The following is a 72089-nucleotide window of genomic DNA, read 5'->3' as shown; positions in this document are numbered from 1 at the left end:
CCAATTGTTCTTCCATTTAGTCTGAATGAAACAGAAGCTGATCAATATACAAAGTATCCATAAAGTTAAGCAACTCCAGTGACCACTGGGTGGACTTTTTTCTTCCTTTTGCTTTACTTCCACATGATTTAACACTGGAGTTAAGGCAAAAACAACAGCAACAAAAGAACAGGAAAAGCAAATAAGATTTTAACAAGCTTTCAATAGGCTGACAAAGGAGACGGGAAACTGGAAACATGAAAATAATAAGCAGCAACTCCGCCAAGAAATACAGCCCCTAAATGGATCCTGAATGAGAAATTTACTTATTTATTGGCATCTTTCTGTTTGGTTTTGTGTTAACTATTTTTTCTCCTCTTGTTTTGAAACCATTTGGATTTATTGCATCTCCTGGTATTCTTTTGCATCTTTTGTTTGTTTTTTAACATCCAATCTCCTTATTTTAACATCTCTTTATGTTCAGATTTTTCCGACACCATTTACTCTTTTTTTCCACTACAAAGAGTAGAAATCATGGAATGAACAGTTAGAGTTATTGTTACTGCACAAATCGCTTAAGACAGATCGTAAAGTCCCTAGTGATCAAGGAACTACATAATGCTGACTAGCTCCAGCAGAGACAGCAAAAATTTTCATAAGCCAGATGCTTAGCTTTCAGCTCAACCCTATCAACTTCTCCCCACCATGTGAGAATCTCCCATTACTTTTCCAAATGCCTATTGTCTTTCTGACCCTAGGAGAAACTCTGCAGTTTCTGGGGTATTTCCCCAGCTTCATTCTGTCTGCAATTGCACATAACTCAAAATGATGAGGACACATGACACGGGAGAAAACGATGAGGATGCACTATGGAAGACGGACGTGCATTATTTTCTCCAGCCATAGGCAAATTCAATGTAGGATCTCCAAACAGGGGACAGACACCAAAGGCCCTTTGAATGAGATGCTGCTACTTGCAGAGTAAGAATGTAGACCTTCCTCGTAAGTAAAGAAGGTGAATAGCCATCATTTCCTAAAGAGCAATATTGTATTGCTTAGTGAACTACCATTTTAGATACATCATAAATCAAATGGCCATGACTTAGTGTTCATAAACTGGATAAAATGGTAACCAATTTTTATTTTAATATACTATCTCCTAAAAAAATTTCCTATTCTGGACTCCCTGAAAATTCTTTAGAATTTGACTATTCATAATACAAAGAAATGAGTTAAATATTTTTTCAAGTTTTCTCATTTTTTGTTTTTTAAAATGTATAATTCTAACCCTTTATAGGGAGGCATGATGAAATTAAACCTCATACATATTTTTTTGTTGTTGTTGAGAAAATCATCTGCATAAATACAAGATGGAGAATAAACTAAGTGGCCATTAGGGTAACACACAAAATGAGTATCCCCTCTAAACTCCTCAGGGATAGTCAGGCTGTGAAGTGCATGTCTCCTGGGGAGAACCCCCAGCAGGAAAGAATTCAAGGATGTTGCATGTGGGAAATGAAGGTTACACAAGACCAAGGACCAAGCAGGTCACACTAGATATTTCAGCTCCACAGGCTGTCACAACAAGCTGGGTGGCTTCTAGTAACAGAAATGCATCCTCTCCCAGGTCTAGAGGGCGACACCTGAACTCAGGGTGGTGGATGGGCTATGCTGTCTCTGAGGAGTGGGTGTAGGAGTGGGTCCTTCTTGCCTCGTCCAGCTTTGGTTGATTGCCACTGGCCTTCAGTGTGTGGACACATTACTTCCCTCACTGCCTGCTTTCACATTGCCTTCTCCACTGTGAGTCTGTCTGTCTGTCTGTGTCCACATTTTCCTCTTCTCATTGGGAGAGCATTTATATTGTCTTTTGGGCCCACTGTGTAGGAAAACAAACTCTCTTCTCTCACATAACCAGCAACACAGAAGGCTTCTGTGACCTCAGAAGGCCTGGGTACTTCTCCCACATACCAGTCATGTGGTCAGATCTACAGAGGACACCACCAGCCGGGGGTCCTCTAATTTAATTCAATTTGACACCATCTACCACTGTCTGCTAGCATCCTCAGATCTCTCAGGTTGAGAGGAGACTGCTCTCCGCTTCAGAGGTCAAAGGCAAGCCCACATTGTTTCTTCTGTGCTCCTACAGACCAAATATAAATCAAAGTTCGTTCAATCCTTTCCTTGAATTTGATGAATTTCTTAATGTGGCTCACAGAATTCAGTGAAATATCTAGGTATACCAGTACTGGTTTTGATAAAGGGTGAAGGTGAGGAAATACTTAAATCAAAGCATCTAAAATCTCCTGATTTTAGCTATAAATTACACTTAGAAGTTCTGTGCCCTCTCTGGGCATGCCACCTTGCAGGACCCTCCAGGTGTTCAGCTACCCAGAAACACCATGAACCTGTTTTTCTATTGGTATTTTTATGGTGGCTTCCTTTTAGAGACATTACTGATTAAAGTTTTGGACATGAGTGATCAACCTAACCTTTAATCCCTCTCCTCTCTTGGGATGTTGGGAAATGAGGCTGAAAGTCTTAACCTTCTAATCCTGCCTTAGTCTTTCTTGTGACCAATTCACATCCTGAAGCTAACTAGCCCCCCCACCCCGCCCCAGCCATCAATTAACATACTGACATGAAAAAAGACACTGCTAGTTCAGAGAAAGCATGGATTTTATAAGTTGTATGCCAAGAAACAGCAATGAAGACAAATTATGCATATACAATGTCAGAGCATTCCAATCCAACATGACCTCATCTTAACTGGAATATATTTTCAAAGACTCTATTTTAAAGTAAATTTGAATTCAGAGGTTCCAGGTGGACATGAATTTTAGGGGTGAACACTATTCAACCTAGGGTACTAGTATCCAAGTTCCATTTCAGGTAGTATTCATCTATAAGACAACTAAAACCTAACATGTCCAAATCTGAACTCTTCGTCATGTACTCCAAAACACATGTTCTATGCAACAACTTCTCAGCTCGCTTAAATGACAATAGAATCCTTTTATTTTCTCAAGCCTAGAAAGTTACAATTGTCCCTTTTTGTGTTTTTCTTTCATCACTCACATTCAATATATCAGAAAATTCTCCTGATTTTAGCTACAAATTACACTTAGAATCTGGCCACATTTCATGCCCCCTTCTGCAAATGCTTGTGTATGAACAGCCATCATATTGCACTTAGATCATTTCAAAGATTTTCAATTGGTCTCCCACATCTGCCCTTCTCTTAGAGTCTACTCTGAGCACCAGCTGGAGGGATCATTTTGAAACACAGATCATATTAAGTCACTCCTGTGCTAAAACCCTTCAAGTGGTCCTCTATCTCATTCAGAGTAAAAGTCAAAACTTCTGTAATCTCCTAGGTGGCTCCTTTTAGACTATGTCATCTTGTTCCCCCATCTTCTTCCCTCCGCTTCATGCACACTGCCCCTCAATCTGACAAACACACAATCATACTCCCACCTGAGGGCCTCTGTGCAGCTATTTTCTTTATCCAAAACAACTTTGAAAATATTCATGTTTCCACATTGCTTGAGGAGTCAGGGGCAACTTGAACAAAACTGCGTGCCAAACGATGCCAAAGGAATTCAAGTGTTGTTCCTATTCTTTGAATTAGACCAGAAGAATACCACTACAAGGCTATAAAAATTACATACCCCATTCCCGTCATTTGGACACTTTTTCACAATGCAAATAATAACACTATTATACTTTCAAAATGCTTTTGCACATGTGCTAGACATTTTGTTAGAACTCTTAGCGAATCTTGTATCCATTACAAGATATTGGAAAGATAACCTTTGAGACACCACAAGGGAGAGAATGCTGTGTAATTATTTGAAATAAAGAAAAACTCTCTTTCTCATCATCCAACTTAAATATATTAACTCAAAGTGTCCTCCTGATCCCAAGACCCCATCCTGATCCCATGACCCTATCCCAGTTTATATGGGAAGTGTGGATTTAGAGGAAGTACAAGTCTCCCCCCACATATTTTAACCAATAACCCCTGGGTCTGTCATCTGAATTTATTTTCTTAAAAATCATAATTTGATAAAAAAAAGTCATTTCCAAAGACTATAGGAATGATCCAATGAAACACTAGATGGATTCACACAATTAATTAAGTCTTAGATTCAAAGGAAAAACAGACATTGTGCATCTTTGAAGATAATCAAAGAATATAGAAGAAGGTATCAAACAAAACACATAACAAGATTTAAAGAAGAAATTATAAAACAAGCACCAGAGGTGAAAACCAAGCAGGTAGAACTCTGGAAAGATACAGAAGAGAATGGAAACACAACAGGAAGAAAATTCACTTGTGATGCAATAATAAGGCATATTGTCCACAGAAAAAGTTGTCAGGAAAATGGCAAGTGGGTTTGAGGAATTTTCACAAAATGGAACAGAATAGCATAATATTTAAAATAGATTATAGAAATACCTACCAAATATGGAAGACAAAAAAGAAATTGAATACATATAAAAAGTGCCCTTCTAATCTGCAGATAAAAAGAGAATATATAGAACATTTAAAAAAATTAAAATATACAATGAAAATATCTATCTTAAAATTTAGGGCAAAAATTGTGTTTGCAAATAAAAACAACAATACCCATAACAATAACAACAAAACCAAACACCATTCCTGTCCCTAAACCATCAACACCAAGTCATATTGGTGATGTAATTGAATTTCGAAGACACACACAAACCAAACATGGATCCTATTTTCAATAGTAGAGTTTAGGTTATTTGGAACAATAATTTTGCTAAACATGGCAAAAAATTTTAGTTTCTTATATAAACATGTAAGAAATGTACTTTAAAGTATTGGCTAGAGGAGCAGTTAGTTAGTAAGGAGCTACTAAGTGGAAATTTTGTTATGATATAGGAACACAGAATTGCATATGGTGCCCTGCACTGGAAAAGAGAAGGGTTTGCCCTGATGATGTTTGCTGCTGCTGACAAGCTTGAGCCTTTGGTGTTGGCAAGCAGGACCATGTTCAAAGAGGAACAGGAGACATTTCCACATTACCTTGGGAAGATAAAGTTGAATAGGAAGTCACTCTGTCCTCAGAGGACACAGGGATGTTGCCCAGATGCTGAAGAGATAAAGGGTGTGTGTGTGGGGGGGTGTTAAAAAATGATAGCAACTGTTTATTGAGAAATAATCATCATAACATATAACATTCCCATTTGCCAGATATGTTGCAGCCCAGATACATAGTGTTTGGAAATTCCAAGGAAACTTAAAGTTTGATATGGTATGATCATGAATTAATACAGTCTGGTAGAAAATAATTTCATCCTGGATAACATAATCCATGCCCTGGAATAATTTTTTCAAAGACAATGAATGGTACATAATCAAAAATATCCAAACACAAAGAAAGAAAGGCACCCTTATTCAGAACCAATAAAACTACTTTGAAAGAGATACATACAGACTTTAAGCACTGAATTTATATGATGTGTCTTATAAGTACACTATTCTTATTATATTTAAGTAAATCAAACACAGAAATATGCATAACAGGGAGCCATAAAACATAACATAGGGAATACATATGGAAAAGGAAATACATATGAAAAATGAAAAAAAAAGAAATTTAAAAGTCTAAATATTTATTCCTTTTAAAATCAACTTTATTGAGGAACAATTGATCAACTTTATGGAGTCACACTTAAAATATTATCTCCAGAGTTTCAAACATCTTGGAAAGTGTCTTTCCTGTATACACTACCACACACAGTTAGTATGTGTAGTGACTAAATCATGGCCCAGAAGATAGTCATACTCATCCCTGAAGGCAGTAAATATTACTCTTTATGGTGGTGATTTTGGAATGCAATTAAAATCTCCTTCTGTCTCTCTATTTTCATCTTTTTTTTCTTAAAGTCTATCTTATCTAATATTAGTAGAACCATTCCAGCTCTCTTTCAGTTAATCATTTCCTGGAATATCTGTGTCCATTCTTTTACCTTCAACTCATTTGTGTCTTTGAACATAAAACATCTCCTTTAGACAGCATATAGTTGGATAAAGGGATTTTAAAATCTATTTGTCAGTCTTCGGTCTTTGATTAGAGTGTTTATCCCCCTCACATTTAATGTAAATCCTGGCATTGTGTGAGTTTAGTCAGCTCTCTTGCTATTAGAATTTTTTTTTGACCTTTCTCTAAAATTTTAGGCTTTGAATTATGTGTTTGTTAATGTACCTAATGGTCCTATGTAGATTTTTAAAAAATTATTTACTGAATTTTTAAAAATAAATAACAGTGGAATGCATTACAATTCTTACTACAGATATAGAGCACAATTTTTCATATCTCTGTTTGTATATAAAGTATGTTGACACTAATTCATGTCTTCATACATGTACTTTGGATAATGATGTCCAACACATTCCACCATCATTGTTACCCCTCTTCCCCCTCCTTTTCCCTCCCACCGCTCTGCCCTATCTAGAGTTCCTCTATTCCTCTTATGCTCCCTCTCCCTACCCCACTATGAGTCAGCCTCCTTACATCAGAGAAAACATTGGACATTTGTTTTTTGGGGATTGGCTAACTTCACTTAGCATTATCTTCTCCTACATAGACTTTTTAATAGATCATTTTGAAAGACAGTTTTAGGTTTATAAAAAAATTGAGAAGAAACTGTAGAAATTCCCTTTTTACCATTTATCTACACACATGCATTGCCTCCCCCATTGTCCATATTTCCTACCACAGTGGTACTTTGAATATATTTATCACATCTAATTTAAGTCATTGTCTAATAATTCTCCTATCTGGTTTTACTCAGAGACTGCTTCTATTGGTTGTTTTTAGACTTATACCTGGAACTTACTATCCTGTTTACGTGTTTTATAATTTTTTTTTTGTAGAAAACTAATCATTTAAAATCAGGTGGCAATTCAGAAATTCCTTGCTTGTGTAACTTTTGTTGTCATCGAATGATTGGCCAGAGATTTTCTTAAACGCCTTGAACCAATGTAGAGTCAATCACCAACATCCTGGAATTTATAACTCTGCCTATGTCTTTGCTTCCTGCAGAGATGAAAGACTGAGGCTTTCCTACGTAAACAATTCTAAAAATTCACAGGGTCTTTAAGATATTGAGGAATGTGCCGTTGTTTCTCAAAAGCCCCTATGGACACTTATTCTTCAAATTTTACTCTTAAGAATTTTTGTCAAATTCTATCTTACCCTAGATGTTATAGCCACATCAGGAATTGTATCAGCAAAGAATGAACTCTTTTGACAAACATTGAGGAATGAGGCTGCTCTTATTGAATGAACTTGAATTAGACAATATAAATAAATAAACAGAAGCCCTGTGAATGCAGATGATCCACAGAGTCGCACATTCACCTGCGATGGGGCTTTTGGGAAGGCTTCCAGTCAGCTTGGAATCACCCAGCAGTTGCTAGGCTGTTTTGTTTTTTTATACCTACTATGGTTGTGAAGCTGTGGGTTTTCAACTCTACTTTTTCTGTGTTTATTTTTGGGGGGGCGGGGGGGTTTGTTATTTGTTTGTTTGGTTTTGAGACGGAGCCCTGTCTATGCTAAGCATGCACTCTACTACGGAATTGCATCCCCAGCCCTTCTAGGCTACTTTGGAGCTCAGAAGAGAGTAATGGAAATCAGGCCAGTTAAACTATCACAATACTCACTGCTCCTATCCAGACGAAATCACCCGTTTTGCTTTCATGCCCTTGAATTATTGTAGGCCTTTGATTCAACTCCAGAGTTCTGAAAACTTAAATTTTTGAAAATTATGTTAGTATTTGTATTGCTCTTTGAGGAAAAATAGACTTTTTTCCTTGTTCAACTAATGAGTAATTATGCAGGTAAATATAACCAATTAGATATTAAAGGAGAACACGTTGGTATAAGTCTTCATTTAGAAAAATTACAAAGACTATAAGTAAGAACATGTACACACACATATACACACACACCAAGAAATTATTGTGTAATTGTAGAACAACAGAGATAAAGGGAAGATCATAAAAGTATCCGAGGAAGAGTAGGAATATAGAATAACTGCGAAAGAAAAATGTTAGAGATTATTTATTTTTATCAATCCTGGCTACTGGAAGATGTAGAACATGGCATTCAAAGATACACAAGAAATTTTCTTCAACCATGCAAATTATCAATCAACTATGAGACGATGCACCAGGTATTTTTGACAGAAAATTAAAAATTGTTACTTTTCTCTCATGTTCTTAGAAAGCTGCTCCACCTCAACTTACTCTCCTGTGCATTCCAACGTACAGAAAGGGAGAGGCATGGCTTCTAGGTCGCAGGGTCTGCAGCCCTGGGAAATGATGAAGACAGAGTTGTCAGGTGGAAAGACATGCAGGAGGTCAAGGGGGCATAAATCCAGGATCCCAGAGAAGGACAAAGCATTCCTGGAGAAAAGTATCCAGGGATAGAGGATGAATTCCATGAACTCCCTCAGAGATTCCTCAGATCTTAAGAGCTTGAAAGTGTTACGAACCTCGACAACACAGACATACAGTAGTACTGAAGGAAAGGCTGAAGAGACAAGAAATAAGAAGGATATAGTTTAAAAAACCTTTAAATTAGAATTCAAAAGATAGCTGTTCAAAGTTGATGGATATTGTATAGATTCAGTGATCCCCATTTGAGCTGAAATAATTTATTTATAGAAGTTACCTGATGAAAGAGGGGATAAGAATGAATCAGTGGAACTTGAATATCAAAGCCCTCCATCTTTTTAAATATCAATGATATCACTGTTAGGTGCACGGAGTACAGAAGCCAGATACTGGGTTGGGGAGGTAGCTCAATGGTAGAGCACTTGCCTAGCATGGGTGAGGTCCTGGCTTCTACAAATAAAGGAGGTGGGCTATGGGTTTGAACCTCAGTGGTAGAGAGCATGCCTAGCTCACGTGAGGCACTGGGTTAGAACCTCAGCACCACTATACATACATAAATGGATTTTCATAAAACAGATTAATTTAACTTAAACCCCCACCATTTACATGCTCCTTCCCTGTGAGATTTCTGAAGCCTGCAGGATGGCCTCTGAGCGAGATTCCTTTGGTAAAAGAACATGAGTACAAAGCAGGCGACGGACTCTACATGAAGTGCCAGCCTTGCTCCTCAGGACCTGTGAGGCTCCTGGCAGGTGTAATCACCTCTGTGGCCCTCATAGCCTTCTTGTAGCAAGTGAGGTCACGAAGCCATGAAAGTTGACAGAATACCCTTCTGTCGGTTCACTGAAGCTCTCTGAGACTAGGAAAGAAATGTACAAACGTGCCAGGTCTTATTTCCATTACTCTTGGGTTAAACTTTATCTTTTTGTTGTTGTTGTCATGTACTTTTTCTCTACTAGCAGAATTCACTGGGTGCTGAAGTATTTATTTTTTTGCATATTGATGTTTTCTCTTAGTATTAATAAATTTCACAAAAATACATTTTTACTGCTTTTCTTGAGAACATAGTAAACTTTTACTAAAAAAAATGGAATTGATCAATTAATTAAAAGCAGAACTCTGGAACTAGCAAAAGAAGAGAAACTAAAATTCTAAGTTGTTCCTTCTTTCTTCAAGGTAGGGAAAGGACCTTATACTATAGGAAGATTTGGTTTAGAGAGAACCTTCTGTTCATAACTAGACCCACTATGCAGATGTATACAGCATCAAACAAATACACAAAACACCCTTTAGGTTTGGGGTGCATCTCAGTATTAGTGTGCTTGCCTAAAAGGCACAAGTCCCTGGGTTCTATCCTCAGTACTGGGAGAAAAACAAACCAAAACAAAACACCTCTGGAGAGTTGTCTTGGAAAATCATAACAGAATGCTCTGAGCTTCCATCTAACATATCCTAAAAGGTTCACACTTGCAGGTCTGGCATCAAAACCCTTTATGATTTAACCTCTGTCTTCACTTGCTAAATGACATGGCAGAAGGTATCACCTGGGGAGAGAGAGGAACTTTCTATCTTTATGTCTGGGTCTCACTTTTGCTGAGACTGGGCCTCAAAGTTGTCATAATCCCATTTTAGCCTCCCTGGTAGCTGGGATTACAGGCATGAGCCACTGGTCCCCTCAACTGGAACTTCATAATCTAGAATCTGAGTTCTCTGATTTGATAAATGCCTCCTGGTCTTTTCAATATTGATTCTCCTAATTCAAATGCATGTACTCTTTATCCAAAAGGTCTATTAATTTATAAAACCTTAAACCAGAGCTCACCATTTGCAGGGCTCCTTCTTAAATTCTGACCTTCCGGTCCCTCCCATCTTTCCTCCTGACCCCCCCAATCTTCAGATCATGGCGCTTTGCCCTTTCGGCACATTGGGCACCACCAGCCTATGCTCAGTGGCATGTTGGTGCATCAGTTTTTTCCTTAGACTTAGGGCAGCAGGGTAGGGACTTATTTATATTCACAGGTATAGTTCCAACCCTGAATCAAATATCTGATGAACAATATACTTAATGTGTGAATGAACGAGTGAGCGAGCTCAGACTCTATTTTGATGATTTCATTGGTATAAATTTTCTACTTAGCTCGCTATTTTGGGTTTTTAGAAGCTTTATTGGGATCTAATTTATATACCATAATGTTCACCTATTTGAAGTGAACAACTTAGTGATTCTTAGCCTGTCTTTCTAGACTTGCACTTTTTTCGATTTAGGCAAAGAACTTTTGGATATCTTGCATGGGAAAATAAAATAGTTTAACTTAAGGATGAATAATAGATGAAGAGAATGAAGGATGGAGGAAGAGAAGGTGACATAATTGTTTCAATGCCTTCTAAACTGCACTAATGTGGTACATACATACATCATTTCCTAACTCAGAAGAATGGGCCTCCAAATCAGATTTGTTGTGTAACATACCTGGGAATGACTAAGTTTGTTTAAATTTAATTCTTTGCTTCTTTTAGGATAGCCCTGTCTTTGGCCATTTTGTGATACTACCACAGAACACCACACACTGGGTAATTTATAGAGCAAAAAAATTATTTTTCATGCTTTTGGGAGTTGGCAAGTTCACAATCGGCAGGGCTATGCCTGGTGAGGGTGTTCTTGTCTCATGAAGACATGGCAAAAGGAATCACCAGGGGAGACAGAGGGCAGGAGCAAGGGGACCCTAATGTGCCAGAGAGCTCCCTTTTAACAAAGCAACCCAAGGATAATTAACCCACTTCCTATGAAGGTGAAGCCCTCATGACCTAATCTCATCTCAAAGGTCCCACTTCCCAAGATCTGCACATTGGCAACTGAATTTCAACGTGAGTTCTGGAGGGGACATTCAGACCATATCAAGTCCTGTCCATACATTGTCTGATATTGCATTTTGTATATGTCTGTGTGGAAGAGCAAGAATCATGAATTCTATATATCTGTTTCTTCTCAGGGCTTATTCTACTATTTTGCACATAGTAGGGCCAACAAAATATGTTGTGGTGGTGCATTAAATTAAAAGAGAAAGACAGAAGAGAGTGTTCTCATCACATTATAAAAAAAAAAAAAAAAAGGTTGGTGGACATCATCAGATCATAGCCCATTTGGATTTTCAAAATCTGAATCTCCCAGGCAATAGTTTTTAAAGCTTACTAATTTCATTTCTCCACTCCAAATTGCTAGCAGGGCTTTGCAGCTATCTACTTATCACTCGGAAGGAGAAAGGTCTGAGAACTGTAGCCCTCTATTTATAAAGATCAGTGCGCCCACTGTCTCCTGATGAGAAGCTGACAAGTTTTAAATAGACTTAGGCAACCGCCCATTACATTTTATGGTTGCAACGTGGAGAGAACAAAGTATTCACCAGGAATTCTGAGGATGTTTTAAGAAATAATTACCCAAGTGCAGGTACTAAAATAGCACAAGAAAAATAAGCCCACCCCAATTTGTTCCATGGCATCCCAACCCATCTAAGGAGGAAATTAAAAAAAAAAAAAACTCTGAATAAAAAGTTGACACATTAACATAATTATTTGAATCTTGTGAAACTACTTCTATACCCTTGGAGTTTGGAGGTCAGTCTAATTTCTTGATTAGCCGAATGTATATTAAATTGGATCTCTTTGAATTTGGGGAGTTGTCCATCAATAATTAACAGCTTGTTAATTGCGTGTAAATGTCTATGTCACTTAACCTGGCGATGTTTTATTTCTCAGTCCTGTCATTCAGTGTTTACACATCTATATTCTGCAGTTTGTCATACTTTTTTTTTTTTATTAAGCACCCATTTCCCAGTATTCATGCACATGCCACACGCATTTTGAACTCTGTAGTATTCCACTTCTAACTGCATATACACCAGTGTTAGACACTCCTTGCACACTCCTTGTCCAGGCTATGGACAGCATGGACTACTACCTCAAAACTGCCCTGCAATGCTCCTTGGTGGAAAGTCATGTTCTTTGAAAAAGTCATTCCCCTGCAAAACAGCAAATAAGCAGGGCTCTGCATCACATCCTCCCCTTTCAGCAAAAACTGGTTGCTTTGCAACTCTTTGGCCAGACACTTCCTAATTTGTAATGCACGAAGCTCTGTTCAAAAGAATAACATATTCCATTTCTGTTTACAGAACTAATGCTTGATGCAAAAAGAGATAGAAAATAAGAACGGCCCTTCATTGGTGATAATTATAGCAACAATACTGAGCAAGATATGGAAGGGTTAGATAAAAGCAAATGAACTTACTTTTTAAATTGAGTTTACTAGATGTAATCATATAAAGAAGTGCAAATCTTTTAGCCGTTCAATTAAAACTACCTTATTTTTTCCAATAATTTAGGGGTCCATTTTTATATTATTTTGCATAAGTATTCCAAGCAATTTCCATAAATTTGCATTCTTGTTCAAAAAGCCCTAATGCCAATTATGTAAAGTAAAATGTGTTTAATTAGTGCATTCCACAGCAACTGCATCCAAGCCTAGTTTGTTTGCAGTGGAGACTCCAGAATGGTGGAGCACAGAGAGCCATAGCTGGTAACCCAGAGTCCATCTGGAGCCCCACATACTCCAAACCAGAAAGAGAGATGGGGAAGTGCTTCCCAGAAAGGATGAAATATAAAGAATAGAGGATACCTATGAAGCTTCATTTCAGTAAACCCAGTGTCCTAAAACAGGGTGAGAGCTGTTGCTAGCATGACATCTGCATGTCACCCATGGGGCAGAGTAATTGGAAAAAATCTGAGTTCTGGTGCCTAACTCTCAGGTGATTAGGCCATGTTCATTCTGCTTTACCAATCACATCCCTCTGCCAGAAGAGAGGCAGAAAGGACTCATGCTGTCACCTGAAACTTTTTGTTTTCCGATGCAGGGTTAACTCAGGAAACACTGGGAAAACATGCTACTGTCTTTTCATATTTAAGGGTGGGAGCCTGAAGTTGCTCACTTTGTACATTTATTTTTCCTGAAAAGTTCATGCCATGTAAGTCCATCTCAAGGACATGTTGCAAGTCTGCTAAAATGAAGCAAAGAATACATTTAGTGTCAGCATTAGGTCTCGTTTAAAAACTGTTGGCTGCTGGTAAACTTGGGAGTGAGATTCTTTTGATTTTAATCATTGGAATTTCTAGGGAAATTAAAAAGCCATAGTAATTGGCTGAACTGGATATGTCCACTGGGTTGCTTCAAGTTAAAATTTATGTACAAAACTTTAATGCAATAGGGATTGAAAAAATAGGGAATAACTGTTTTCATGCAAATTTGAGTTGCATGTGAGGTATCTTAATTACTTTTTTTTTTTTTTTTCAGTTTTTGCAATGCTGGGGATTGAATGCAGTGCCTTACGCAGACTGGCTAAATTCTCTATATTCAGCCCCTATCGTTTTTACTTCTTAAATTCTTGCCTAAATGTTTCCATAGGGCTTAAAACATGTTCTCACAGATAGTCATGTAATATAAATTCAGGAAGCCAAGGTGTCCCTCTTTTGTCTCAAACTGGCTGAACTTGAAGTCAAAAGTTTAAGAAACTTCAACATGTGGAAGTCACATTTCATCTTATGCTTTCTTTCAAAGGACAGCACTCTCAGGGGGTTCTGGTGGCTCTGGAGTGGTAGGTCACACAGTGGGAGGAAGCAATCAGGCCTATCCTCACATGACTCTCTGGCATCCTGCCCCAAAAGTCTTGTTTGGACAGATGATAGATGGCTGTGAAGCCTCCAGATTTAAATACACCAAACACAGAATTGTGTTATGCATCACACAGGCCTGTTATGTGGTACATGGTTAAGCCTATCAGGTTGGGGCAGAGTAATTGGAAAAAAAAAAAAAAATCTCAGTCTGATTAGACATGCCTTCTGGGAAGGTCCATGTAGGATTCAACCAATGCTTCCTTCCACTGGGGCCCACTCCCCACATTGGCGCCAGAGGTAATCACAATCATTGCTTCTTACAGAGCAGCTGGTGCTCACAGCATTTCTATCTTAAGAGATTTTTAAGTGCCTCACTGTTCACCGTATTATGTGAGTGTGGATGCCAAGCACATTGCCTGTATTTTCAATACAATAATATATATTAACACTCCATTAAGCCCACTTCAGCTGAAATTGATGGCTTAGAAGTGATGGCTAATACACATAGCCCAGGACAAGCGCTGTAATGAGCTGTGACCAAATCCCCTGTGTCCATTAGTTGCGATGCACCCGCCGCCTACCACCAAATCTAGTGGAAGAGTGACCACACAGCTTTTGTCCTATTTTTAATTTTTAATAGAATCTAATATCACTCAAGAGATTCCAGAACTGCTATGAGGGAAGGGGAAGACAGATTGCCCTAGAGTTGGTCTCCCGTTCCACGTGCACTGGATCTCCAGCTAGATTTTAAATGTTTCCTGTGCTGACCTTCAACTGGTTCTTGGGGAAGCCAACCCTTTTGGAGGGGAGGGGGTCTTCACAGATCACAGAAGCATCCTCTTTTGCCGTGATCAGCTACTGAAGAGGCCCCAAGTAGACCAGGTTTTCTACGATGAAAGGTCCGTGTTTTTGTGGGGGGGTGTTGCTTGTTCAACTGGAGCATTTTCAGTGTCTCCTGAGTGGGCCTGAGTGCCCATAACCCCTCCTTCTCACCTCCACTGACGGGCAAGGACAGGTGCTCCCAGGCAGGAGTATCTGTGTGTAACCAGGTCAGATCCCAGTGACCACACTAGGATGAGAATACCCAATGTTAAATGCTACACAAGTATTTAACTTCAAAAGGCAGAGAAAGTAGCTTTGGAAACATTAATGATCTTTTATTTACTTGCTCTCCCTTGGGTTTCCTTTATGTACTAGTTCATGTCACAGATGACATCTTGACCCGAGGTCAGCTTAAAGGTCATCTAGTTCAAACCATCTGCCTATGTGGCACTTATTTTCTTACACATCTTTGATATTAAGTGTGTTATGGAGCACCTATGTCCCTTAAGGAAAGAAGTCTGGGTCAGGTCAGACAAAATAAAACCCAGAGTGTTTTGAGGACTTGTGTGGGCACATGTATGCTAAATGGCAGATTTTAGGTACAAATTGAGAACCAGCTTTACCAAAAATATCTTATATTCCTTCACTGTCTTCTAAGACTGGCCTTTAACCAGAAAATCCTTGATTAATTGAGAAGAATGAGGTGGGTTAAGGACAATGTGGAAGAGTGATCTTTTTTGGGGAAAAAAAAAAAAAACATTGGGTTTGTATGAGAGAAGGGGGGGTATTGAGGAAGACATGAGCCAGCAAGACCAGAGAAAGAACAAAGTCACCTGGAGAAAGCACCAAAAAGAAGGGTTGAGAAAGGAGATGTGCAGAAAACACAGGTAAAGTTGATCTTAAGTCAACTTATCTTTTACATAGCAATCTAATATTCCCCACTTTCCTCCTTACACATCTTTAAGAAATCTGCATTGGCGATGAACACATTGGTGTGAGATAATGAAATGTACTAAGTCTACATTGATGTGGATTTGAAATAGAGATTTACCCTGGAACACTCAATCTGCGATAAGGCGTTGTTTTGAAAACATGTGTTTATGCTTATTTCTGAGGCTGAATTACAAGCTTCTCAAAAGCATCTTCTTTATTGCTTTTTCTCCATGTCTCTTTCCATATGCAACACAACAAATAGTAGGTGCTTACTATGTTTTGTTGAAACTAAGTGAAATCAGTATTGGAAACTTTTTTTTTTTATAGCTACCTCACAAAGGGATGCTCTGGATAAATAGCCCCTGAAGAAATGAATTATGCCAAGAGCTTGTGTTTATACTTAATTAAACTTGTCCTAGAAATGGCTTACAATAGATACATATACTTTAGCTTTTCTGTTTTGCTTTATTTATTTATTTAGTTTGGTTTTGGTTGCAAACAATAAAAACCTACAATGAGCATTGTAAGCAAAAGTAAATTTCCCAAAAAGATGTTATGTAGTTCTCTAAATAAATGTATAGACCAGAAAACTAGACCACACCTGCAAAGTTCCAAACAGAACAAGAGCAATCAGGGCAGAAGGACCTATCCAGCATGATTATCCAGGTGCCACGCTTAGGATAAATGAATGTCAACCATGTTTTCAGGTCTTGACTCTTTCTCGCTGAACTTCTGCAAGAAAACATCTGGTTGCTTGAGTGGGAGGCAGGTGCTAGCCTCCTGTTGGCCACAATAAGTTGGAGGGAAAAGACTGGATCACAGCAGCCTGCAGTGCTTCCGAAGACTCCTTCAGCAATAGAGGTGCAGGAAATGAGTGACTTATAGTCCCATCAGACTGCAATCAAGGAGGAGAGTGGATTCTATGAAGAAATGTGGGGGACTTTGCAAAGCACCCATGGGTGACAGGCAACCAGAATGGTAAACAGCCACAGCATCAGTGCACCTTCACCATCTCCAGTAGCTCTTTCCATCTTCAGAGGAAAACACTATGAACACAACCCCAAGTGTAAGCCTTTGTGCATTGAGACCATGAGTGAGAGGTAGGTGAAAGGTCAAACATACCAATGTCCACATACACACACACACACATGCAAAGCAGAAAACTATCAGGATTCAGAGAAAAGTTCTAGAGAGGAGAAACCTCCCACTTCAATAAGAGAAGGGTTTTCAGAAATGAAACAAATGAAGACTCTCGTGGGTTCGTTCCTATTATTTTCCTTTTGTCTCTGAAGTGTTTTCCCAGATGCCTTGAAACCCGGTATTCTTTCATTTATAAAATAATTTCTACCATATATTCAGGATCCTCTCTGAATTTCCAATAGCTGTCTTGAAGAGGTTATGGGGAGATTTAAGAGTATCCAAAAGAACACTGAATCTTGATTATGAATGGCTAAAAAGAAACCAACACTGGGGAGTTGAGGAGACAGGGCTACTTAGGGACCCCATCATTTCTATCTGTCACTGACAAGTCACCAGGCCCCTATAACTCACAATCATTAGTCATGTCTTCTAGAAGCTCAGAGGCAACACTAAAGGAAAGCAGCAGGCACTGGGGTGTTTCAGGAGGAGAGATTCATTCTATACACTGGTCATATTCTGAAGACCCCACGGATTTAAAATAAATAAATAAATAAAGTGACAGATGCTGGCAGTACCACCCTCGATCTGTGCCAACCTATTTTAAGTAGGCAGCAAAGCTGCAAATTTTGCTGATTCGGGATTCTATAGTAGGAAAAGGAATTCTGATAATCCTGCTGTGAGAACACCATTGAAAAGATTACCAGAAAAGACAGCATTTGTTACTTCTTTGTGGGAAAGATTGGAAAGCCACTAAGGAAAGTTTCTAAACCTTGAAGAGATAAATATACAAGAAGTATTCCAAAAGATCAAACTGAAGCAAAACTAATTTGTTAAATATACATGTTTTGCAAAGCCAAACCATCCTGTTATTCCATCTTACATGAATTGCCTGTAAACAGCTTTGGAAATGTGCAGAGCATTTAACAGATCACTGAAAACCTAAATACCAAAGTGTCCACTGAGGTGAGATATATTTAGCCATCCACTGTGCCCGTGACTGCATCCGCCATTTTTGTCTGCTGCTATGTCAAGGACTTTTAATGTACCATTTTAAGAAATTCTCCTTTTTGTAGGTAAGAATGACAACAGCAACAACAACAAAAATCTTGATGCAAATCTGCATTGGAGGATGCAATCCTTTTCCTAAAAAAAAAAATGCATTTATGCCTGGGGCTAACTCTAGGCTGTGTCAAGGATACATCCGAAATGAGGAAGAAGTAGTTTACAGGACTCGAGAAATTTGGCACAGTGCCTTGTGAAAAATTAGATCTCCTCCCCCATCCCATTAAACTAAATGATTTCATATTAAAAAGCACAACTTCTATTAAAAATTATTCTTCAGATGAAACCCAGGTGAATATGTGAGTAAAAAGTAAAGCAAGAAAGAGAGCAGACGCAGCTCCCAGAAGGATGACCTTGGAATATTCCAGATGCTTCTTACATTGGTTCTGGTCTAGATGTCATTATAGGAGAGGAGAGAAAAAATTGGCAAGTTCTCACTTATTTTGCTATTAAGTAGCTCTGCTCCTTCCCATGATGCAGTTTTACCACATCGGGCATATTTCAATACTTCGTAGACAGAAGAACTTGTCCCACTTGGTCATTAATATTGATTTCCTAACACAAAACTGAAATTTGGGTTGCTTTGGCACCAAGTCTGCTATCCAAATGCAAAATTAAAGACAGAATTAACGGGTGCTCCAACCAAACATTTCTAGAATGAATTCAGAGTCATATTCCACTATGTTTCTCCTGTAAACTATGGAATGACCTCTGCTTGAGAGCAAATATTCTCTTGAAGTTAATAATCAGTGTTTGCAGCAGATGGAGCAGGGACATAGTCTAAATATTGCATAGATATATTTCTACTATGTTAAAGCCATTTTTTGTGCTGATCCAGCATATAATTTTTTGAGGGGAAGAACATTGTCAGTTTCCCAAACTTGCCTGAGAATGTAATGTAAATAGACACGAGGTATCACAAAACAAGTGACAACATTTTCTGTTAAAATTCATTTGTTACTGCATCCCATGCAGAAGAAAGCAGTTTAGACTTACAGATTTACTTCAAAAATTGTCAACAAGGTATTTAGAGCTATGTATTTTTAATAGGTACACTTTAGAATGTAAGATGGTTTTGAAAAACATTTGAAAGATGGTTTTATAAGGAGCTATTTGAACAAGTGATTTTTGTATCAGAAAGGTATACAGATGGTTGCTGCAACATTCTTTGGGATCCTGGACCATATAGAAATATAATTGTGGGAGGGTGAAAGGTATCCTGGTTGTAATAAAGAGTAGAGAAAGAGTGGGATCATGGGAGACCCTCTTGCTGGCCTCTTAGAACTTTCCCTGCTCTCTGATGATGACATTTACTATAAAAATAACGTCTTCCGTGATGTTCTGCCCATGTGTGCTTGTCCTATGCAAAGGCCTTGAGGTGTATGTGACTTAATTCTATTTGTAGAAAACAGGCCAACCAACAGTTCAAGGAGGAGCAGGTCAGGGCAATTCTCCATACATTGGCTACCTAAAAACAACAAGTTTTAGTCAACTCTCTTTCACATAACCTATTGTTTTTGCTTTCATTAAAAAAACAAACAACAACAACAAAAAAAAACATTGACTTAGAAGCACACTTAAAAATGCAGACTTAACAACAGGCCAGAAGAAGGGACCTGTGTCCTTTCTGGTCTATATCAGACAATCGGAGATCTTCCTAACCAATAGCCTGGCACAGGAAATGTTAGGAGTTATTCCCTAGTACAGGCTAGAGACTTCTATGGATTTGTTCATCCTGTTAATGCAATGATGAGAATTTCTTTTCAATATTTCTGTCAAACCATATATTTTGAATAATTTTATCATTAAAATTCATTTTTAATATTGATCATGGCATTTAAAAGGATACTAATTTTGACAGTATTTTTCCTGACTTCCACTAAACTAAATAGTAAAGCATTATTATTGATCTAGATATGGATAACAGAAGGACAAGTAGATACCAATTCTAGATAAAGAGTAAGAGTTCTCTTTCTTGCTTTCTTCTTCTCCTTTTTTATTAGAAACTTTAAGTCTAGAAGAAAGATATGCTATTTTGTCCACTTTCTTTTTAAACTACTTTGATGAAATACACTCATCATATCAAGAGCTGCACATATTCCACGTATACATCTGTATGAGTTTGTGGCTAAATATATACTCATGAAACCATCCCTATCATCACCAAGAACACATCTATCGTCTCCTAGTTTCTTCTCACACCATTTTTTTTATTTCATTGCATTTTTTTGTAAGATTTATCCTACTTCAAATGTTAATTGAACAATACAGAATTGTTAACTATAGACATTATTCTGTATAGTACAATTCCAGAGATGCAAAAGTTTTCTAATTAGAGTGTTATTTAGCCACTCCGAGAGTATGGATTCACAACTGGAGGAGCCATCTGCATGTGGATTATAGCTTATCTACCAAATAAACCCATAGTAGCATCCTCTAGGTTGAAATTTCTTAAATGTCATTCATCATCCCAGTGGCACCCAGTTTTTGCCATTCTGGCTCCAGGTATAATGGGGATCAGTTACATTTTGCACATTTGGCTCCATAGGTTTCACAGAGTTTAGGTATCACAGTAACTCATCACCTCGATCCCTATAAACAATATTGAGTGTCAACTCTCTGTAAGGCAATGCTCAAGAGGAAAACTGCTCCAAACATGGATAAAAACTCTAGTCCTCAAACTTTTGAAATGAAAGTCCAATAAAAATTTCAGTTCCTTTGTGTGTATGTACTTTTTCTATTAAGTCCAGATAATCATAATAAATCCTTTGAGGCTATGTATCATTATTTTATTCATCTTGAATTGATCAGAGGACATCAACTTATACCCATTGATAGGCACAGATTTTACAGAGTACTAGGTCTGTAGTATATAATCAATAGATATTTGTTTTGGGGGCTGAGACAACTCTTAGGGTAGAGTTGCTGTGAACAAAGGAAATATAGCTTATCCACCAAATAAACCCATAATAGCACCCTCTTGTTTGCTTGGAGCTAAACCATCAGAGATTAAGTTTCAGCATTAATGCTAAATAGCTATACATCCTAGTCAGCTCTCAGTTGCTATGACCCTCCACTAAGTGGAAGGAAAACTCTGTCATAGATATTGTAAAGTTTAAGAAGACATATAACATTGTTAATAACATGTTTTACTCAGAGAATTCACTTAAACTATGAATCAAAGTTGTTATTTACCTAACAAATGATAATGTGGCTTATTTTTTTTCTCCCTGGCTACACAGTGTATAAACATCATTGTAATGCTGGATTGGAATGCAGAATTGACTTCTGAATATTAACTAGTTATATTATATCAGTTTTGCATACACACAGTTTAATTTTAAGGTTTTGTGATATTCCATAGAATTTCCAAGTAACTGAAATTATTATTTAATTTTTAAAAATCTCTAGCATGTCTTAGTCCCTTTTGTGCAGCTATAACAAAATACCTAAGGCTGAGAAACTTATAAATGAATGAAAATTTATCTGGAGGCTGGGAAGTTCAAGCTAGAGTAGCTGATATGTGGCAAGGGCCTGCTTTCTGTATTATTCCATTATGGAAAGGGAAAGAGAGGACAAGGGACAGGACACGATTGAACTTCTTTTATAATGGCATTAATACATTCATGAAGAAAAAGCCCTCAGGACCTAAAGTCCTCCCATGAGACCCCACCTCCCAAAAGTATTACATTGGGGATCAAGTTTCCAACACATGCGTTGGGGAAACAGATTCAAACCACAGCAGTGATTTTATCTAGATAAACTGTTATAAATTCAATGTACTTCAAAGCATTATCCTATATCCTCATGACAAGTTAAAAATTATGAAAATAAGTCACTATCTTCATTATATCAATTGAGTTTTTGCTTTTAGCCTCCATATATTGAACTAAATTCTGCTAAATTAGTATATAATACCTGGCCTCATATAAATAATACTGGAAAAAAATTCTCCTTCAAAATATTTGGAGTAACTAGTAGGTGTTAGATATTGTGTTAGAACCATGTAAGATCAGTTAATCTATACATAAGCCCATTGAAAAGACATTACTGTGTCCATCTTATAGATGGAAACCTAAATATCACAGGCATCCGTATCCTCATTTCACACATATTATAGTTCATTACAGTGAGACTTCCATTTTTACTTATCCAACATTCTCCACCAAATCTTATTAGTGATCTCCTTACTTCTATTTTCAATGAATGTTTGGAGTTCCATTCTTACTTTATTTGGCAAAATTGAATACTGTGATCATTTTTCTTTTGGAGATCCTTTCGGACATTTTTTCCCTATAATGTTGTTCATCAGATAATTCTTTCCTCTTCCTTTTTAAGGTTCTTCTTTCTTCTCTCTATCCTTCAAATGCTAGAATTCCATGGGAGTCTGACCTCATCCTTTTTCTCCTCTGTGTAATATCTCTGTCCCTACCATTTGCACAACAATATCTCTAACCTAAACCTCTCCTTAAAAGGTGGACTTATTTTTCCATCTGCCCACCAGAACTGAATGTACCACAGACACTTCAAAGCTGATGTGTCCCAAAGTGAAGTCATGCTCCTCCTATAAATCAACCCTTCAGCATGGAGCTCCACCAACTCACAGGCACATGCACACACATGTGTACACGCAAACACACACACACACACACACACACACACATTCCTCTACTCTTTATTCTATCCTCTTTCTCCAGGTTCTATTTTAGAGAAAGGCACTACTATCCACCTGATTTTGCCCAAACAGAGCTTCAACCCATAAATCTAAGCACTAGCCAAACCCTGACTTTGTTTTCCCTCTTACTAGCATACAGATCTTGTCTCCTCTTCATCTTGTTACATGCATGCACCAGCAAATCCTTCCAACATGTTTTTTTTTTATTTTTTTAAAAATTTGTTCACTACTTTCTCCAAGTTCTGAGGACAAAAATCATTAGTATGGAATACACTTGCATTGTAGAAACTTGCTCAATCATGATAGACAACACGTATTGATGTTAAATGTCCTGATTCCTAAGTACTACACCTGGAGAGTCTACCTCAGTAAGTCTTAGAGAGTGTGGAAGCCTGTAAATATATAGTTTTTAGCTAGCCCCTCAAATGCTATTGAATAGGCAAATTGTAAATTATAATGGCATATAAATCCTTTTATAATTTGGATGCTGCCTGATTTTTACTTCATGTGATATCACTATTTAGCAGTTTCTAACACCTAACTTCATACCTGGCACTTTTTCTAGGTGGATTAATGAATAAACTCATCAAATGGGATTTGAACCCAAGGTTGTTTAATTCCAAATGGCATGACTTTGTCACACATTGGTTGGAGTGACAGAGGGTAAAAGGAGAGCACATCAGAGAGGAAGAATGTAGAGTCATGTCCTTGAAAGCTGGAAATGGGTCTCCTGCACATCCCAACATGTTATTTCTATGGTGTAAGTGCAAATTTGACTACTTCCTTTAAGTACTGAATGTTGCATTTTGGGGGCACAGATTTTTTTAAAAAAATTTTTAATTGTAGATGGACACAACACCTTTATTTTATGTATTTATTTTTATACGATGCTGAGGATCGAACTCAGTGCCTCACATGTTTGGCAAGCACTCTACCACTGAGCTGCAACTCCAGCCCTCAGGCACAGATTTTTGTGCCAAGTTTTCAACAATAGAATAACCTATACTCCAACTCCCAATTAATAAGTTATATACCAGGACATTTTTAATACTTATACTAAGATAAGGAGTTTTTTTTTAAAATTTCCAATTTCAATGTTTTTAAATTTTCCAGCTTCATATTTTCTTTTATTTTATTGATTCTGTGGTTGTGTGCAGTGTTGTTTCTAAAATGATCAATTTGTGACTTTGATTAAAAAAAGATAAGATAATAAAGGCAGTACATAATATAGTAAGGGTATATTAGTCTATGTGCTATTTGAAATACATGAAATTGAGTTATTGAAATAAAGGTTATTATTTCCTGAAAACATTGTATACCAAGATCAATGATACTAGAACAATAATTCAATGAAGTGAGAAATATTTTTTTGGAAAATAAAGATTTGTGAATCATAGAGAATTAATTTTAGAAACACAATGTTCAGTTTCTCCCAGAAGAGAAACTCTCTTCACATCAAGGAAGCTGACAGAAATATCATTGCTTATATTTGATGAGAATTAGAGACAAAGCCATATCCTGAATGATCATAATTTTTGTAGTGATAGAAAGAGGCCAGATTTGGGGAGCATGTCTTTGCAGGATATGCAAGGGAAAGAACATTTTCACATCAAGGTAGAAATAGGGAGGAAAGTAAGATAATATTGTAACATCCAACTTTATCCAGTTGTCACATTCTGGATAAAACAAACTATTTGTAAAGAATACATTTTAAAAAACAATATATAAAATCCATCCCAGCAGGTTAAATCTTCAAAGGTAAATTTTATACCAAGAGTACTGAACAATTCTTTTAGTATTCTCAAATGTTCTTTTATAATACAATTCACTTAAGACTATGATATATCAATGTAATTTGTGGGTGTTGACTGTCTAACCTTCAGACAATTTGATGAAAAAAATTCATCCATTGCAAAGACCTTCATTTTTACATCTATAACATTCTATTGAATATAAAACCACCTGAAAAGAATAAGAATAAAAAAATCTTTGTCTTACTTAGTTAAGAAACCCTCGGGACTCAATATATTAAAGATTTTTTAAGAGTCAATTTTCCCACTGGACTTTCAGTATTGGAGAAGAATAGAAATCACCAAAAAGAGAGAAAAAGGAATCAATCAACAGGAATTAATATAATACTTATGAAGGGCTCAGCATTGGACTGGATGTTACAGAAAAATGAGGATAAGTAAGAGTAAAATATTGCCTACAAGAATATTAGAGTTTAATTGGGGGATTACATTAGCTCAAAGGAAATAGTTTGGGAATAATTCAAGGAGGAAGGGGGATGCTAGAAAAAGTTTCATAAAACATGGGAGAAAGGTTGGGTTTTGAAGAATAAGTAAAATTTTGAAAGGCTTGATATTGTAACAAAAAGGAGACTAACATCTCTTGAGTCCTAGTAGTTTCTAGATATAGTGTTAAATGTGCCTCATTTTTTTCCTTTGAATTTTAAAAGACCTGTAAGATAGGTAATGTTCTTTCCTTGAAATTGAAGAAACTAAATCTTAGAGAGTAAGCCAGTTTGCCCACAGTGTACAGCTAATACTTGACAGGCACTGGGGTTAAATACAGGGCTTTTAAAAAAATTAGTGCATTTTAATTATACAGAATAATGGGTTTTATTGTGGCATATTTGTACATGCAAATAACATGCTTTAATCATACCCACCCTCCATTACCCTTCAAAACCTTCCCATTTCCCCTTATCCTGAACCCTTCCTCTTCTCAAAGAGTATCTCTACTACTTTCATGTCACTTTTTACCCCTAGTTTGCACATATGAGAGAAAACATTCAATACTTGACTTTCTGTGTCTGGCTTATTTTTTATTATTTTGATTTCCAGTTCCCTTCCTGCAAATAACACGATTTTGTTCTTCTTCATGACTGAATAATACCCCATTCTGTATGTATACCAAGTTTTATTATCCAATTCATCCACTGACAGTCACTTAGGCTGACTCTATAATTTGACTCTTATGAATCATTCCACAATAAACATGGTATGCAAGTTATCTATGTAGTATACTGACTTTAATTCTTTTGGGTATATACTAGGGAGTTAAATAGCTGAATCACAAGGTAGTTCTAATTTTAGTAGTTGAGGAAACTCAGTGCTGATTTCTATAGTTGTTATAGTAGTGTGTATTTCCACCCACAGTGGATATAAAGGATCTTTTCTCCCCTGCATTCTCACCAGTGCTTTTTTCCACCTGTATTCATGATGATTGTCTTTCTGAGTGGGGTGAGATGAAATTTAAGTGTAGTTTTGATTTGCATTTAACTTATGATTAAAACTGCTGAATATATTTGAAAACAGAACTATTGGCCAGTCCTACTTCTTTTGAGAAAGAAACTGTTGAGTTCAATTGCTCATTTATTAAGTGGGTTGTTTACTTTTAGTGTTAAGTTTTTTGAGGTCCTTCTATATTCTGGAAGTGAATCCTCTGTCAGAAGAGGAGGTGGCAAAGATTTTCTCCCTTCTTTAGGTTTTCTCTTCACTCTGTTATTTCCTTTGCTGTGCAGAAACTTTTCAATTTGATGCCCTCCAACTTGTTGATTCTTGCTATTTTCTCACGAGCTATTAGAGAAACTGTGGAAACTATGTGAACTCATGGAGATTGAAAAAACAGACTTTTGAATGATCAGAGAGTCGTTGAAAAAATAAGGGGAGACATTTAAAAGTTCCTGCAATCAAATAGAATGGAAACACAACCTACCAGAATCTGAAACACAGCAAAGGCAGTTCTAAGAGGATTTTATAGCTATGGGCACATACATTAAAAAAAATCAGAGAGATCTCACGTAAATAACTTAATGATGCATCTTGAGGTCTTAGAGAAACAAACCCAAACCAAAGCCGGTAAAAGAAAGAAACGATAAAAATCAGAGCTGAAATAAATCAAATAAAGACTAAAAGAACAAAACAAAGGATCGATGGAACTAAGAGTTTGCTCTTGTTAAAAAGATAAACAAGATTGATAAACCCTTAGCCAAATTAACCAAAAGAAAGAAAAGATCTAAATTAATAAGTAGAGATAAAAGGGGGATTTACAACAGATACCACTGATATCCAGAAGATCATTAAGGACTATTTTGAAAACTTGCATTCCAAAAAGTTAAGAAATCTGCAGGAATTGTATACACTTCTAGATACTTACAAACTACCAAATTTGAATGAAGAAGATATAACAAAAATCAATACCAAGCAATGAAATTAAAGAAATGATAGTCTCTCAACAACAACAACAAAAGCCTAGGACCACAGAGATTCACTGCTAAATTTTACCAGACCTTTAAAGAAGAACTGACACCAGTGCCCTTCACATGATTCCATGAAATAGAAAGGGAAGGAATGCCTCCAAACTCCTTCAATGAATATGGTATCACCCTGACACCAAAATCTTATAAGGACACGTCACAGAAAGGAAATTACAGACTAATAACTTTCATGAACATAGAGGTAAAAATCCTTAATAAATTCTTACAAACCAAATTCAAAATCACATTAAAAGGCCACACATCATAGTCAAATGGTTGGCATTCCAGAGATACCAGGATGCTTAGCATCTGAAAATCAATAAATGTATGATATGTCGAGATCATTGTATTGTCTTGAGCAACTAATAAAAAATAAATAAATAGATAAATGAACAGCTTTTCTATACACCAATAATGAACCCACTGAGAGATAAATCAGGAAAACAATCTCATCAACAACAGTTTCAAAAATAAACTATCCAGCTAAGTGAAATAAGCCAAATCCAACAAACCAAAGGTAGAATGCTCTCTCTGTTATGTGGAAGCTAACACACAACAAGGTGTGGGGGGAACAGAAAGCTCAGTGGATTAGACAAAGGGGAATAAAAGGGAAAGGAGAGGGACAGGAACAGGAAAGTCAGTGTGAAATTAACCTGACACAATTTTCCTATGTACATATATAAATACACCACAGTGAATCTCAACATTGTGTACGTCCACAAGACTAGGATCCTAATTAGAATAAGATATATCCACAGTTATATAAATATAAATATGTCAGAATAGACACTTCTGTTATTTATAACTAATACAAATAAAGTTTTTAAAAATAATAAAATACCCAGGAATAACCCTAACCAAGGAGGTGAAAGACCTCTATGGTGAAAATTAAAGAACACTGAAGAAAGAAATTAAAGAAGATACTAGAAAGTGGAAATATGTCTTATGTTCACAGATTGGAAGAATTTAGATTTTTAAAATATAGAGATATCTACTCTACTGAAAGCAATTTGCAGATTCAATACAATCACCCTCCAAATATCAATGTAATTCTTTATTTCTATAAAGAAAAAAACAATCCTAAAATGTGTATGGAAGCAACCCTGAATAGCCAAACCAATTCTGAGCAAGAATAACGATGCTGGAGGTATCACAATACTCAATTTCAAAATATACCATAGAGTGAATATAACAAAAACAACACGGGACTGAAATAGAAGCAGACATGGCTATCAACAGAATTGAAAAGAAGACATAAAGAGAAACTCAAAAAGCTTCAAACATCTGATTTCTGACTTAGATGACCAAAAGATAATGTTGGAGAAAAGACAGCCTCTCTAAAAAATCGTGTTGGAAAAACTTGGTATCCTTATTTAGAAAAATGGTACGAGATCCCTATCTCTTTCCTTTTACAAAAATCAGCTCAAATCAATCAAAGACCTAAAGATAAGATGCTAAACTTTGAAACTGCTAGAAAAAAAAATCAGAGGGGAAACACTTCAAGACACAGGCATAGGCAACAACTTCCTGAATTGGACTCTAAATGCAGGACTCTTTTGCTCCAAAGTCTAAGATGTTCTCCCCAGCACAGCATAACAGTCCAGAGGTGATAAATGTTCTGATGACAGAGAAAAAGGAGCCTGGAGAGGGGAAAAATATTAGAGCATTCCTCCGAAGGTGTGACACCTTCAACACAAGCATTTCAGAGTTCAGGGATTTCTCGGGCTTACTTTTAATCCTTGATGAAGTAATTCCCATAAATCCATCTCTCCTGACTCACTGTATGGCATCTTTCCTCATCTAATTGCTCAAGTCATCTTTGGGTTGTTTTATATCTTTAGCCTCTTACCTATTTTCTTCAAATTTTGCACAGATTTTGTTCTCTCCATTTCAAATGTTTCTCTATCTGTGCCTGTGTCTCCATTTCTAAATCTGTATCCATTTCTATATTGATATCCAGCTGTATGAGTATATAAATCTTTACTTACATATCTTTATCTATCTTATGTTTAAATATGTGTATCTATTTCTATATCAATTTTTATATGCATATCTATAACATAATCTCTCTCCATTTAAATCCGTATCTATGTGGATCAATCTCTAAATCTATCTCTACATCTGTATTTATGTCTGTACTTATATCTAAACATTTACCTACATTCAAACATATGCTCATATTTAATTTGCCTAATTATACTTATACCTATACTACACATACATTCATCCCAAATCCATTTTCCCTGGAATCTATGTAGTCAAAGTTTTCATTATCTCATACTGGAATAATTGCAATAATTCCCTTAGTGTTCTTCCAACTGCTATCCTTGAACCTCTTTAATCCTTTAAATATGTAAATTAGCTCACACTAATTTCAAAAGTTTCCAGTGCCTTCTCTCCTCCTCAGAATAATACCTGCGCTTCAGTCCGTGGCCTATTGACTCTACTTTTCCTAACTTATCTCCTTAAAGTCTTCTTCTCAGTCATTAAGCTGCAGCCATGATAGCCTTCACTCTTTTCTCAAATACATCAATCATTTATGCCTCAGAGTTTTATTTTTTTTACTTGCTATTCCCTTTGCCTCACATTGTCTGCTTCCAGAAGTTATTAGCATTTTAGTTTCTTCTTGTCATTCAGGACTTAGTTCAAACATCATCTTCTGAGGAAAGCCATCCTCTGTCACTCACTGCAGTGTCAGGGGTAGATTAAAAATGCCCATGTATGTTTTGGCAGGTCTCCCATAGAGGGGTGGGGTGTCAGTATCTCCTTGAATCTTGGTGGAATCCATGACTGTTCAAACCCAGAGAACAAGCGCGACACTGTGTCAGATTCTGGGCACTGGCCTTAGGAAGTTGGCTGATGGTCTTTACTCACATTAGAAGCAAGTTGTCATGTAATTAGGCTGATTGCCCTTTGACCAGTATAATTTGAAGGGTTGAGCCACATGGAGAAGCTCTGGAGGATGAAATGCCACATGGAAAGAGAAACACACACACACAAACACACACACACACACACAAACACAGACACCAAGAGGCTCTGATGTGCTAGACATGAGATTGATTTGGGCTAGTGGATGTCTTATTTTCCTAGCTGCATTATGTGGGTCAAAGAAATAACAACATCATTGAATCCCTCTAGAATTTTCAACACACTATTGTGTGTATTATTATTATTATTTTAGATTTTGAAGCTCACTGCTGTTCTAAGCCCTAAAAGTCTGAGGTGGAGAGCTACATAGCAATAGTTAATCAGGACACATGCTAAGTGTGGTTTATCACATTACGTTTTAAAATTTCCTACTCCCCCTTTTACCTTCCTACCATCTTTCCTTTTTCTCTTTTCCTTCTACATCTTTTCTTTTCGTTTCCTTTGTCTCTTTCTTTTTTATTACTTACTTATTGCCTCAACTTTTCACTTAATGAATTCCACATGAACGGGAACCTGGTGTCTCTCTTTCCCCTTCCTTGTGAGCATCTGGAAGTCTGACTTACAGGTGGCTGGAATCAGTAAATGTTTGTTGAATAGGAAACAACCCCGTACAGTTAATTATTCTACCAAAATGAGGTTGATAGTTAGTCTGTCTATCAAAATTAGGATATCCATTCTTTACATAAATAAATAAGCAAAAGTCCTGCAAAAATAATTCTAATTTTAAATGGAGGAAAGAATAGAGGATATACACTATCTTGTGGCTTTACAGTGAAATGAGTTTCAGCAAAGCAGGTTGCTTGAATGGGCCAGAAAATTATACCTCTCTACTGCTCTTTGATTTCAGACTCAGTGGGATTATCAATAGTTGGCTCAGGGTTGTAATGAGCTTCAAAGAGGTAAAAACATCCTCAGATTTCAAAGTAGCTTAAAACACATGCTGTAGCTCCCTGGTACTAGACCTTGTCGCTGGGAGAGTTCCAGACCCCTTTTATCGGCTACATGATGCCATGGAGCAGGCCCTGAGGATCCCCGAAGTCGGGGCTGTCTCTGATCCCAGGAGCTGACACAGAAATAACTTCCATTATTCGCAGAGGAGTCTTCACAAGGGCAGAGTTGGTACTGCTCTCCAAATACCAGTCGGGACCATTTGAGGACTCCTGCTGTGGAGAAGATGAGGTTTTCAAGATGTAAGAGGGGCACCTTTCACATCCTCGCCCTTTATGCTTAGTACAAAGACAGACAAGGCGGCAGGCAGAGATTGCTGTCACCCATGAAGTAACTAAGCTGAACTAGGCGCTTCAGACATACTTCCTAGGAAGCCCACCAGCCTGCACCCTGCGATCCGCCTCCAAGACACTCTCTCCTGCTTCTCTGGTCACAGGGGTGAGCATCTGCCTTCTCAGCCTTTTCCTTGGGTGGTGTCCTTTCCAGGCTCAGGGCTTTTGCACAGACTGTTCACTTGGATGGGAACTTTCCCAACACTGACCTTCCCCACCTGACTCGGAATCAAGGCGTCTGTTTAAATGTTGCTTCCTCTGGGAAGGCTTTCTGTTCCTCAGGGCTAGTTTATGCCTCTGCCACACACTTTTATTGCACTCTTATGGCAAGGCACACCTCTGTGTTTAAGCAGTCGATCATTGTTTCATGCATCCTCTGTGATTAACCAGTGAGTTCCACGCCTCTCCCTACATCTCTATCATGTCTCCTCAAACAGGTCTAGAAATCTCCACCTGACCCTAGTCTAGGAACACAGGCTCCTTGTCCCCTCTCTTTAATGCTGCCAGTTGGCTTCTCTGAAAGCAATGACAGAGTATTTGTGCTGGAATTGCATTTACCAAGGCTCCCATCATCTATTGGATCATTTGGACAGAGATTAGAGATTACTGTGTCCCTGGCATACCATTGCTATATTTTCTGGTCTGAAAAGGTAATATTTGAGTCACTTCATCTGAGTGTGTCTTATCTCTAAGTCAAACACCTAGATTCTATAGTCCGATAGACAAGTTTTGAACAATGGATCACCTGTTAATTAGTTTTAAAAGTTTGAAAAAATCTACTTAATTCCTAACCCTCTCTTTCCTTCTTGGTAAAATGGAAATCAATTCCAGTAGTGAACTCCTAGGGGTTTTGCCAGGATGAAGTACAATGCCCTGAGAGTGCAAGTCCTCCCAGGATCGTCTACCTGTGACCATAATTTCTTGTGTGGTCTTAACATCTGTACTAAGGAGGTGCTAGGTGTTTTTGGTTCAAGTGTTAAAAGAAAGCACACATACATTACTGCTTTTTCTTGTTCTTTGGGAGCTGGAGATCGCATAGCCATCTATATTTTGAATCCACTCAAAAGCACATTTTGAATCTATTCACTTGAGTAGGCTGACCACTGCGGGAAATGTTCCCTCTGGGATTCTATCACTTGCTGGGCAATCTCTCAAGTGAATTGGATTGTGGCTTTTTCAGAAAAGAAGAGAAAAAAAATAAACTGTAAAAAAATTATCAAGTGAAATTATTTTTATAAGCTTTGTTAATGGGACTTCTTAGGTACAACTAAGAATATTGGACATTACCCACAAAACAAACATAAAGCACCTCTGAAAGATGAAGAGGAGAAGGTAGATTGGGCAAGAACATTAGATGTAAGGAATAAGTCAGAGGTTAGTTACCTGGTTTTTCTTTTTGCCTCACATACCCCAACGTAGAGCTAAGGAAGCCAGCAACCTGTAAGCACCAACAAGCACAGACAGAAAGAGCCCCAATAAAAACTCCAGAAAAAAGAACAGGAATGGAAATGGCCTGGTGAGACAGAGGACATTTAGGTTATACCAGCTCCATTTTAGCTAAGCGCTAGCCCGTCCCTATCAGCATAGATTGAGTCAGCAGCCCTAGGGATGGGGTACAGTTAAAAGGAATTCCAAAACCCTTGCTGGGCTAGCATTGGAGAAGACCAGGTAAGAAACCAAGATTCCAGTCCTTGACCCCCATCCTCAACCATGTCAAACAGACCATGTGAGTAGCCTGGGCTTCTGCCCCTGCCTGGGGGTTCCTACCTCCCTCTCTAGTAGTTTCAGAGAAGGGCACTACTGGAAAGAGTGAGCCTTTGATAATCGAGGGGTAAGAAGGCCCATTCACTTCCATCAACGAAGCCCACATGAAAGTCAGATCTCCCAACTCTGTTCAGGAGTAACAAGGAGCCTTGCTCAGGTTGGCTGTCAATAGAGACTGAGAGGCAAGCTTAGAACTCTGGACTCTGAATCCACAATTGCCAACCTCTTATTCATGAACTTCTTACAAAGCTGTCCTTCTTAACAATGATTCTGAGACCTTAATGTTGAATACCGGGATCCCATGTACATCTGTGTTGAGTGCTCCATTTTAATAAGAGAAACCCAATGCACTAAATTCGTAACTGAGCTTCTGCTGTATGTGTCAATTATTCAAACATGTGTGAAATGTCTATCCCAGCCCTTGGCTAATGGCGAGCTCTCAATAACTGGCATTATCATCTCCACCTGGCAGTAAAGAGGTAATTCTCTCCTCTTCCCCCATCAGAATCATGTCAAAAAAAAAAAAAAAAAAAAAAAACCAGCTTAAAGAGATTTAAAAAGATTAAAACTTATGTAACACAAAAATGTCCAGGTTTCGATCAAAACTCACTTATCAGACAAAAAAAAAAAAAAAAAAAAAAAGAAATCATGAAGATCTCAAACTGAATGAAAAGACATTCAAGAAATGTTGACACCAAAATGACAAAGATGTTAATACAAATAAACTCACAACAAATAAAAAGTAGAAATTCAAAAAATAATTAGAAGATATATGAGGAATCAAATAAAAGTTTTCTAACTGAAAGTAAAATTACTAAAATAAAAAATTTAAAGAATGTACTCCTGTACTCCATAAGAAAATGCATGAGACAAAGGAAATAATGTATCGGAAGATAGAATAATGGAAGTTACCCAATAAGAATAGCAAAGGAACACTTGACTGGGAAAAAAATGCACTGAGTTTTGGGGACCATGGAACTATAATAAATAATCTACCTTTCACATCATTGGAGTCCCAGAAGAAGAAGAGAAAGAAAACAGTTTAAAAATATCACATAAAAATATAATGATTGAAAACTTCTCAAACTTACCAAAGACTTAATCCTACAGATCAAGATGAGTAATTCCTAAACAGGAAAATAAATCAAAGAAATCCATGCAAATACACATTACAATTAAACTTCTGAAAACTAACAACAAATAAAACTCTTTAAAGTTGCTAGGAAAAAAAAATAACACCATATTTTAGAACAAAAAAACAGTTAAAATCATAGTTGGTTTCTTGTCAGAATTGATGGAAGCCATAGGAAGAGACACAATGTTTTCCAAAAGCTAAAAAAACCCCACAAAAATGACAACAACCTTCTCCTCTACATTCATACGCACAAACTGTTCATCCCAGAAACCTACAGCCAGTAAAACTATCATTAAAGAACAAAGAAGAAATAAAGGTTTTTAAAAAAATGATAAAAAGAACAGAGAATTCATTCACTCTTAGAACTTTTGTAAATGAACAACTAAAATAAGTTATCTAAACACAAGGAAACCATCAAATAAGGAACCATAAAATATCAGGGAAGAAGAAAGAACAGAACAAAGAAAATATGGAAAAATGTAATACCAATTCCTTCTTTTCTTGAATTTTCTGTTTTCCTTTTTTGATGGTTGAAGTAAGAATTATAGCAGAGTGTGATATGGTTCTAAATATATTCAGAGGAAAGATTTAATACAATTATATTATGAACAGGGTGCAGAAAGGGTAGCTAAAGAGAAGTATGGTTTAAATATTTCATTTTTTGAACTTATAAAATGATGACATTGGTGGTCTATGATAAGATACACACTGCATACAAATTTAAAAAATAAAAATTTAAAAACTTATAGTACATGCACATATGTATAATATAATATTAAAAAATTACTAAAAAAGCTACAGAAAACTTTATATGCTATTTACCTATAGTGTTTTAATATAGTCTAAAACACAGGTAAATCAAAATAGAATTCTAAATAAAATTCCAAGTAACACAAGAAGGCAGAAAAAGAAAATAGAAAAATGTAAAACTGAAAGATAAAAAGAAAAGAAAAATGAAAAAGTAGGATTAATGTAATTATGCTGAATGTAAATGACATAACTACAGCATCTAAAAGACAGATTGGAAATTCAAATTATAAAATATGACACAACTATAAAATATAAATAAAGGGTGCAAACAATCAAAATAAAGCAGAAGTTGTTATACTAATATCAGATAAAGTAGTTTTTTTAAAGTAGTCTTTAAAACAAAGAAAATTACAAGAAAGAGAATAGCATATTATATACCGATAAATGAATAAGGCCCCCAGAAGACAGAAATCCTAAACACTACTTACCAAATAACAGAACTGCAAAATATGTGAGGCAGAACCCACAGAAATGAAACAAAAAGTAGAAATCTATTGTTATGTTCAGAGACATCCAAACCTTCTCTCAATTTATAAAAAAAAAAAAAAAAAAAAAAAAAAAAAACTAGACAGAAATCAAAAAGACATAGAAATATTCAACAGCACCATCAACCAACATAATCTATCTAATATTTTTGAGAATATTATTATAGAATGTATGTTATTTTCAAGTACAGCAATATTTATACCAAGGTAGTCTCTACTGTGAGATATAAAATAAATCTTACAATTTTAACCTAAATGAAATTATACAGAATGTGCTTTTTGACCATAATGGAATCAAGCTGCAAATCAATAAGAATTATTTTAAAGAAACAAATAAATAACTCCAAACATTTGGTAACTAAATAGCATACTTGTAAATAATGCATGGGTAAAGAACAGTTTCAAAATGTACATTTAATTAATGAAAATGAAAATAAAACATTAAAGTTTGGGGAACACAGCTAAAGCAGTGCTAAGGGGAAAATTTATAGCTCTAAAGCAAAAACTTAGAAAAAATAGCTGTTTCAAATCAATAATCTAAGCTCCTTCCTCAAGGACCTAGAAAAAGATCAAAATAAACTCAAAGAGAGAAAGGAAATAATAATCCCAAGAACAGAAATCAATGAAGTTGAGAACAAAAAAAAAAAAAAAAAAAAAAAAAAAAAAAAACTCAATGAAACCAAGAACTGATTTTTTTTTTTTAAAGATTAGTAAGATTGACAAACAGATAGCAAGACTAAGAAAGGAAAATAAGTGGAAATACACAAATTATCAATATTGTATGTGAAATAGAGGATACCACTAAAGACCATGGAGGTATACCAAGAGCATATGAATCATTTACACATATAAAGATGACAGCTTAGAAGAAATGTACTGCTTTCTCAAAAAATTGCAAACCATCACTACTTACCCAATATAAAATAGACTCTGATAGCCTACCTAACAAGAATATTGAATTTCAACTTTAAAGAAATTCCGTTTCAAAGGCTTTATAAAAGCAACTAATATTGTTTATTTCATAGATTTAAGAATAAAAGTCCCACCAAGAGTCACCTGACATTCTTTAGTAATCTATATTTCATTTTTTACCAATAATTTTTATGTTTTTAACTGGTACATTATATTTGTACATAATGATGGAATCTGTAGTTACATATTCATACATGCACACAATATAGCAATAGAATTTGGCTAATATTACTCCCCAGCACTTGTCCCTTCCCTCCCTGACTCCCACCCCTTGGTCCCTTTCTTCTGATTTTTCTTTGATTTCTATGAGATCCACCCTGATCTCTTTTCCTTTTTCCTCTCCAACTTTCACATATAAGAGACCTTCTGAGTTTGACTTATTTCACTTAAATAAAGGTCTCTACTCCATCCATTTTCTTGCAAATGACACAATTTTGTTTTTCTTTATGGCTCATTAAAACTCTATTGTGTATTTATACCACATTTTCTTTATCCCTTCATCCATTGAGGGACACCTGGGCTGGTTCCATAGTTTGACTATTGTGAATTGTGCTGTTATAAACCTGGATATGTATGTATCACTATCATATGATGGCTTCAGATCTTCAGGATAAGTATCAAAGAGAGGTATAGCTGGGTCATATGGTGGTTCCATGCCTGGTCTTCTAAGGAATCTCCATACTGATTTCCATAGCAGTTGTACTAATTTATAATCCTACCAGCAGTGTGAAGGTGTTCCTTTTACTCCATATCCTCTCCACATTTTTTTAATTTGTATGCTTGATGACTGCCATTCTGATTAGTGGGAGATGAAATCTCAAGTTTTTGTTTTGCATTTACCTAATTGCTAAAAAGTTGAGCTTTTTTTCATATATTTATTAGTAATTTATATTTCTTATTTTAACAAGTGTCTATTTAATTCATTTGCCCATTTATTAATTAGGTTATTTGATTTTTTCCGTGTAAACCTTTTTAATTCTTCATATATTCTGGATATTAATCCTCTATCAGGAGAGTAGCTAGCAAAGATTTTCTCCTATTCTGTATATTCTTGCTTCACATTTCCAATTATTTCCTTTGCTATGCTGAAGCTTTTTAATTTGATGCCATCCCATTTATTAACTCTTGGCATTACTTCCTGAGCTTTAGGACTACTATTAAGAAAGGCATTGCCTGTGCCTATATACTGGAATGTTGCACCTACATTTTCTTCTAGAAGTCACAAAGTTTTTGGTTGAATTCCTACATCTTTGATACATTTCAAGTTGATTGTTGTGCAGGGTGAGTGATAAAGGGGTCTAGTTTTATTTTTACACATAAGGATAACCAGTTTTCTCAGCACCATTTGACAAAAAAGACAGTTTTTTCTACAATATATGTTTTTGGCACTTTGTAAGGTGATGGTAGATGTTTGGGTTTATTTCTGTGTCTTCTATCCTTTTTAAAAAAATTAATTTTTAAAATTTAATTAGGTATACATAATAGCAGAATTCACTTTGATTCATTGGACACAATTGCAACACAACTTTTCATTTCCCTGATTTTACATGATGTAACATCACACCATATGTGCAGTCATACAGTAGCTAGGGTAATGATGTCCATCTCATTCCACCATGTTTCCTGCCTTCATACTCCTTCTCTCTCTACCTCCCCCTTTGCCCAATCAAAGTTCCTCCATTTCTCACATGCACCCCACCCCATTATGGATCAGAATCCACTTATCAGAAAGAACATTTGGCCTTTGGATTTGGGGGATTGGCTTACTTCGATTAGCAAGAGATTCTCCAACTCCATCCATTTACCTACAAATGCCATAATTTTATTATCTTTTAAAGCTGAGTAACATTCCATTGTTACCACAGTTTCTTTATCCATTCATCTATTGAATATGAATTGAATGGGAAAAAATGTTATATACTATAGTATATATATATATATATATATATATATATATATATATATATATATATATATATATATACTATATATATACCACAGTTTCTTTATCCATTCATCTATTGAAGGGCATTTAAGTTGCTTCCACAGTTTAGCTATTGTGAATTGAGCTGCTATAAACATTGATGTGGCTGCATTGCTATAGTATGTTGATTTTAAGTCCTTTGGGTATAGACCAAGGAGTAGGATAGCTGGGACAAATGATGGCTCCATTCCAAGTTTTCTAAGGAATCTCCATACTGCTTCTCAGAGTGGTTGCCCCAATTTGCAGTCTCACCAGCAATGTATGAGTGTGCCTTTCCCCCCACATCCTCACCAACACTTATTGTTGTTTGTATTCTTGATAACTGCCATTCTAACTGTCCTGTGATAAAATCTTAGAATAGTTTTGATTTGCATTTTCTGTGCCTCCTATTCTGTACCATTTGACCAATAGTTTAAATATATTATCACCAGCTAACACATCAAACCAATTAAGTATTCAAGACTAGATAATAGTTGTTGTATACTTTCAGAATTCATCATTTCAGCTACACTGTTGCCACGATCTGTAAAACAGAGCTAGGTAAAATAAATCATGCTGCTGAAATTCAGTGGAAGGAATTTGGAATAGGGATTCCTAGTTTAATTTTTGTATATTTATACCTAATTATCAACTTTACCTTGAGCAATCACTTAAACTCCTTGAGTTTGTAATTGGAAAAAGTTGCATGAGATTATTTTATAGTCTCTTCCTTTCAGCTATAACATTTTTCCCCATTCAATTCCAGTGTATTTCATCAGAACTAGAATAAGGGAAAAGAGTGTCCAGCCTATCTTTGGCAAATTGGAATTTCTAATGATGTTCACACCAATATTAATCTCATAGCACATCCTCTTCTTACAAGTGATTATGTTATTGAGAGATGGGGTATCTGACTCATCCCCTTGTATCTGAGCCTGGCTTTGTAACTGACTCCCCTATGAGAACATGGAAAAAATTGAGGCTTGCCTGACTTCTGAGGCTGGGTTGCAAAAGGCAATATAGTTTCCACCTGGAGTGTTCCACCTTTCTCCCTTTGAGTCTCTCTTTATCTCTCTCTGTGCCTTTGGAAATCTGATCTGCCATGTAAATAGCTCTGAAGCTACTGGATTGGAGATCACAGAGACATCAGAGAGAGCTACAGAGAGATGTCCAAGGAGTCTCTGCAGCTCCCAGATGTTCAAGTCTTCCCAGCTTGAGCTCCATAGTGTGAGTGCGGAAGACTTCATGATGCTACACTGAACTGTCATCAAACTACAACATGAAAGGTCCTATAATAATGAAAGATCCTGGATCAGACCACAGAACTGAGCTTCTTTTGTCTCATTCACAGAGATAATGAGAGATAATAAATGATTAAATTTAATAAATGATTAAATTATTATTGTTTTAAGCCACTATACTTTTTGATGTGTTTTTACATACCCATGTTATTTTAATGGTACGCACTGAAGGATTTCTAAAATTATCAGCTATGCTGCAAGCATCTGTGTTCCACTGGCAGCCACGCCATCTTACTAGTGTCAACCTTTAAGAGGTGCTTATTTTGCAAAATAGTCAAAATATTTGCTAATCATATTTAGAAGCAACACTTTGGGCTTGTTCATTTTCACAAAACCTACTGAGCAAGTCTGAAAAGCAACAACCTCGGGGAAACCCATCACAGAAAGGGAGGTCCTGCCCTGCAGAGCACAGGAGGCTTAGCTCCTGTGAATGGTCTTTCTCTGTTAAGAATCTACAGTTCCAGGGACAACTTTGGTCCTGGGTTCAGTGGTAGTGGTGTCCCTCACAGGGGTCAGGTAAAGGGAGAACATCTCTATTGATCAGATTGTATTATTGTTTAAACTCTTCCCCTTCTTTCTTTGTAAGGAGTAGGGCCTTGCCTTCCCCATGCAACTTGCAATACCTCTGTGCTGGTGGCATCGCTTTCCTGTCCTGTAGTTGGACCTGTCCAGGGCAATTCCGAATGAGAATGATATAAGAAGTTGCATGGGACAGCTTAGACTCTATCTGTGTTCTCTGCTCTGAAAATGGCACATTCCAGATGGAGGTTACTCTTCAGCCCGGAAGTCTAAATGGGAACATGGAGCAGAATCACACTTGGAGCAGAAGCTGAACTGGCATGAAGCCTACAGGTAACCTTTTTAAGAAACAAATATTTTGTTCTGTAGAGCAATGAGCTTTTGGAGTTGTTATTCTGAAAAGCTACCCGATGCATGTATCTCAGGAGACACAAATTGAGGTGTGCCTACTCAGGGGATTGGGGTGATATGGTCTTTTATCCTCCTGTAAAAGAATATGTGGTTATGGGTATAATTCAGTGGTTGAGTGCTTGACTAACATGTGTGAAGCCCTGGGTTTGATTTTTAACATCACAAAAAATGAATGAATGAATGAATGAATAAGATAAAATTAAGTGAGATTTTAGAAAAGTGCATGTGTGGATATGTATATGTATATTAATGGAGAAGTATAGTCTATAGAAACTCAATATTTTACATAGGATAATTTAGTGATGTTGAATAATCCAATAATACATATGACTAATTTGGAAAGGTAACCTTTGTTAGCTAGTAGATATTATATTAAAAGCCAGTGGAGTTAATTTAGTGTTTAATTCCAGATTTGTCAATGTCTTTTAGGTACAGTACAATAAACAACTGGAGGAAATGCTTTGTTTATCTGTTTCTGGTTGATAAAGGGCTGTAGTAACAAAGCCTGATTTCAAGGGCCAAAAAAATTCCAAATCATACTAGATTAGGCAACTAGTAATAATAATTATTACTATTATAAACAAGTAGTGTCTATGTAAGCATGTGTGTATAAGCATGTTGGAGGAGGCAGAATAATTGGTTTGTGGAACTAAAAACATAGTTTGGGGCAAAAGTGGATCCAAGATCTCAAACCACATCACCAGCATATGTCTGTCTCTCTCTCTCTCTCTCTCTCTCTCTCTCTCTCTCTCTCTCTCGCTCTCTCTCTTTCTCTCTCTCTCTCCCTTTCCCTCTCTCTCTCTCCCTCCCTTCCTTCTTGCAGTTCCCCTCTTTTTTTCTTATGTCACTTTGCTCTGGTTCATTTCCATTTATCTATACTCTGCACCTCTTGTTTCAGCTCCATTCTTAGAGCTGAGGGTGAGAGTTCTCCCAGAAACCACCAAAAATGAGGACATGAGATGAGACTGTGGAAAGGAAAAACAAAAGTGCTCTTATCCAAAGAGGAATAGGCAAGCAAAATGAAAAAGAAAATCAAAATTGATTTGCAGGACTAAATCCCTAATGAGCACGCCAAAGAAAGAGCATGAGTTTGCTAAATTGCCAGGAGAATGAGAAGAGTTAAATACAGGTGAATTGTGTCAATGTGGGGATAGAGCTGAATGGTTCAGAACCACACAGGAGAGGAACGGAAGGCCACCCATCCCACTCACAGTCCATGGGCAACTCTGTGGAAGAAACTTCAAACAACTACTCAAAATTTCCATCTTGACGAGGAACCAGGGAAAACCTGTGGGCTTGGTGGAGGGAATGCACCTCAGATCTTGTTTCAGCACTTGGAGAACCTGGATTCTGAACACATGGCAGGGCCTTCATGTTCCTGTGGGAAGAGTTAGAGAACTGGCTATCAGAAAACAACATCAGAGGTCTGGAACCTTCTCCCTCTTTAATTCTTCTGGTAGTACTTTGTGTGAATGACTCAGTGCCTTTCTCTTTATTTAAAAAATAAAATCAAATATGTAAGAAGCTTTTTAAATACAGCCTCCCAGGTGTCTGTTGCAGCCTCAAGCCCCTTTCTTTCTTCTATTGTTCTCTTAATTGTTACTTCAAAACAATTAGTGGGGTATTCATATGCAAATATATGCAAATGGAAGGGACTCAATGTAAGAGATTTTCACTACTAGTTAATTTCTACTTTTGGGTCTACTGATAAGATCTGCAAAACTGCTTTTTTTGTACCCTACTCCTTAGGGCATGAAAAGTAAAGGGTGGCATGAAAGCCACCTAAATGTCTCAAAAGTACTGGCATTGTGAAGAGGCTTCTCCAGCTTGGAAAGTGTTTTCTAATTGTTTTCTCCATTGTCTGCCTTCTTTCTCTCACAGTGAATGTTATGTCGAAGCTTTCAGTATTTGTCACCGATTAGATTTGTTATTCAGGATCCAGAATGGGTGTTTGGAGTATTATAATCAATATGGGAATGGACTGGAAAGGGAAGGAATGATAAACAGAAAAATAAATAGAATGTGATTGATTCATTGATTGAAAGCATCGCTTCGAGGCATCACAAAATATTTATTAAATGTCATGAGTGGAAAGAGGTCTGATGAGTAAATAAAATAAAGACTTTTGAAGCTTCTGTGCACAATTAGGTAGTTTGTGGAGTGGAGGACTCAGTTTAAAAATCTAACTGATCACTTTTTCTTGACTCCTTGAAGATAGCTGCTACACCTTTTATTCTCCATCAAGAGACTCCTTCCATCCCTTGGAATCTGAGTTTGCTTTAATTGAATTTAATTTTATTGGCTGGACCCTGAATAGAGAGAAGGTGGCCTTCTGGGACATCTGAGGCTAGGTCTGGAGTCTTGCAGTTTTTACTAGGCTTAAAGGACAGCAGCTCTAGGAACTCAGTTGCTCTGCTACAAGGACGTCCAACAACATGTGGGGAGGCCCTCAAGGATCACACCCAATGATCACACCCTGGCCGAGAGAGAGAGAGAGAGAGAGAGAGAGAGAGAGAGAGAGAGAGAGAGAGAGAGAAAGAGAGAGAGAGAGAAAGGTCAGACCCCCAGCCTACATTCTGTTCCACCTTGACCACACCAACCATGAAGTCTCAGCTACCTTCTCAGGAACCCTAGAGGGGACACACTAGCTAAGCTCTTCTTCAATTCCTCATCCAGAAAATCATCTCCAAATAAATGGTTTAAAGCTACAAAGTTTTGGAATATTTGGGTATGTATCAACAGGTAACTTGGGAACACTGAATACGGATTAAAACCAACACACACAAACCCAGATAATTGTGAGAAAGCAGTCCAAGCACATGCAAAACTTTCTTTGTGAAGCTAAATACAGGATCTTTTCACAGACAGTTTAAACACAGGAAGTGATTGAAATCAGTTTACAATGCAAACAGAGCTTTTAATCGGTAAGGTTCTTTTTGCCATATTTTAAATCTGGCTCTCCCAGTCCGTCCACCACTGGGAGGCCTGGAGGAGACAGAGGAGCCCACTGTGGAGGATGAATGTGCTGGCCGAGACTCCAGTGTCCTCTGCACAACCTACAGATGCCTAGTGACTAATCTTCATCTGTAGATAATTCAGAAGCAGGGCAGATCCCTTGGATTTGAAAATGGGAACTAAAACTCATCCATCTTCTCCTGATGGCTAAACAGGCTATTATTAGCAGGCCAGATGATTTAATAGGCTGGGGATGGAAAGGCACATGTTGATAATTAAACACCCAGAGCTCCATTCCAAAGCAAGTGTCCTTTACCAGCATGCCTAGGGTTTGTTTGCTTTTAAAACTCTTCTCCTTCACTTTGACGTCTGTTTTCGGGCATCAACATAAACTTTTCTGATGGATAGAGATGTTGTTTGTCAAAGCGGTGCTTATGTGGGTGACATATTCTATGGAATTACCTTTTCTGAATCAGCTTTGCAAATTCACAAATGTGTGAATTCTAAGAAGAGCTTTACCTACTTCTTCAGCAAATATGAATTAAGATCTGATAGATTGTGATGGACTGATAGAAGGAATGGATTTTAATGCTGGCTGTGTCCTCTGACTCTTTGAGATTAAAGGAGCTAGAATGTCTGCTGTGCACTGAATGCTCCTGAGCCTCCAAATTCAAATGTCAAAATCCTAATCTGTAATGCAAGGGAATCAGAGGTGGACCTGTGGGAGGAAATTAGGTTAGGAGGGTGGAGCCCTCCAGAAGGGATTAGTGCCCTTCAAAGAAGAAAAGGGGAGAGATTGCTTCCTGTTTCTCTCACCCTCCTGGTAGAAAGCCAGGAAGAGAAAGCTCATCAGACATGTAATCTGCTGGCACCCTGATCTTATATTTTCCATTCTCCAAAACTATGGGAAATATATGTCTGTTGTTGAAGCCACCTAGTCCAAGGTACCCTGGGACAGCAGCCCAGACTTTAAACAGCATCTTTGGTGCCTTAATCTGATCATCTGAATGTGAGGACTATTTGATTCTAATGTTCCTTCTAGGTATAAGGTTTATTTATTCTTCCAATTTCATTGTCAAACCAAATCCTTCTCTCAATTATAAACTGGCTTATGAGGTGGTTAAAGTTAATAGGAAATGGATTATTCTCTTGTTTTAAGCATACACAACTATTTTTTTTTCACCCTGCCATATTTATCATATTACTTGGCTTCTTTTTAAAAATATTGTTGTTTTTATGATAATGAATGTTTACTTTCATCTTGACTATGTGCCAGTCACATTTCTCAAAGATTTGTAAGTGTAATTTGATGCATTCCTTTTAACAACTCATTGACGAAAGATATGATCATCCCCTGTTTTCCAGAAGAGATGATTGGGTCTCTCTGAAAGGCTTTATATTTTGCACAAGGGTAGTGAACCTCAGGCTCCAATCCAGTTCTGTCTAATGCCAGAACCCATACTTTTTAAGGTATTTACCACCCAACCATTTATTTCAATGCCTACATTCAGCTTAAAGACCAACAAGGGCTTTTAAAGCAAAAAAAAATTAATTAGATACATAGTCAGAGGAGAAACAATGCAAAATTGAAGGCTGCAAGGGATCCAGCTTGGTGAGAAGGGTTGTTCTGCCTGAGATGAGGTTTGCATTGATCTCCTGGGTGATTTTTTTCCATTCTCAGCTTTGAATAGGCTTCAGGGGAGATTTCAACTATAGTACAGGGAAAGAAAATAAAAGAGTTTTCCAGAAAAACATCCTTTCTGCTCTTTTGAGGCAGGGCTGCTCATTGTCACTCTGTGCTGCACGGTTCTTCCAGGGCAGGGTCTTCCTTCTTCTTCAGCTGGAGAAGTGCCATTTGGACATTGCTGGGCAGTTTCTGTTTCTGGAGTTGCAAACTCAGATCTCTCTTGGACATTGTTCCCAGAAAGTCACCACTATAGCTTTTCAGTTACATACACAGAGAACAATTTCATACGTATTCTTCCCAAGGATGTGCCCCTGAATATTGACCTATTGACTTACCTGGGGCTCAAGAATGGCCTGAGCATGACTTGCTACTCTTCCCTGCACTGATTGTGTTATGGTCTATTTTATGTCCCTCCTCCAAGTTCATACAAATAAAATTTTTACCCACAAAGAGATGGTATTAAGAAGAGGGGCCTCTGGGAGAAGATTAGATCACAGGGTGGATCCTTCCCATGTGGGGTTGAATGGGATTAAATCCTTATAAAAGAGGTCTTAGGAAGACCCCTTTCTGCTTGAATGTGTAGTGGGTTTTTCAGTAACAGTGATTTGCACATGCTATTTACTCTTTCACTCAGCCTGCAATTTTCTTATTGCTTATCCCCCTAACCCCACTTCTAATAATCCAGCAATCTCAGAATTGTGTTTGGGAAAATGTGGCTCAGTGTATGAAAATATCTGAACCACGGAAGCTGCGATCGTCTTGCAGATTGGTTTTTACACTGCTTTGCAAAGCTGCTGATTACACACTGCCTTCTTCCCAGCCTCAACCCTGTCCCTCCAGCTGGTGCGATGACTGTGTGCACTTACCCTGCGTTGTCTCCTCTAACAAGCGTCCTAACTCTCATCTTCTCTTGGTTTTTAAAATGGCTCCTTTGCCAGCCAGCAGCACCCGCCCCCCCCTTTCTCATCAGTACCACCTCCTTTCTCCTTAGAAAGACTAATTCTCATGCCTGTCCCAGACCTACTGATTCAGGAACTCTGATAGCAAACCTGCCCTTGAGGCACATTGAGTTTTGAGAAACAGTGATCTACAGGACTTAACAGCCAATCTAGAGCAAAATCTAGAGACAGTCTACAGCCCGTCTAGAGTAAAGGTAATCTATTTGAACCTTTGGATTTTCACAGGTAATTGTGACACACAACTAGTTGTTCAAACCATTGTCCTGGACCCTTATTTCCAGGAACATGTCCAGTGATTTTACACTGCTAGTTAGCATAGAAGAGGTCACACAACTAGTCAAAAGCTGTAGCTCTTACTCCCTGCTGTTAGGATTGTTTTGTGAATGTCTTATTAGGCCATCTCTTTTGTATGTCCCTGAAAGGGACATCCCCCACACTGGTGGCCCATCTCCACATCTCACAGAGGCAGCTACTTATTAAGTCCTTAACAAATACAAGTTGATTGATCAAATAGAATCTTGGATTCTTTATTTCATCCTGTGTGCTCCAATAAGCATACAAATAAAAAATCAATACATGTGCATTATTAATTCTGTTCTGTGATAGTGAAATGCAAGGGACACATTCTGAAAATTTTGCTGCATCTAAACTCAGAGTCTAGGGTCTGAACCTGGGTAAGTCAGATAATAGAAACACTGAAAGACAAACAGAGCCTCTCTTTAGTAATTAGTTTCTCTGTTCTCTGTCTCACACATTTTTTAGCTACTCAGAAAGACAACTGCAATGAAACAGACCACTTAGTAGGGCAAAACTTGTTCCAGTGCTGCTTTTAGATGCACAAGGATTCCAAAAGGGGTCAAAAGAGATTTCCTTCCTGCATAACTCAGTTACAGATAGAAGCTTAGGGTATAAGTCAAAACCCTACCCCTTCCCTCTGCTTCTATCCTTTGCCACTTTGCATAAGATATTAAAAAAAATAGTTTGGAATATCAAGATCCCAGGAAATACGTTACAAATATAATTGACCTGAAAGTCACAGCTTCCTCTCCCTAATTCCCTCCCACCAAATCAGAGTAAAATCGCTCACATACTACAAAGTTCTAGAAAATAACAGTTTCCTATCTGTCCAGCCATTACAGGATTTTTCTATTAAGCTCAGCACACCCTGATTTGTTTGGAGAGATAAATTCCACCCCCAGCATTCCTTTAATAATCCTTTTATACTTTCTTCTTATCTCTTCTCTTGCTGCTATTGTTTGATAGTGCCACTTAAACAGGTCTTTCCACAAGGTTACTCAAATTAAACATTAGCTAGCTCAAAAAAGTAGCTACAGAAAACTACTGATAAACATCCACACACCAGATAAACATCCACATACCAAACTTTTGAGATTTCTCCACTTCTGCCTCTATTGTCTCAAGGGAATGCTTTTTAAAGACCACCTGACTTGCTTTCTGTTATAGTCTCAGATATTAAGATTTCTGGTGCCAGAGGTTCATGGTGCATGGATAATTGGCTATATTTCACTTTGTTTGATGACAGCAAATTTACTGCTTACATGTTCTGTACTTAGGTTCAAGTGATTGAAACTCTACATTTAGAGATACAATCCTTTGAATTAAACAATGACATAAAAGGCAGTTTATCTTTTGTCTATGGTTCTGCAGGTAAGATTAAAAAAAATATATCAGAACCGAATCCAAATGATACAAACACAAATAAAAAATAACTCCAAACAGTTTCTTGACTCATGTCTAAGTGAGAATTAGTTTATCAGAATTGGTCCCTTGTAGAAAATGAAGGAAACCTAAATGATCGGGGACAGAGTACTGCAAAGGAAAGGTAAGACACAGGAAAGCAATCTTACAGGTATGGGTAACCTGTGGCTGCTCATATTTAAGCAAGGGCAAACCTGGAGTGGAAAGTCCTGCCTAAGGCAGAAGTGGTCTCCTCTTGTCTCCTGCAGGTTAGTGGAGAAGTACAAACTTGAGCTTCAGACTTGCATTCAGGGAACTCCCGCTCTCCCCAGTATTCTTTGTGAATCCTAGGTGATTTTGAACATGGAGCTCAGTCTCCTTATTGGCAATAAAGTTCATAAGAACATAAATAGAGTTGTCAGGAAGATGAAATGCTATTCATGAGCCTGGTTTGCACAGAGACAAAAGAAATACTCGTCCATATCCAGCCCAGTGTTCTCCCCTTGGCTTCCTACATCTCTCAGGTGTTTGCCTTTTCTCTGCCTCAGTCACACATGAAGGAAAGGATCTATCACTTTGGCAGAGCATGATAAAAACTCCAAGAGTCACCTGATACCTGCTAGCTGAAAAATTGCCTCTGCCTGGTCTCCCTCCCTGTGTCCTTCCTACTCCACTAAAGAAAACAAGAAGTTCTTGGATTGGCCTTTGAAGACACACAGGATTGGCAATTCCCAGAAACAGCAGTTTAAACATCTGAAAAATATTAAGAACTTTACACAGTATTTTTCTTTATCATATATGCACCTATAGGTAACCAAAGCCACTAGAAAACTCATCAGAAGAAAACAGATGACCATAGATTTTGGGATATTTTACAATACAAAATAATAATATGCTGTCACTATAATAGACTATAATATACTAGTATATTGTAGACAATAGTATATTATATAGTTTTATGTGATATGTATATGAATATATACAAACATACATATTATATATTATAAAATATATATGTACAAATATATATTATAAATAACAGCATATTATATATATATCATTCTTAAAAGATAGTTTTATAAAATGCCATTAAATTGTTATTTAATGCTGTATTATTATATAGTAAAAATATACGCCTATTGCTCTAATTTTACTCTAGCATCCTCTGAAATACATAGCGAGAAGCTTTTCACAATTGAGTGGCAGAAAATGTGAGAGAAAATGCAGAATCAGTAGTGACAACAGATTTATGAGCAATCAGTTTTCAAGTAATGTGAGATTCTAAGTAAATAAAGAATTGTGTGATGGTGGTGATGGTGGTGTGTGTGTGTGTGTGTGTGTGTAAATAAAGGCAAACAGAAGCAAGAGAGAAGACAGTAAATGCTGAAGGCTTCCAGTTGCTAAGGATCAATCCACATCTTCCTGAAACCCTCCAGGGTGGACTACGTAGGTGAGAGCAGAGAACATTTTCTTTTTATCTTTCAATCACTGCCTTTGTAGGTATAAAATAAGAATATCGATTACAGGAAGGTGATAATGGTTTCTCAGTCAAAATGTTCCTTGTTGTTAGAATCCATTTCCCCGTGGCTTGATCTTTGTGTCACTCTCCCCAGTCTTCGGTCTTCCCTGGATGTGGTCAATGTCCTGCCTGGTCCCAGGAAGCCATGCTGGTTGGAATGTTCTTAGAAGAAATCCAGTTTGGGCGTGGGTATTTGCAGCAGCTGCCACAGCCCCTCCTGCTCTCTACCCTTGATAGGAAAGGCCAATCTTGATTTTTACTTCCCCAAAGGATTTCGAATTAGTATAGTGTACTTTCTGCCCTGAAGCTCTCCCTGGTGATATCATAGAGATAGAGAGAGAAGTGTTCAAGAACACAAAAGCAACTTTTAAAAAAAGGACAACCTTGAAAATATAGAAAATAGTTAGACCAATAACATGAGGAAGTGATGTTCTGGGTGTGAAAGAGCACAGTGTCCTTCCCCTTAGTTTCTGGAAGGAAAGATGGAGGATCACAATGTTACAGAAGTGACTCAGACACAAGAAATAAAAACGTGAATTAAAACTTTAAAATCCACTGTAAGGTGTACATAGAAAAATTCATACAGGTAAAATGCTTACTGACCTAGAATATAAGCTTTAGGGATAGTACCACAAGACAACCGGAAGGAAGAGGGAGAGAAGAGTTGGGGTATATGAGGATTAAAATTAAAAGTTTAAACCTTTATATGATAGGCATCCCTAAAGGAAAGAACATAAATGGAGGCAAAAACATATTTTAAGAAATAAAGACTGAGAATTTATGAGATTAGAGAATAATAGAAGATTCCAAATTGAAATATGTATTTTTGGTGCTGAACAATAAGATAAATCTACACCTAAACAATTTATGGTGAATGCTAAGAATACAAAAGGCAAAAATAATATGTTAAAATTTTCCAGAGAAAAAGAGTACATCATTTAATATTAAGCTTCTTCACATCAATACAAGGAGAACTAATGGGGTAATATTCTCAAACCACTGAAAAATAAGAACATCAAACTTAAAAAGTTGAATAAGCTGAAGAATTATTTAAATGCCAATAGATAAAGATATGTTAAGTCTTCCTAACACTCTTAAAGAATATTCTTCTAAGAAGTTCTCCAGTGAGAAGAGAAATGATTTCTAGAGAACACATACAAACACATACATGTACAAATATATGCACATCAAATGTACATGAAATCATGAATATGTAAATAGTTCAGCCAAAATTGTGATCTAGATAAGCAGTGACAATAAATACCTGAGGATACTGAGAATACAGTCCCCATGGTGTACATTAGACCTCTGGACTCATTTATCCTCCGTGTCTGCTACATTTTATTCTCTGACCACCTTCTCACTTTCTCCACCTCCCCACCTAACCACTGTTTTATTGTTTCTTTACTTCTGTAATTTAAAAAAAAAAATATATATATATATATATATATATATATATATATATATATATATATATATATATATATATATTTATTTCTGGCCTGGAGAAGTAGAAAAAGATTTCAATAGAATATGACACAGTGAATTTGGGAATACAGTAGAGATATGGTTGAAATAATGGGATTGTCACCAGAACTGTGTGGACCCTTTCCCGTGTCTCTACACTTGAAGCCTCCTACACTTCTCCACAGAGCTGCAGCTGGATCATGAGAAATGACAGATGGTACTTTCTAACCAAGAAGGTAGTGCCAGGGGCCATCTCTGAAACATTTTCTGGGCCTTTTCAGAAATGGCTGGTGAAGAGCTGGGAAGGGTCTTTGGGGAATGTTTGGAGATATTACAATAACCAGTGAGCACATGGTTAGATAATGTCATTTGGGCAGTGTCATAAACCAGCCTTTTCACACTTCAGGGTTAGCCTGAGAAATATAAGCTGCTAAATGCTGGTTCTATAAAGAGAAATAATGCATGCTCATTCTCTCAGGACTGGAAAACTGTCCTGTTGCTCTAAAAGAAATAAAAATCATTGTTATTATTCTTTTAGGGTGGCTGGCATCAGAATAGTGATTGGAGAGTCAACAGCTCTCTGTCATCAATAGCTAGAAACATTAGTGTTTGATGGTGATGACAGTAAGTTACCATTGACAAGTAAAGAGATGACTGTGAAACTTGGTGCTGTCAAAAATCAGAAAGAAATGATCACCTTAAGAATTTAATTTGTGGCTTTATTGATGAATACTTTATGCTCATGTAACATGGCTATTATTCAGGACTCTGATTTCCCAAGGTTGATGAAGACATTCACATGGAAATGTGAGGGACCCAGGAAGGCCAAAACAATCTTGAATAAAGTTGGAGGATAAGAATAAAGTTGGAGGACAAGTATATCCCAATTTCATATCTTAGGGCAGAACTTGAGTCAAGATAATTTGGACCAAGCATTTAAATAGATGTCTTGATCTATTTTATGCTGCTATACCTGAAAAAGAATAAAGAAAGTTATTTTACTCCCAGTTTTGGAGGTTGAAAGTTCACGATCAGATGGCCTCAGCTGTCTGACCTCTGTTGAGGTCCCCCTTGACTACAACACAGCATGGCAGAGAAGCAGGAAAAACCAGGGAGGACAGGAAAGCAGAGCAAGTCAGAGACCAGGCTCACCTCTCTGTAACAGTCCACCTTCCTGGGAACTAACCAGGGTTCCTGATGGCATGAATCTCCTCTGAAGATGATGCCCCCAATGACCCAATGACCTCCTACTCAGCCTCAGCTCTTAAAACCTCCACCAGCTTCCAACATCATTATACTGAGAAACAAATTTCTAGCACATAATGTTTGGGGGCACAACCAACTCATACCAAAACCACTGCCATGGACCTATATATTAATGACCCAGAATTAAGCATCCAGAACTACAGATATGCACTTTCAGTTGATTGATATTTGACCAGAGTAGCAAGTTCATTAAAATCTGGAAGAATAGTGTTTTAACAAATGATGTGGAGTGACTGTGTATCAGCATGCAAAAGAAGGAAGGTGAACATCTACTTCACACCAGGTTCAAAAATGAACTCAAATGGATCCTTGATTTTAATGTAAAACCTAAGCTTACAAAACTTTAGGGAAAAAAAAACTAGATAAATCCTTCTAACCTTAGATTAGATAAAGTCTTCATAAACACAAAACTAAAAGCACAAGTGAAAAAAGAAAAAAAAAATGAGAAAAAGTGAAAATACTCTTGCTGTGAATGATGCCATTAGGAACGTGAAGAGTGAGCTCACAGAATGGAGGAAAATCACCAGAGATCACAGCCAACGAAGAACATTTATTCATGTTCAAATACATATATTTTTCACATAATTTAATAAAAAATGAATAACCCACCTTAAAAGTGGTGCTGTCAAAAATCAGAAAGAAATGATCACCTTAAGAATTTAAAATTTACCCCTTAAAAGTGGGTAAAAGATTTGAAAAGTTTTCTCTAAAACAGATGTAGGAATGGTAACTTATCATCATCAGTCATGAAAGAAATTCATACCCAGACCATAAGACATACCATACATCCACGGATGACCCCTATCAAAAAGACAGATGATAATGTATTGGCAGGGATGTGAAGACATTGGAACCCTAAAGCGTTGTTGGAGAAAAAGTGAAATGGTGCAGCAACTTTAGAATATTATGAGGACAATGTTTCCAAAAACTTAAATGAAGAGATATCATGTCACCCACAATTTCACCTCTAGCATACACTAAAGAGAAAAGAAAACATATATCCACATAAACCGTGCACATGAACATGTATACCGGTATTATTTACAACTGCCCCAAAGTGAAATAACTCATATATCCATCAACTGTTGAGTGAATCTCCAGAATGAAATATAGCCCCATGATAGACTATTACTCAGCACTAAGATGAACTGAAGGGCAGGTACATGCTATGGCTGGGTGAATCTTGCAAACATTGTACCAGTGTGCTATAAATTGGCTGATTTCCTGTACAGGGAGTATCTAGAAAAGGAAAACCTATGAAGCCAGAGAAAAAAATCTGGAACTGACTAAGTTTAGGTCTAGTGATGAGGAACAGGGTATGAATGCAAATAGGGTTTTGTTTAGGAATGATGAAAATGTTCTAAAATTAGATTATGGGGAAGGTTTCACAACTTTGTGATTTTACTAAAAACCTATGAATTGTATACTTTAAATGAGTGAATTTCATGGTCTGTAAATTATATCTCAATAAAGATGTTAAAAATGTAACTCATACTTTTAGCCTGTCTACATCTGTTTGGGACTGATTTGGTCATTGAATATATCTTCTATCCTTCCCAGTTAATGCCAATTGCAAACTGTGATATGTATGCCATCTGGATCTTCATACTAATCATAGATAAATACTGTAAACCAGAATAGAGCTAAGGACAAAGTTATTTTTATGTGCCATTAGTGTCCTTGCTCTGGGTTGGTATTAATTATTGCTCTTTGTCCATTTCATCCCATAATGTAAATCACTCATTCACTTATGGACAAGCATCTTTTATGAGGTGAACATCGTACAGGTGATGAGTGTAAGAGAATGTTTAATGCCTGCTCCCTGTTCTTAAGGAGAAGACATTCTGTTATGTGAGTCACATAAATAAATAGATAAGTCCTAGAAGAGTTGTTTCTGTTAGGATTTGGGGGTGGGGTGTGATTAATAGAAACTAACTCTAGCTCATTTAATTCAAAAGGAAATTTACTTGAGGGCTATGGAGTTGTTCAAAGTACTAAAGGAAAATTGGAGTAACTAAGGCTTCCAAACGGACAGGGGCCACAAGGGCTCCATGATAAAACACCATTCTGAGGAGACAAAACCAAAAAAAAATGCCACTAAAATGGCTCTATGTCAGGAGAATGCCGAAATACATAGTTTTAGCCCTGGAATAAACCTGAGTGGTTTAGAAAATCTTGCTGAAGACAGATTATGTGTATGAAGTAAGCATCTAGCAGTGGGGACCTACAGACATTTTAGTCACACAGAGTAACAGGAGTGAAAGCACAGAGACTTGACCAACCAGGATTCATTAAAGGAGCAAGAGATGGCTTAATCAGACCAGATCCAAGGGAGACTTTTGGATAGGAGATTTGAATAGACAATAGTAAGAAGATCCACATCTCTAGTGCCTTACTGTGACAGAGTCTGAATTTTATTTTGGAAAGTAGGAGAATTAACTTAAGCAGTCCATGGTACAATTAGAACTGCAATTGAGACAGTCTGGCTCTTGGGGAGAATGCACTGAGGGGTAGACAGGATGGACAGACTGGTGAGAAGGTTATGTCAAGAGTCCAGCTGAGATTGAGAAGAATCTGAGTGAGAGGTTTGCAGGGAGAAGCTATGTGCAAGGATGATTATGGAGCGAAGCAGCTCAGGGTTGGGTGAGGAATTGGTTATGCATTTGAGAGGCAGTTTACTAGGGTAGCTCCTCAGGGTCTTTAGGCGGAAACTGCCCTGTGTTTCAGATGACAATATAGAGACGGCAAATCCCTCAGCTTTACCTCTAGGCACTCACATCCTAGGAATCCCTATTCTGATCCTGTGTGTTTGCTTTGGAGCCTCTGGAGTTTAGAGGTTAAAACTTAGACAATCTTGTTTCCTCAGTCTTAAAGGCTTCACTGGCCCTGGTGCCTGAGGTCAGTCTAAAAGATGCTGCAGTTCGGTCATGCAGCCCTGACACATTTTCTTCTTTTTTCCTCCAGAAGCAAGCTAGAACATTGTCGAGGCAATGCCAACAAGGCTTATTACCGTAGATAGCGCAGCCCGTCCTGGCTGTCCGGGCAGTGTGGTATAATTTTGGGTGACTGCCAAGGGGATGAAATTCAAACTGACCCCTCACAATGGGAGGTTCTCTCTTCCATTACAAAGTCACTGATCCCAGGAGTGCAATTTTAACTTCCTAATCAATTCAACCAGATGAACTTTCATGGAATGGAATCTCCAGGTTAGAAGGGACACTGGGAGGTCATTCACTCTCATCCACCTGCATCCAGGCAAGACTTCACCTGAATTCACGGAGGACGTAAATGTTTAGACTTTTCATAAAACCTCCAGCATAGCCGTCCCCAAAGGCAGTCCAGGCTGTGAATCACGCGTAGCCAGGAAGGTCTCCTAAGGATAAAGTTCAGCTCTCTCCTCTGTACGAGTCACTTTCCTCTTGTTCTGGAAAGACAATCTGCTTCCTGTCACTCACACACACACTTCTTCACATACTGAAGAACTACTATTAATTCCTTATTCAGCCTTCTTTTCTCTAGGCTAAATAAACTCTGCTCCTTTAGCCTTTCCTCAGAGGGAATATTAGTCAAACCTTTAATCATTTTAGTTGCTGGCTTTTGGACTGCCTCCAAATTTTCCATAACACATTTTATCTGGAAGAGCTAAAATGGAACACAGTGGGGTAAAAAAATCTCATTAATTCAGACCTTGCCAATTTGAAATTTGTGATAATTCATACGGGGATTTGCTTAACCAACCCTTTCTTCATTGATTGTGCAAGTTCAAGGCAAACCAGATAGGGCAGAGGTGGGGAAGCTGTAGAAAAGAGTCAGAATGCTCACAGGAGCTCAGCTCTTTCAAGTGTGTCAGTGGACCTTTTCCCACAGAGCACTTGTGGGCCAAGTGCAGGCAGTGTTACCTAGCCATTTCAACGAGCTCCCCAAAGACCTACACTAAGCTCAGTACAAGATTAGATTGAATGATTGCTACTGCGGCCACATCCTCTCTCCCCAGTGAATATGTTTGTTGGCCAAAGGGCTAACTTTACCAGTCTGCTACTATTCCAAAATTCTGGGCAGTAAGTCACTATAATTTCTTAACACATTCTAAGTTTACACAATTATATTTCAGTTTTATTGTTGAGCTTCTCACCAGCCCAGAGAAAATATTGTGTCGTGAGTGTCTTGTAGGTTTTTAGATTTTTTCTGTGTGCAGAGATTGCACTGATCTACATTTGATTTGAAACTACGTTCACCTTACAAGTCCAAGTTATTCATTGATTTGTGCATTGAATAAACATCTAGCACATTTCTATTTTGTGCCCACACCTATGTTTTCAAAGAAAATATGCCCCTGTCCTCAGGCTTCTCTGTCTGGGGTTTTATAATAAAGGTTTCACTGAGCATGGGAGGAGGAGCTGGGTGACCCTGGGGAAGTCACAGAAAGTTTCATGACAGAGGAGCCTTCTGAAGAGGTGGCCTTATCCCAAAGGTAAGTAGGACTTCTGCAGGTAGACATGGTAGAATAAAACACATGGACAATTCCCCCAAAGTCTGGCTGCCTCATTGTCAGTATCAATTTAATTAGATTTCACGTATGCCTGTTATGATGACTTAATATTTTTTTGCTATGAAAATTTTGAACAGGTAGTCTGCTCCCCTTTGTGTATATAACTTATTGGTTTTAAGGAGGGAAAATAATAGCTCCCCTCTCCTCCTTGATAGATTCTGGAACTAACTGAGATGTCAAATATGGTAGACAGAGATATAGGGGAAAAGATCTGTGTTATTTGTGATGATGGGTAGATAGAGGGATGCAGATCAGATGCGACGTGGCTAAGAATTTTCTGTGATTGTAAGATTTAACTCCCAGTACCAGGTAGGGCTGAAAAACCACAGGCCTCACAAATAGAGGCAGGCTTTCTTCTCTAGGGATATTTGACAGCAACTAGATTTCCCTACAGGGAAATCTGGGAGATCCCAGGAGAGACCAGAAGCAACTAATGCTCATAGGGCCCAATTCTTCATCCTAGAATCCCCTGTTAGAAAGATCAGGAGCCTAAGGGGCTGGGGTTATGGCTCAGTGGTAGAGCACTTGCTTGGCATGTGTGAGGTACTGGGTTTGATTCTCAGCATGGCATATAAATAAATGAATATAATAAAGGTCTATCAACATCTAAAAAATATTAAACAACAACAACAACAAAAACAAAGAAAGCTCAGAAACCCAAGAGGCTAGAAGTGTTTCTCTACTGAAAACCCTTTTAAGAAAACATGAAGAGTAAGGTGCAAGGTTGCAACTCCATCCACGAATTGCCCCTGTCCAGAATAAGCTTGATTCTCCATGAGTTTTGGCTTGAGGATGTATAAAACCAATAAGTTCCCTAACAAACCAATAAATTGAATCAAGGCAATGCTCATTTGAGAATCAGAGGAGAATCAGGTGCACAAACCAGGAGCAAAACTGATGAGAGTTGGATCCTAATGGAATGACCTTGAACAAGTGATTTATCCTCTCTGTAAAATGCAGGTAGTGATAATAGTTACTTCCTGTGATTGCTGTGAGGTTTCAATGAATTGATACATGTAGCATGTCAAGTTTGGTGCACAGTGGAAGCTAGACAAGTACTTGTTCTTACAAGGCATGTCTCTGCCTAACATCCAAGGGCTAAATGACTTACATCAGTTTTCCTTCATTTTTCACCCATTCAAATTAAGAAGACCCAGATAGGGAACCATATACCATGTGCAATGTGCAAGGATGTTTCTCAAAATTTCACCGGCATATTGTTATCCTGGTGGTCTTGTCAAAAGCAGAAGCCTGGTACAGAGCTCCAAGAGCCTTTCATTCTGAAAGTGCCCAGGTGAGACCAAGGCAGCTGACTCATGGGCTGGGTTTCACCTAGAAGGGACATGGACACTTTTCCAATGGACCTATAAATCCATCTGAGGGGGTCTAAAGAGACCAGAGGAAGTGTTGTGCCCAGGTACAGACATGTGGGTTTGGCTACAACGGCATATTTCTTCATTTCTCGAGTGCGCTCTCAATCACAACCTGTATAATATATTTGTCCCCTACTGCTTGTGATTTATAACTCAGAGCCCTCTCATCAGTTACTCTCTTAATTCTTACCCTAACTCCTTAATTAAGATGGAGTCAGAATACATCCTTTGATCAATTCACAGCCCTGACAAAACCTGGTGCTTAGGGAAAGTTAAATCAATAAAGATTTGCTTCTAGCATTGGTTCTCAAAGTGAAGCATGCAATCACAGGCTGCAGGTCCCCATGCCAGGAGGTTCTGATTCAGTAGGTCCGGGTGGCTGGCCAAGAATTTACATTTCTAACAGGGGCTTATGGGATGCCAGTACTGCTGTTTGAGAAATATACACTTTTGAGAACTACTGTCTTACAAGTTCTGTGTGCCTATGAAGAGGAACTGTTTGGACAAAGGTGACCAGTGGTATTGGACACCATCAGTCTTAGAAACAGCACAAATGCAATACACTTGTAACTGACAGATTAAGGGGGTATAGATGTGGATAAATTCTAGTTTGTCAAAATCCACTGCAGCCAAAGCCATCTCATAGCATCCAAAGAGATGCTTTATTTACTATCAACAGAGAGGGCTGCAGGAAATGATCATGTGCAAAAGCCAAATCTGATTTCTCTGTATGTCAAATCCAAGCAACAATGAGGCACAGGCAAGTTTTTTTTTTTTTTTTTTTTTTTTTGCTGGAAAGCAACATAGAATGGTCCTAATTAGTCTATCATGGTGTGTCAAACATCAACATTAGCATCTCTTCCTGGAAGCTTTGTCTCAGGGCTTAAGGAAGAGGTCAACACTTCCTCCCCTGGAGGACTATGGAGTGTCCACACAATGTTAGTGGTATTTATGATTTTATGTTACCATTAACATAACTCTAGACTCAAAACCTCCAGAAAACAATGATGCCTTTTATCTCTGTGTTTTTAGTGTCTATCAAAGTACATCTATCATTTATTTTTAGGACATATTATATACATGTCTTCAAAATTTGTAATAAAAATTGCTCTTCATCCAATGTTTCTTTGTTTCTGTTACAAAGTCAAGTGTTAAATATGTACGATCATTGATAGGAAAAGGAAGTTGGAATCTTGATATTGTTAATGCAGGATATTTTATTTATGAGTAAACAGCATTTCTCCTCAGTATGATCATTTCAGTAACATATAAGTTCATGTAAGTTGAAAAATGAATATTTTTTTAATAGTTTCTAGGTAAAGTTCTCAAATGTTCATACAGAAGAGTGATTTTTTTAAATAGAATATATTTACATGATAGAAATATAGTAAAAAATATGTGAGATATAACTATAGTAAATCCCCATTTATGGATTCTATAACTGCAAATACCCTTTTCACTACAATTTATTTGTAATTTCCAATCAATATTCCTGGTGCTTCTGTGGTCCTGTGGCCTTACAGGTAGTGAAAATCTGAGTTGTGATGTAGACATTCCTGGCTTTGATTGAGCAAGGAGACTCTGACTTTTCATTTCATTTCTAATACCATAAACAAATGACCTGTTCATGGTCTATTTAGTGCCCCATTTCTCTCACATCTGTGTTTCTTGTTACTGCATTCATTGCTCAAAGTGGCCCCCAAGTGATTGCCAAATTGCTGTCGAGTGCACCTCAGTTCACTGAGACTGTGCTTCACCTTATGAAGAAAGTACATGTGTCCATAAGGTTTGTAAAGGTGTGAGTTAGAGTCCTGTGGGTCTTGAGTCCAATGCTAATGAGTCAATGACACATTAAATAAGGTGTTTTCGAGCAGAAGTACACATAAAACTAGGTTATGTATTGACTGGTTGACAAAATGTTGTAAGCAGAGGCTCATGGGAACCTAACCCTGAATTTCCCTTTGGAGCAATAGTTCAGTATCAGTTAATTCAGTGTTCACGACAACTTTAAATAATGTAACTACTGAGATAAATGAGGATCTACTCTATGGCAACCAGACAAATGCATTTTAGTAACATAATTCTAAGTGAAAAAAATCATCCCAAAAGGCTACATGGTGCCCTTCCTACAAGGTTCAAAAACAACTGAAACCAAACATTGCTGAAAAAGTTTTAAAGTACTTAAATAAAGCAATGGAAGGAAATTCAGGTTTGTGATTATCTCGGCTGAGTATAGAGAGTGGCACTGGGCAGAAGAGAGTTGATAGAGGTAAGGTCATTGGTGATGGGGTCACAAGCCTCTATGCTCTTCTTAATATTTATCTTAAATACAGTAGATAATGAGAAAGTTGTGTGTGAAAGACAATAATGTGCCACACACTGAGGATTGGACTTTAACTAGAGTCTTTGCACTGATGTCAACAATATTTACCTATCTGTTTTTCATAGCCTCAAATATACAAGGAAAATGAATAAATAAACATGTATTTCACCACACACAGGTGGCTTCGCCTAACTAAATAAAGGATGTCTTCTAAGACCCTGAAAAGGGGGTTCTTATGAAGAATGGAGGGCACTCTGCCACAGAAAGGAATGGTGAGTTTTAGAATTTTACCAGGACCTTCATTTCTCACACTATTCCTGGCAGATGGGACAATGTGTGGGTGTGTCACTAATAGAAAGGTGTTCCAGAGAGCACTGCAACCCCTAGACACCACTGTGGACTTCAGATGCATCCCTGACCCAAGGCCTCCAAGTTAAAAACCAAAACGAGACAGAATAGTCATTTAAACTCAGGAAGCCAGACCAGAAAAGATGAGATTGAATATGTTAAGGCTCTAGTTGAAAACAAAAGCCAACTTTAAAATGAGAATTCTATGGTAGGGGAGATAGAGAATTTGCTGTCCTATGGAGACAGATGCAAAGAAATGCGAAAGTTTTTAAGTAAGAGGTTACTCCTAGTTTTCCAGGATGGCTAAGACTCCGAAAACCCAGAGGGAAGCTAGTGTGACTGGATTTGGGAAAATGTGAGTATTTTGCCAGCGTAACAAAGTGTACCACCCTCTTAAGTGAGAAATCAAGGTGTATCCTCACTGGAGCTTTGCCTTTGATATATGGATGTTATATACCAGCCTGCCGTTCCTTCACAGCAGTCGATAATTTAGGGTGATTTGTATAATGCACCTTGCTGTAGCATGCAAATGACATGGGCCTCCTCTGCCTGCTGCCACCGAGTCAGGCTGGTGGAACTCAAACGAACGCCTGGTATTCCAGCAGCATTTAATCACAGGTTTGGTTTGATTTACTAATGCTATTGTCTTTCCATTCTCTGTTAAGAAATTATTAGCAGGAAATAACTCGGCCAGAACGCCACAATATGTTGGATCAATTTAAGAGACAATATAGATCACTGGGATTTCTTTTGTCAAATGGATCCATTAGACTTGCATATTAAAAAAGTATATATTTCTGTGTCAAGAGCGTAAGTGATACATTGTTTGCCATTATGCAAAAGGCCACCACCAAACCGGCAAGGGACGAGATACGAAGAGATGGCAAGCAAGGGATGATAAATATGTCATTGTGGGAGAGGCTTAGGTTAGGCCTGGGTGTCTTGTTTTCTTGAGGGGATTTTCCTCTTCTCTAAGAGCTGGCTTGTCATTCTCAAGGTTGCCGTCCGTGACCTCCATTGCAAAGTTCACCTTCTGCTCCTCACACAAACACACTTCGACTAAAATATATTTCAGCTTAATCTCACTGCTCTTGTGGCTATTTTTATTTTTTTCTTTTGTATTAGGACATTAACCACTGAATCCACATGCCCAGCCCTTTTTATCTATTTATTTTTTATTTTGAGAATAAATTTTTTTTACTTTTTTTTTTTTTTTTAATAAGTTGCTTAGGGCTTGGAGAAGTGGCTGAGGCTGGCTTTGAGCTTTTGATTCTCCTGCCTTCAGCATCCCAGGTTGCAAGGACTACAAGCTCGTCCCACTGCACCTGGCTTCAGGTGGCTATTCTGAAGTCTTGCTGAATATTGCCCTAAAATTCCAACTCAAAGCAGATCCTCTCCCTGTGTCATCTCATGGTGCATTTTTCCACCAAGGCTTGTTTTTCTGTCACATCGGGTCTGTTTTTCAGTGTCACACTGTCTTCTGCTATCCGGTACATGGACAGAACAGCTGAGTAATTATATCAGTGTGACTGCAATTTTACCTTTGGGGCCCTCTTTCTTTGCCTGCACACAGGTGACTAAACCAGGAATGGTGACATTCCTTGCTGTGAGGGACTGACCATGTGACTCTATCAACTGGCAGTACAGCAGGCAGCTGAGTCACTCCCAAGAACCCTGCAGCTTAGCAATGTGAGCCTGAGAAAGTCAGGTGAAACCGGACCCCAGGCACTCTGTCCCCAGCTAGCTTGGTTCCAGGTTATCACTGAATGGATCAGATAGGAAAAGACAGTGTGGACCAGGAGAAGAAGAGGCTCTCTGTACTCCCCTTCCAGCCATGTCTAAGCTTGGGCCAGACACAGAGACCTTTTAACATCTGTTTTCTTTTCGACCTCCCACAAAGATATCTAGTGAAGACCAATAATAATAATAGTGGTAATTACTAACATTTAATGACTTAATGAATGTCTTCTGTATGCCATTGATAATTAGCAAAAAAGAATAACAAAAGCTCTGAGACTGAATGTACTAAAGCAATTTGCAAAAAAAGCAAGTTGTGAGCAAAAACAATGACAAATTGATCCAAAATGAATATTTCCTGTCAGTTTTTTTCTGATGCTGACAATCTGGGTATGCTACAAGGCAGATTCGTAGGCTTTAAAGCATTTTTCTGTGTTACGGATTTTATTTTATTTTATTTTTTTCCCTACATTTTATTATTTTCAATTTCTAATTTACTTCCAGCTGAGTTTTTCTCCTCTTTGGTATTTGTAGCCATAAAAAGATGTTCATTTAGTTTGCCTTCAAGTAATGCCCTATTGTGGGACATTTTGTTTGTTCCCATAAATCTCTTATTATTGTCATTTAGGTTACTCCAATTTATATATTTACTCAGAAACTAGCATGCCTACTTTGGACCAGTGATCCAAGAATTGGTCAAAATAAGAAGGAAGGCATATGGTAAAAACATAAGTGGTCTTTGTACTTATGGCACCGGCCATTGTGCTTAGCATCTCCTATGAGCCAGAGACTGAACTTGACAATGGGGCTCCAGTTGCAGGTGAGGTGCTTGCTTTCATGGAGTTTATAATCTAGCAGTAAATGAGGTAACCGAGGAGTAAACACAATGTGATCACAGTGTAAATTCCACAAAGGACGAGCAAGCAACATGGTGAGTCAGGAAGAAGCTTGGTGTGTAACAACCTGAGTGTGAATGACAGGAAATATGCTCGTCATGGTCAGATACGGGGACAAAGCGTTCCAAGGACACTGCATGCAGGTTATCTGGAACAAGGGATTTTATAGGAAGGAATATGAAATAAGATTGGAAACATGGTTTGGGAGAAAAAAAAATCTTTGAACTGTGAGTGTCACAGTAAGGCAGCGTTATGGGTGGAATTATGTACTTCCAAAAGATGATAAATTCATAAGCCCTTGTACCTGTCAATGTGACTTTATTTGGAAATAGGGTCTTTGCAGACATCTAAGACTCATTAGGGTGGGTAGTACTCTGACATGACCCTGTCCTTATAAAGAGAGGGAGTTTGATCAGAGATGAACACATACACAGAGAGAGTGCCAGGTGAGGAGGAGGGTGGAGTTAGGGTGTGAAGCATCCTCCAGCCAAGGAGCCCTGAGGGTGGCCAGCAGCCACCAGGCACCTGAGGAGGCCTGGAACAGGTTCTCTCACAGAATTGTGGTGCCAGCCGTACACTTAGTGGCTACTATTACAGAAGCACTAGGAGACCAATATAGGCAGCCAGTCACCCCAAATCCTCCATGCCTTGATACCTGGCATGACCACAGTTTGTGTCCTAAAATACCCGCTAGGCAGGCAGTGGCATTCACCTGGTTTAGCAAGGCAGGTGACACCCACGTGACGGACACGTTTGAAGCTGTGTTTGCTTTCTGGTAGGCAATAGATAACCCTCTGAAAGTTTCCAGGAGGTAAATAAATGAAATAACCTTCCTTTTGTCCTCACATTTTATCTTAAGGGTTACTTATAAACCATCCATTCTTCCTCTACCTTCACTCTGTACCCCAGTGACCTGAGTGTTGGTTGCTCTTCCTGTTTCTTCCTGAAGACCGGGAATCACCTGAGATCAGGGATGGTTATCTAACTGTTCTATATGTTCAGCACAGGTCTGGTGTTTAGTACATTCTAATTAATTACTTACTTGATTGAAAATTACTTTTTGTTTACTTTAAATTAGTTTATTTTTTTGTGACAGGGTCTTGCTGTTTTGCCCAAGTTGACCTCAACCCCTGGGCTTAAGTAATCCTCCTGCCTCAGCCTCCAGAGTAGTTGGGACTACAGGTGCATACTGTGGTTTTTCATTTTGAAATAATTTCATGTGAGAAAAGTTTTAAAGATAGTATTAAGAACTCTTCTCTCGCTTCACCCTAATACAAAATGTTTTGCCACATATTTTTTATTTCTCTGAGTAAGCAATTTTTGTTCTAACCACTTTGATAGCAAATTGGAGACAGACATCAAGTCTCTCCCACCTAAAAAATGAAGAATATTTCCTCAGGAAAAAAGCACATTATCATATGTAATCATAGTAAAATCAGAAAAGTTAGGAATTGAACATTAATAAATAATTCTATTGACGGTAGATATTTAGATTTTTTTCAGATTCACTCTGCATAGACTTTTTTTTTTCTTTTTGAGAATTTAATGCAAGATTATGTTTTAATTACTTGTCAAAACTCTAGTGTCCTTTAATCTGGAACTATTTCTTAGCCATTCATGAAACTAACATTCCTGACGAGTACAAAGACTTGTTATGTCCCTCTGTTTGGTGTTGCTAAAGTTTCCTAACAATTGATTTAGAATGGGCAGTTTTAGGCAGAGATGCCATCAATGTAAATTTCTTTCATTCTCAGGCATCATCATATCAAGAGATCTGTTATGTCCATTGATTTGCCCCATTTGGGGTAATTTGTCTCCAATTCCTCCATTAAAGTGGTGATTGTCACATTTTCCCACTTAGTTACTGTTTTCCCTGTGTAATTAATAAATGATTTGTGGGAGATATTTAAGACCTTGTAAATATCATTTTCTTCATGCAGTTTGCACTGATCCATTTCGTATCCATTGTGGGTTCTCGCCTGACTCAATTATTATTATTGTGATGGCACAATGGTGATTTTGCGGTTTCATTTTTTCTCTTTTTATTAGTTGGCATTCTACTATGTCTTCTCTCCAAATGTTTATCCATTCATTTCTTAGTAGCGTAGGCTCATGTATTATTACATTCAGTGGGTTACAACTCATTAGTGTCATTATTTATTTTGATGTTCAAATGGCCTCAGCTTTGCCTTCCGGAGCCACCTCCATCTGGCTTCTTTGTACTTTCGACATGTCCTTGTGGTATTTTGAACATTTTTTATTTTCAGGCTCCACAAGTGATTTCACTTTATCTTGTGTTCATTTGCCCATCTGTGGTATTAGCCATTTCTCTATTTCCTAGAGTGAGGAAGGAGACTTGGAGATCAAGGTATCCAGAAATGAATTAAGTTCATCCTGAACCATTTCCACACCCCACCTTCCAACTTTATTTTGTTCCTCATTTCCCAGTGCCGTGTGACATTTGCAACAGTCTTAAACGTTTCTGGCCTCCAATGTCAATTTTCTTCTCCATCACTCTCATATTCTTTTTTGCTTTCTGAAAAGAGTGACTTTATCTGAGGCGGGTGATTTATCTTCTCTCCACCCCAATTATCATTATTATTCTTTTTTGTCAACAACCTTGCTCTATCAGCTCTTCATCTTTCTTTATCTTCAGGTAGATTTGACCTTCCCTGTAAGTCTGGGAGAAGGCATCTCCTTTCTCACACTAATCTACCACCATCCCCTGTCTCTGTTTCTCGGAGGACCACCTCTTTATACTATATTCCTTTATTTCCTTTACCTTCTTGCTTTTTAAATTTAATTATTCAATTTTTTCATTAATTTTTTGTGGTACTGGGGATTGACACCAGGGTCTTACACATGCTAGGCAAGCATTGTACCATTGAGCTATGTACCCAGCACTAACATATTTTTTCTTTTCTCTTTCTTTCTTTTTTCTTTTTTTTTGAGACAGGGTCTAAGTTGCCCAGGCTGGCTTTGAACTTGTCATGGTACCATCTCAGCCTCCTGGGTACATGTGCCACTATGCCTTACTCTTTCTGAATTTGATAAATCTCTCCTTGTACACCACATTCTTCTTTATCTCTAAGTTCTCGGATCTGTTATATGTTAGAAAAATATCCCATCCCATCACCTGTGAAGAAAATGGTCTGACTATGTTTTTTTTTTTTTTTTTTCTGTTAAAATGCTTCAGAGTCATTTCCAGTTTCTATCTCCATTTTCCTGGCACATGAACTGCTTGCAGGTTGGCAGATGTCTTCCCTTCAACTTTGTCTTCAAGTTATCAGTGATTCCAGAGCCTGCCATCCCACTTTTCTCCAGGAAAAGGTGAACTACTAAAAATTAGGAATTGGTATTAAAAGCAAGATATTGGGCTGGGGTTGTGACTCAGTGGTAGAGCGCTTGCCTAGCACTCGCGAAGCCCTGGGTTTGACAAAATACATAAAAATAATTAAATAAAATAAAGGTATTGTGTTCAACTACAACGAAAAAATAAAATATTTTTTAAAAGTGAGATATTGGTAAGTATCATGTAGAGAATGGAAGTTTTAAATACTCTTAATCAATATAAGTATAGAAACAAATACTTCCACACAATAAAGGCCATAAAGAATAAACTCACAGCAAACATAATGTTGAAAAGTTGAGAGCTCTTCCTCTACCATCAGGAACAAGACAAAAATGCCTACTTGGTTAATTTCTATACAGCATTATACTGAAAATCCAAGCCAGGGCAATCAGAGAAGAAAAAGAGAAAAAGGCATTTAATCAGAAACGGAAATGTTAAATTTTCACTGTTTGCAGATGACATGATCTTAGATTTAGAAAACTCCTAAGACTTACCCCCCTCCCCCCGCCAAAAAAAAAGTTAGGAGAAACAAATTCATTAAAGATTCAGGGTATAAAATCAGCCCCTTTGAGTGCTTTCGAGGGTTCTCTTCAGCACTCCCAACCTCCCTTACTGTGTTAATCAGCTTTTCATCACTCTAACTAAATCCCTGAGAAGAGCCACTTAATGGTGGAAAGTTTATTTTGGTTCATGTTTCAGAGGTTTCAGTCAATGGTCATCTGACTGTTGCTTTCAGGCCTGTGGTGAGGTAGGACATCATGGAGGGGTGTGCATGATGGAGCAAAGCTGCTTACTTCATGGTGAGTGGGAAACAGAGAGAGAGAAAGACAGAAGGAAGGGACCAGGGACAAAATACACCCCTACTTAAGTAGGTGACACCTTTTGAAGTTTCCATGTCCTTCTCATAGCACATTTAGCTATGAATCCATCAATGAAGTTCATGAAGTTCAATCCTTCCTGATCTAATCATTTTCCCAAGGTCCCACCACTGAACACTGCTGCATTGGGGACCAGACTGTCAACACACGAGCCTTTGGGGGATATTTGAGATCCAAACCACAACCATCATAAAAGATTAATAAATAAAAAATTTCAAAAATAATAGTTAGTAAAGGGATGGATTTAGTTGGATTTAATCATTACAAAACACACACCTATATCAAAACATAACATTGTACCCCACAAATACATACAATTATTATAAGTAAATATTTAATGAACATCTATAAAAAGACTGAAAATATTTCTACGTCTTAGAACTATTCAATAATTATTAAACATATAACAAATGATTGAGCAAGGTGACATCTTAGGTGTTTTTCTGGTGGGGGGGAGCAGGAATTTGCTGATCAAATGACAGAAAAGGCAAGTTTAGCTAAATGGAAACACTTAGAGAAAAGGGAAATAGTATTTTCTTAGGACCATATAGTGGCTGGGCTGGGTCACGGTTATTTAGATGTAGGGAGGGAAAAGTTCAGGTATGCCAGGAGGGGAGGAAGGAAGGCAAGAAAGGATGAAGAGTAAGAGTGGGTAAGGGAAAATAGTCTCAGTGATGATCTCAACTTCCGCTCCTTCTCAAAGGAAGGTTTCTAAAATCCATTTAAAGGAAGTCAACCCACCCCACAGAAAGAAGACAGACAGCTTGGGATGGGAAAGGGAGAGTTACTGAACTTTTGAAGATGAAGCGAACTTCTCAAAAGACTGTAAAAAGCACAGGTTTGTGAGCCATGGAGGTCTTCCTAGAGCCTCTCTGACACCACCCTCAGAACTCCAGAGCTGTAAGGGAAGATAGAACCCCAAGGGAGGCTCAGAAGCCAATCGGTTCCCTCCAATCAAGAGACTCAAAAGAATTAACCAATGATTACTTCAGTAAAGACGAGTGCAGCCCAAAGTTGTAGGTTCTTTACAAATGATCTTAACTGCATAAGGCAACCCTCTCTCAGTGGAATTTTATACTATGGTGTCTGCTGGGTAGCAAAACCAAAACCAAACTCCCAATAGTTCAGAATAAATTTCCAGGCAGAAAGGCTGAGCAGATACTCAGATCAGATTAGAGTTAATAAAAAGATACAGGAGAGATATATATATATATATATATATATATATATATATATATATATATATCTCCTGTATCTTTTTATTTTTATTTTTATTTTTTATTTTTATTTTTCTATATCTATAAAGGTTGTAATGTAGAACTAAAGGCACAACTAATTGTGAAAGAACAGTCAACTATATAAGGCATTTTTGTCATGTCCCCTCTGAAACAGCCAATGGTCAGGGTTAGACAGAAGGTTGCTGCAGGAATTTCCAACATTGGAGATGAAGTGGGGTAAAGGAGAATCTGGAAAGAATGCACAGAGAAGGTAGAGCTGAAGTGAAAGGAGGAAGGCAGAGCAGGGTGAGTGGAGGGGTGCTCTGAAGATGCACCTAACAAAGCTGCTTCTAATTCTGGTTTTGTTGCAGGCCAAGCCATGCTGCTGAGATTTTTGGCGTTGGAGGGCTTTCAGTATTGGAAGCCTGGTGTTGGACTACCCAATACCTTTCCCTCAGTTTAGGTTAAACACCTTAAATATATTTAGTACCATTTTAGTCATAATAATAAGATCATTTCCACAGGGGAGTGTCGTGGGCCCTAATTAATACCTGTAGAGAACTCTGTGATGTTACAAGGAAAGAGGTATAAAGTGCTATTTAACCGGAGAACCAGAAAAGGATGAAGTGATTGCTCAATTTAGTTAGCGCCACCATCGTCCAACACTCTGGAAGGAAACACAGGTCTCTCCCTAGGGAGGCTTTTCAAGGTCAGAATTTTATAGAGTCAGTGTTTTCCCAAAGGAATGGTAGCTTTTCATTTCCGCAACTTTGGAGGCAGCCTACAGCTTGCTGTGGAAAGGATGGTTACATAGGAATTGGTTTCAAATTCAAGGCAATCTATCCCGACCAACCATCTCTAAACAAATTAGTTAGTTCCAGCTTTGAGTGTGATTGACCCATCTAAAAATTTAGTGGATCGAACAAAATGACATCTGAAGTGTTTCAACTCTAGCATATTCATGGTTGAAATTCCTGATTTTACTTTAGATAAATGCATTTCATCAATGTGTACTGAATAGGTTCTATGTGGCAGGCATTGTGGTAGTTTCTAGACAAGGTTTGCTTCTTTACACAAATTCACGACACCACACATAGAAAAGATGGTGTTAAGTACTTGAGTCAAAACATGAAGACTCAGTTAACAAAGCCCAGTCTTTAGACAGGAAATGGGGAGAAGAGACCGATTTGCATTGGTGGAGAATAAGTTAAAGCTTGTCTAATGAGTTGATATCTGCGTTGCATTTTGAAAGATGAATATTTCTTTATGAGAGGCATTTGTGAGGAAAAAGAGAATATACAAAAGCATAGAACATAGGTGAACATTTGCTCAAAGATTTAATTTAATATGATGAGGTACCTCAATGTATAGGCAGAATTTTTGTTGTGGTTTTATTCATTCCAGCTCCAAACAGCTGTGGTTATTTCTTATTTGCAGTCAAAGAATTTATTCAAAAATCTGCAAATCACAAGATCCCCCAAAGATGGCTTAAACTCTATAAAATCAAGAACAAACCAGGCGAGCTAAATCTTACTTTGCATTTTCTAACCTGCTTAAGAAAAAGAATGTAGGATTCCCAACAGGACAGATAACCTCAGGATTGTGTGTTGCATTACAGGGGAATTCAGAACATCTATGCCTGGCTTCTTCCAGAACTTGTCACAAAGAAGTGCAAATAAGGAGACCAGAGACGCCAGCCAAGTCCTCTCTAAAATTATCCCTGTCATCAGAAACAATTAATACTATGTACAGAACAGTATTGTTCTAGGAATAGGAGCCAAAGGAATTTAGGGAGATTTGCAGATCATATAATTTTGTAACTAAAGTTTATACTTGGCACTAGTTGGTGTGTCAAAGCTAATTGGTGGGAGGATTTGTGGGGGTCCAAAGGAAGCTGCTGCAGGGGTTCAACAACATGAGTAGAGAAAGGAGATGGTTAATACTATTATCACATTCTTGGGAAATCATACCTTTTATTTCTTTCTGGAACTGATCAAGTTCATCTGAACCCATGGAACAGTGTGTGTGTTTGCGTGAGCAGGTAGGACACGCGCGCCAGTGAGTGCGTGTGATTTTCTCCTTTCTGCACAACATTCTGTGAGTACTGAGTAAATGTCAAACCATCATAACCAGGCAACCTTTTCAGGTTGAACTAATGGAACCTCAAATGAATTTACTTACACTCCTTTGCTTTTGTAAATCCTGAGTCCAGTCACACCTGACATTCTTCATACATTTTAACAAAAGCAAAGTCACATTGCAAACAAAGACCCATATAACCAGGGAAAGAAATGAGAAGAAAAATTCTAAAAAGAAGGAAAGAAAATGGAATAATAATGCATTTTTCACTTAGTGTTAGATCATCACCCATTATTGATTATTTTGTGAAGGGGGGCAGGGAGGGATCTTTGATTTCTCTATTAGTGATATTAAATCTAAACAAAATATCCTGAACGGTTTCTTGAAGGAGTTCCATGTGATTTTCATAAAGTGTGTGTGTGTGGGGGGTGTGATTAACATTGAGGGCTGAATCTTAGTTTTATGGTCTTCTTCCTAAGTTTTGTTGGGGAGAAGTACCTGCTCCAAATTTTTGCCTGTATTGTTTTGTTTTTATACCGGAGGAAAGTTGAAAGGAAGACTAATTCATTAATAAGCCAATCCCTTGAATCCTGGTTGATATTCAGCCTGATAAAAGCTAAGAGTGCTGTTTGGTGAGCTCATGAAGAAAGAACAGAGAAAGCACTATTTATATATTTGGTCATTGTTAAAATTTGAAGCCTCTCCAGGACAGGTTAATTTTAAGGTCTGTGCAACTGCGGGAACTAAGCTAGAATTTAATAGATAATCAGAAAGAGGAAAGGTCATATGTTGCTGATGAAATGTTTTCCAAGCAGAATAAAGGCTTTCAGTCATATAAGAGCCCACATAATCCAGCTCATCAAGCTGAAATTCTAGGTAAAACAAAAATAGAGAGCCCATGTTTATCTGGGACACAGGGACTAAAGGAAACAAAGTTGTTTTCTGAAAAAAACTGTAAACACTCCTCCCCCTTCTACCAAACACCTCTACACTGGGATGCCTGATGGTCAAGAGGATGAGCAGTAAATCTACTAAAAGATGACCTGACCCTGCAGCTCAGACCCGGATTTGGGACTTGTAGGGAGGAAAGAGTGCCACCTACTGAATCACCACCTTTTAGTTGTTTCTGTCAGCACTTTGGTTTCCCTTGGAGTTCTACCAAATCTGGAGCGTGACCTTGCTTAGAAATGAAATCTGACCTCATTGCAATGCAAGCTTAGCTTTTCGCAGGCACATTACAAAATCAGCCAG

Source organism: Callospermophilus lateralis, chromosome 8 (genome assembly GCF_048772815.1).
Source record: "Callospermophilus lateralis isolate mCalLat2 chromosome 8, mCalLat2.hap1, whole genome shotgun sequence".
Classification (NCBI taxonomy): domain Eukaryota; kingdom Metazoa; phylum Chordata; class Mammalia; order Rodentia; family Sciuridae; genus Callospermophilus; species Callospermophilus lateralis.
The sequence above is the reverse complement of the archived record's forward strand: the minus strand, read 5'-3'. Positions refer to the sequence as shown.